This window comes from Abrus precatorius, unplaced genomic scaffold (genome assembly GCF_003935025.1).
Source record: "Abrus precatorius isolate BTA unplaced genomic scaffold, Abrus_2018 Scaffold9, whole genome shotgun sequence".
Lineage (NCBI taxonomy): Eukaryota > Viridiplantae > Streptophyta > Magnoliopsida > Fabales > Fabaceae > Abrus > Abrus precatorius.
In genome coordinates, this window is record NW_020874439.1 from 19700595 (window position 1) to 19766778 (window position 66184).

Sequence of the window (66184 nt, forward strand, 5' to 3'; positions counted from 1 at the left end):
AAAGGGATTTACCTGTTTAAAAACAAGGCATCATGCATTTATGGTTAAAGTATATTTCAAACTCTCAAACTTTTCTGCAGGGGTTGATTTCATTTGACAATAGCAATTTTACTGGGTATTTTTTGTTTGTTGGTTGCAGAAATGTATTTAATTTACTAGTTTGCTGGTTGATCTTTGCGTCATGTTCCTGTCTTAATGGCTGGTTGGGTGTTTATTCTCATGTTTATGCATGTTATATGTTGTGGAGACATTTTGAATAGCATTACTTGAACACACACTTGAGAGAGTTTGTTCTCAAGCTTTATTTTAAAACAAATTCTTTTGCTTTCGAAAAGAAAAGTATGTATTAATTGTGTTTTGGAAGGCCGAAATATTAATAGGAAGTTTCTTTAGTGCTCATCTCATGTTCATAGGATCTTATGCCTGACACTAGTTTTTATGCAAAAGTTGATGTGAAAACTAAAGAATCAACTGACTGAAATTAGAAGTGTCTATAATCACTTTTATGTATTGATTGTGACTCCAACCTATGAAATTTTTATTTAAATATTCTTACTTATAATTTGATTAACAAATAAGAAAAAGAATATTTGAAATTTAAATTACTTAAACACGAATGACAAGTAGACATCTTATAGAGGCAATACCCACACCCTTAACATATAAGATGGCTTGGATTTCAAGGTCAAGAATTGGGCCTAAACAGTTTCCCTCTCTGACATAACTTTAATTGACTGCTGTCAGTTGCATATCTGTTTGCGCGAACAAATGGTTCTCAATATTTACATTTTGTGTTTGATTATTTTTAACTTAATTATGTGTTGAATATTAGTTAATCTCTTTTTTTTTTTTTGTGTACTTAATGAAAATTTTTACTTGGAAATTTGAACTTTAAATACTTGCAAAATACTTTTGGGCACTATCCGTTATTATATAATGCCAGATACCAAAATTCCAATGCATGCAATATTTGCCTTTTTCGTTATTTTTTTTTTGGGGGGAGGGGGGGGGGTGCGGGGTGGAAGAAATCCTTTTTTATGACTTATAATCTGTAACTACCTAGAATTACCTCTAACCTTGTTCCTGTTTTCATTTCTCTAGAGACAGTGCTGGCCTTTTGGAAGTGATACATTGCCACAAGGAATAGGTAGAACATCCAATGTTGAAATGCGGGCAAACTTATGGAACTTTGGTAAAAATAATGTATGTGAGATGTGAACTAATTATTTTTAGTTATATACTGATAGACATCAGAATATATATGATTATGAGTTGATTTTGGCTCTTTATTTTTATTTTCATTTTGAATGAAATCTTAGTTTACAATGAGTAAAAGATAGAGAAAGCTGAAAATTCATGTTTACACGTCCCCTATTTGTTTGTCCTAAAGATGCGTGTTACTTTTAGCACTACGTTGAATAGTGTACATTTCTTTTTCAATGCATTTTCCTGTTCTGGGAGAGAGTAGAGTAGGGGTGGCAACAATGATGACCCCACTGAAAGAAATGATGTCTTGTAAGTTGTATAACATCTGTTCTGTCATTTAGATGCCATAATAAATTGGCAAGTCCAGATTAAAAAGTGACAATTGTAACACTTTAAATTTAATTTTAATAAATAAAGAATTTTGTAAATTTTTAAAATAATAAAATTTTTATTTTTAATCCAAGTTCATTAAGCATTTCAAATAAAGAAAGAGTTTACAAATTATATCGAATAGTTGCTACAGGACTTATTCTGAATACAACAGTTTTTAAAATAATATTTTAAGCCCTATAGCAGTTTCATCCACACCTTCACCGAGCCCAGTGTTGATCGTCGGGCCTTATCTAGTCATCTCCAAGGTTGGCAGCTTGAGTGGAAGAGTCCAGGTCCATGTTCAAAGAATTAGATCCTACGTGGGCTGTTTTGCAGGGAGATGGGCCTGGGTCTATAGCCATATCAGAAGAAGAGATCATGGATCCATCTGGTGGTTGAGGGTCCTTAGGAGGAATATGGACTTTCTTGGGGGAGGTCGGTTCTTGCATAGGTAGTGGCTCGCTTGGGCCCGGCCCAACGAGGGCAATCATTCTCTTTCCTAGCTCCTTTGGTAATCACGCGGGTTCTCTTTGTATTTCCCACCGTATTCTGAAGTTGATCATTTAATCGAAAAGATTCTCAGTAAAAGCAGAGATTGTCTTGGTTTTCTTAGCCGAATCGATACACTAGACCCGAGCATCTTTCCTGAAACAGGGACATCAATGAATCCAAAGGGGAATCGTCGAAGCTATCATGTCCCTTTCTTACAATGAATGTAAGGGTGAGTACTCTACACTACCAAAACATACAATTAAGCATAGAGTCTCACCTCCAGCACATTTTTAATACATTAAACAAATACAGGCACAGGCAACGTTATCACATCCACAAGCACAAATCATGAACCCATGCATACGCACGCCAGCCACACTCACATTTACACTGTGATCACAGATTTTCAATATGAATGGTTGTCGGTTACCCCCGCCTCACGGATATCACGTGGGCAGTTACGGGTTGCTTAGCAAAGGTAATGGTCAGAGGTCTAGTCAGGAAGAGAGTGTGTGGCCTGTGGTGCACCCGTTCCACAGTCGGTGTCACCACCACTCCCTCTTCCCCAAGGTATTTCTACCATCTTCATCTCCCACACCCCCAGTGTATCGCTGAACCATTCACAGTACATTACACGGTGTTACACGCCCCAATCACACACATTTCAGTATACGGCACTAGGCCCACATTTAACAGTTACGGCACTAGGCCCACATTTCATTTTCACAGCACACACAGCACATAGCTCACAATTCATTCAATACACACAGCCCCTAGCCTATTTCCATTCATATTACACAGTCCTCGGGCCCACCTTTTCACACAATGTTCATTCAATTATACGGCACGAGTGCCCATACCCATTCACAATATCCAGTACATAATTCACATCATTTCTTTGCATTCAATGGCAACCAACACAAGCACATCACTCAATTTTACACAATATGCCGGAGGTTGGACACCTCCGGACTCAACCCAATTCGTACAATTCATCAATACACATAACCTCATCTCCTATTTCTATCACATTACTATATTCGTTCAAATAAACTCATTCCTAACAAAGATAATTAAAGTAAAGTATTTCCCTTACCTAAAAAATGAAGACCCGACATGAAACGTTGATGGAATCGTTTCCCCACACGGATTTCATCCCTAAAACACACAGAAATTCCAAGAGAACTTAAGAAAAACCTCAGAAAATGAAAGTAAGGGACGAAAACTGAAACCCTAGCCATAGAACTTACCTCCAAGAGCTCTAAACACTTCTCCAATTCTCAATCTAGCTTCCAATCGGTCTTGGAGGGCTTCTAATTGGTAGGAATGGAGTAGAGAGAATCGTGAAGGAGAGAGAGGGAAATCGTAAAAATAACCTTCTTCTAGAACCCTAACCCATCAAATACCCATCTGGTCGCGACACTCTCGCTATATTGAGATCTCGCTGCAGCGACACGCCTCCTCGCTACAGCAAAAAAACCAGAAAAAACTGCACTCTGGTTTCTGCAGAATCTTGCTACAACGAAACCCTCTCGCTGCAGCAAGACTGCACCCAAAAATGCACCCCAGACTGTCGCTCTCTCGCTACAGCAAGAAGACGACAGTTCTGATCCTTCTTCTCAGGGCCTTCTTGCTGCAGCGAGAACAACTCAGTATCTCGTCCTGCACTCAACCCAACCAGCCCAATCCAAACAATCATACATATATATACATACATACACACATGAATATATATATATATATATATATATATATGAATAATTATCAAAATTAATATTACAAAATTCGGGACGTTACAACAATAGCTAGCTACATTAATTAGAATAGTTCGTTCCATATATGCTAGTTCTTTAGAATATATATTTTGGTTTGAGATAATACTCTTTTTTATCTTTAAAATCATACAAACTCATGAATTTGATTCGTATTTTTATATTTTCATCCTTTAAATTTTATTTTTATTTTTATTTATAGACCTATATGTGAAAGAATAAAAGATAATAAATTATAAATAAATGAAATTATTTATATATAAATATTATACGAATATTCAATTTTAAGATTCATATGCATTATAAAGTGAAATATTTTTATAATTTATAAAATTTAATGCATTTTGAATTTCTATTTATTTTAAAATTTTCAGAAAACTCACTTAAAAATTTTAGAAACTTAAAAAATTTAAGAAACATAAACATGAATAATTTAAAAGTTGATGGAGGAAAATTAAGTTAAGAAATTGAATTCAAATTATTTTAAAAAATATTTTTTTTTAAAAAATAACATGTAAGAAATCTAGTAGAGGAATTCTAAATTACTATTTTTGTAAATAAAATATTATATAGAAAATAATTATATGCTAAATACTATAAATGGTGCAGTGGTTGCATTATGTCATGTATAGAGTAACAAATTTTTTTGAAAATCTTTCATAAATTATTACTTTTTAAATGTTACAAAATTTTGCATGCTGCAAAAAGAAAAGTAAATTATAATACTTTTCAATGTTACAACATTTTTGTGATGTGCCCTTAATATAACAATTGTAAAAAACAACAATTGTAAAAAACGGTGCTAACAAAGTAGTAACATCTTGTTTCTTCATATTTTAACAATACATTTCAATTATGTGGTGATACCTTAGCTTTTATGCAGAGGAAACTAATGGTTTTCAACAAACGAAAGAGTATAGTAGCGCAAGCAAGGTCAGACAGAGCTCTTCATCAATTTGTGTACGATGTTTTTGTTAGCTTTAGAGGCAAAGACATTCGCCATGGTTTCCTCAGCCACTTGACAGAGGGTTTTATTCGAAAGCAAATACATGCCTTTGTAGATGATAAACTTGAGAGAGGAGAATATATATTGCCTTTACTTCTTGAAGTAATTGAAATATCATTCATTTCATTGATCATATTCTCAGAAAACTATGCTTCTTCGCGTTGGTGTTTGCAAGAACTCGTGAAAATAGTTGAATGCAAAGAAAAATATGGGCAAATAGTAATACCTATTTTCTACCATGTGGATCCCACAGATGTAAGACATCAAACAGGGAGTTATGCACAAGCATTTGTTGAACATGAGCTTTTGTATAATTTGACTACGGTGCAAATCTGGAGACATGCTTTGTACAAAGCTGCAAATTTATCAGGAATTAAGTCATCACAATTTCGGTAAGCTTTCTTTTCTTTCTTAATAGATATTCAGAATTCTCTAGCTCTATTTAATTTTTCATATAACTATAACTATATATATGTATATTATTATCACAATAGGAAGGGATAAGAAAATTAAAATCCCAAAAGGTAAAACCCGCTATGTGCAACGGTTTTACCCCCAAGTAAAATAGAATTTTCTCCTCAACTCTAATTACATAAATTTTTTTTTTCTAATTTCATTTCCTTAAATTTCAAGTTTGGTGCATTTGAAATGTATTTGAGAAAAATATTGAGTTATTGTTACTATATTTTAAAGTGTTAGATCCATTTTTATAATGTCCTTTTGTATTGTTTAAGTACTCTAATTTCATTTTTACTTTTTGTTTTTCTTACAATGTTTTATGTTTCATAATCTAATGAATATTTATACATGCATGAAGCCATATTTGTGGATATCCATATATTGGATACCCGCACGTAATGGAGGCACACCCACAGCTGTGGTGTTTTCAAATATTGTCGAGACCTGACCACATTTTCCCAAACTATAAGGAGATATAGGAAAGTTATAGGGTTTGATATATTTTCTCCTTTTTTGTTGTATAGGAATGAAGCTGAGCTACTTGAACAAATCATTAATCTGGTGTTGAAGAGGTTGAGTACTAAACACGTGTATAACTCAAAAGGACTTTTTGGAATTAGTGAACAAGTTGCATATTTAGAAATATTATTACGTCTAGAGTTAAAAGATGTTCGTGTCATTGGAATTTGGGGCATGGGTGGTATTGGTAAGACAACCATTGCAGAAGCAATATTTAATAAACTGTGTTCTACGTATGAAGGCCATTGCTTTTTGGCAAATTTAAGAGAAGAATCAAGAAGACATGGACTAATTTGTTTAAAAGAAAAGCTTTTTTCTACATTACTAGCTGAGGATGTTAAAATGGATACACCGAATGAATTGTCTGATTATATTAAGAGAAGAATTGGTCGTATGAAGGTTCTTATTGTTCTTGATGATATGAATGATTCAGATCAATTAGAAATATTATTTGGGAAGGTTGATTGGTTTGGACCAGGTAGTAGAATAATTATAACAAGTAGAGATAAGCAAGTGCTTATTGCTAACAAAGTTAATGATATATACCGAGTTTGGGGATTAAGTTCCAGTGAAGCACTTAAACTTTTCAATGTGAATGCATTTAACCAAAGTCATCTTGAAAATGATTATTACGAGCTATCAAAGAAGGTGATTAGTTATGCCGATGGTGTTCCATTAGTTCTTAAAGTTTTGGGGCATCTTCTTCATGGAAAAGATAAGGAAGTATGGAAAAGTCAGCTAGACAAACTTAGAAAAATGCCAACTAAAAAGGTTCATGATGTAATGAGACTGAGCTATGATGATCTAGATCGTGAAGAGCAAAAGATTTTTTTAGATCTTGCATGCTTCTTTAGTGGATTAAATTTGAAAGTGGAATACTTAAAATTCTTATTGAAAGATGATCGAAGTGATAATTCAGTGGCTGTTGGGTTAGAAAGGTTGAAAGACAAAGCTCTTATAAATATTTTCAGAGATAATGTTGTATCTATGCATGACATTATAAAAGAAATGGGTTGGGAGATTGTTCGTCAAGAATCTAATGAATACCCGGGAAGTCCCAGTCGATTATGGGATCCTGTTGACCTTTATGCTTCACTAAACAATGCTAAGGTAAAAGCTTAAATTAAATATTTGAATTATTTTGTGGAAAATATGGCATTTAATGAAGCTTAAATTTTTCTTTTACTTAATATGATGGTAGGGGATTGAGGCCATTAGAAGCATAAGGATGCACTTGTCATTTCTCCGGAAGCTGAAATTATGCCCTCACATATTTGCTAAGATGAACAAATTACAATTTCTCGATATTCATGGTGAATATGATGAAGACTGCTCAGATAATCTTCCTCAAGGGCTTCAACATTTGCCAACTGAACTAAGATATCTTCGTTGGGTGCAATACCCTTTGAAATCCTTGCCAGAGAAATTCAATGCTGAAAAACTTGTCTTATTAGACTTATCATATAGCAAAGTTGAAATGTTATGGAAGGGAGTTCAGGTAAATATATATAATATTTGTCTTGTAGTTATAAGTTTTCTTTTATTTCAAGAAAAATAAAATTAACAACTTTAGCCTGAATATAATGTTTTCATTTGTTTTATTTTGTCACAGAATCTAGAAAATTTAAAAGAAGTAAAACTCTTAGCTTGTTCTCTCTTGAAAGAACTACCGGACTTTTCAAAAGCCATAAATCTCGAAGTACTGGATATTCGTGGTTGTTGCTCATTGACTAGTGTGCATCCCTCTATTTTCTCCCATAACAAGCTTGATAAAAGAAAGGTTGAGTTTTGGAATTTCTTGCACTTGGATGAGCTTTCTTTAATGGCCATTCAATCTAATGCACAAATCAATGTGATGAAATTTGCATACCAACATTTATCCACACCGGAACGTAGTTATGCTGCAGGTTTCAATGATGAATATTTTCAAGCTGCATATGTATATCCAGGCAACAACATTCCTAAGTGGTTAGAGTTTCAAACAAAAAAGGACTACATGTTTATTAATATCTCTTCTGTGCCATATTCCCCTCGATTCGGCTTCATTTTCTGCTTCATTGTTGGCAAGGCAAAGTCAGAATTTGGTAGTTTGAATCTTGGCCTTACTATAATCAATGATGATGATGAAGAAGATGGAATGTTGAAGAGGACTCATGGAATGTACATGTCTAGAACAATAGACCATATTGCAGCAGATCATGTGTGTGTGATATATGATCAACGTTGGTCTTACCACCTAAATACCGTAGCCAAAAGTCAGCCATGGTTTAAAATCAAGGTCAGAAGTCGTGCATATCCCTTCAAACTCAATAGTCCAGATCCACCACAAGCAGTGTTAAAAGGGTTTGGTGTTAGTGTGGTAAGCAACACCACATATCACAACTTTATTCAACAGATGAATTAAGTGATCATTTAAGAAATAGATTTAGCTTGTGCTTAGTATCTTTATATGTATTTCCTTCTTATGGTTTAAGTTAAAGGTTTTGATTGTTTATATTCAAGTTATCGATATGATCATTGCTCATTGCACCAAAAAAGAGATTTGTTAATGCTTCATTGTTGTTCAACACGGAAACGCAAAAAAGCTATAAAAAAGCAGTAAGTTTTCTTTACTTCTTATGGTTCAAAATAATGATTACATAATTAATTGAATACATTTTATATTTGCTGTTAAAATTGTTAACGGCAAGGAAATATATCCCTTTTATTTGCAGTTAAAACATACAAACCACAAAATAAAGAGTGACTTGTATCCGTTGAGATTAGTTTGTCTTTTGTTTGTAGTTATCAATTCAAAAATGCAGAAAAGTTGCATTTGATTATGGTTTGCAGTTTCAGCTTACAAACGGGCAGAAATTTAAGAAATGCATGTATTTCTATTGCCCCCATTTGATTATCAATTCAAACTCGTATCCATTTTTATATTTGGGTTATCTGGAATGTATTGCATTTCTATTTCCCCATTTCTTGCAAATATATTGCGTTCACAAATAACTGCGACAGCGTACATGGACATATATTTCTATAATCCCAATTAGTCAAGAATTATCATTAAATTAATAATGATAAATAGAAAGCACGAAAAGGAAATGTGATTCAAGAATTGACAACGACGTTGCGCCCCTTCCTCTCATTTTTTCTTCAGCCAACAAGAAACTTCTATAAGTCACTTGTGCCTCTTCCGTCTTTTTTTTTTTTTTTTAATAATAATAATAATAATAATTATTATTATTATTATTTCTTTTTAATGATTTTCTTAATCAACATGTATTAAAAATTTATGTATATTAAGTTTTTATTAAAAGTAACAAGATATTATAAAATTAATGATTTAATAATATTAAATACTGTCAATTTCGTTTATAAAATTTTATTATTATTTTTAATTTATCAACTTTTGTCTTTGAGCATAAGCTATGAAAAATGTGTTTTTTTATTTATTTAATACTAAGAAACAAAAGATAATTGGAAAAGGAAGATTGGGTCTGGTTGAGGGGTGCCATGATCTGCTTCCTTCCACATTTGTGACATAATTCAAATTTCATGGGTTGGAAAACTTGGGCTAAAACCCAGTCTTAGATTAATTTTGGGTCATTGTACTCGAATTTGTAAGGTGTGGGTCCAGCAATGCACAATGAGTTATGATCTTAGACCAACAAACCTTTTTATTTTTTTTCTAGCTACATCACCCTTTTTGTTCGGAAGCATAATAATAAGAATATAACAACAACAACAACCCACCAAATATTAAGGAGATCATGTGCTATTGCTAAAACACATAGGGAGAGGCAGAGTAGCAGTACTCCCCTTCTCACCAAGTGGAAAAAGCCTCCCAAAAATCAGACTAATAAATCATAAAGAAAACTATGCACATTTCAGTTTCTATTACACTAGAAAACTATGAGAACAAAATAAAGCCAAGGCAATGACAAAAAAAATAAAGTCTTTTACAATATTACCCAATATCATTAATCGCACCAAAAAAATTATGAGCAAAATAATTAAGTAAAAAATCAGATGTCAAAATTTGTTTACAAACATAATTTACTATAAAATATTATGGCATATCAAATTTCAGATTGGGTTGGGACTTGGAACATATTTAAAGCACAATAGTAGGACATGTGTGAGGAAGAGATCGATTTGAACACTTGCCAGCCAAAGCAATTAAGTTGACCAAGAAACATGAAATTAGTAAAATATTCCCTTAGCGCTCAGAGTTAACATATGATATGCTCATTCTTCCTCTCTTTTGGTCAACAGCTGATTTCAACTCATTGCACATAGAAAGGTTCTGTTCTTTCAAGCTATTTGATCTTTGCATTTCTATTCTCTCTTTATCTTCTAGAGTGCACTACACTAGTTTCAATCCTAGGGAATATTCTTGTTCCCAGCTTCTCAAGCAAAATATATCATGTTTCATTGTCTCTTGCTTATTTTGTGCATAACAGCAAAGACAATGTCTGAAGATGCTTCTTCACCTCCACCTTATGAGGTCTTTGTCAGCTTTAGGGGCCCAGATGTTCGCCACGGTTTCCTTAGCCATTTGAATGTGGCTTTTACCCAGAAAAACATTCTAGCCTTTGTGGATGATAAACTTCAAAGAGGGGATGAAATATCAGCATCACTTCTTGGAGCAATTGAAAGATCACTCATGTCATTAGTCATATTCTCAGAAAACTATGCTTTTTCTCGTTGGTGTTTAGATGAACTTGTGAAAATAATTGACTGCAAAAGGGAAAATGGACAGATTGTAGTACCTGTTTTCTACCATGTAGATCCCTCAGATGTAAGGAACCAAAGAGGTAGTTATGGAAATGCTCTCGCTGAACTTGAAGAAAAGTATAATTTGACTAAGGCACAAAGCTGGAGATCTGCTTTGGCGGAAGCTGCTAATTTATCAGGATTCCATTCATCAAACTTTAAGTAAGTATTTTTCTTTTTTCAAAAAATGTTGAGTATTTTCTTGTTGTCTATTAATCATATATCTGTATGCATATTTTTAAGCTGGTTGCATAAATATTAAATTACATGACCTTCATTCTCTATATTGTTTTCCCCACAATGCATGCTTCATGCTAAGATTTTGATCAGTCAATGGAGATCACATTTTGCATCACATTTTGCACTACCTATTTTGTTTGTTGCACCACTCTTTTTGCATTACTTCTGAAAATTTAATTCAATAGAGCTTTTAAAATTCTGGAAGTAATAAAAAAAAGAATTGTAGAATTAGCAAAATAGGAGTAGTGCAAAAGTAATAACCTCACTCAACCCATGCTTTGTTGTATTATATTTAATTTTAGAGCTAAACTACATCAACTAGTCTAGGAGTCTATTTGCTTTTCTGTTGCAAATAGCATTTAGTTCATGACACAAATTTTGAGAGAAATCAATGATAAGGTTATATGTGGCACAAATTACACATTAAGCTGGTTGAATGGTGGTTAAACTTTTTTGCTTTCATCCAACTCTTTTTAAGATTTAGAGTTCTCGTTATAATTTTTAGGAATAAAAATATTATAAATAGAGAGTTTTATTGTGTTTACTCACTACAACAACATGTAATCCTTTAGGTGTATTTAGGGTTTGGGTAGTTGTATGTATGTCAAGTGAGGTTTTGCAATTTTGTCGATTCAACAAATGTAAATGTAACATTTTGCAATTTTGTCTGTTCAAAAATTGTGTAGATGAGATGGTTTGTAATTTTATCAGTTAAGAATTACAAAATAATAAAATTATATTGAGAGTTCATAGATGTAAGCAAGAGGTGTCAATCCAAGAAAGTTATGTGTGCTTTTTCTTCTCCTTTTGTTCCTTCCGTTTTATGTGAGTGTGCTTCCGAAGATAAAGAATGCAAAGGACTCATCTCTTCTTCCCCAACAACATAGGTCTCTTCAAAAGTTTTGATCATCTATTAGGTCTCGAGCAAAATAGGATATCAATTTCAATCCAAATTGGCCGTCTGTTCAATAAAAAAAAGCTTATATATTTAATATTCTCCTTTTCATCAGCATCCAATGAAAATAATAATATTGATATCAGAATTTTGATGAATGATACAAGTTACTAAAACTTGATGAGGCCAAACATTGTACAACTCAAAATAATGTAAAGGGTTTCCATAGAAAAATGCCATTGGTATTGAGAAATAAATAAAATGAGTGATTAAAATTGGGTTACAACATGTATTTGTAGAGATACGTGAAAATCTACTAAACTAAGCTACAGTCAAACAAAATGATCATAACAATTATATGATATATAGTTACAACAGCTAACAACCTATAGGTTGGAGACTGATGCCCATGAGATCTATATTAGTGCCCCCCCCCCTCACCATATTCAAGGTGGTAGGCATCTAACACAACTAGTTCGGAGTTGTAGGAGAGATAGGAAGTGGCTCAGAAATCAGAAAGGGAAAGTGACCAAGTAGTGCTTAGAACTCTCAAATAGGACAAAAGAGAACTAGAGCTTGAAACTCTTAATAGAGGATGGGAATTTGTTTATTCAACTTGATGCCAAAATGAGGAGTACAATGAGGTATTTATAGTATTACAAGGATACTTCTAGAACAATGATTATTTTATAGTAGATATTAAAGAAGAGAGTTCTAGACTAGAGATGTTTCTAGAGAAAGGATAGATCTAGAGTAAGGATGTTTTAGACTAGAGATATTTCTAGATATTTCTAGATAGTGTAATTATAGATTATCCTAAATATAGGTTGGGCCATACTCCCCTAGTTAGAAAAGACTCGTCCTCGAGTCTAAGCATTATCTTCATAGGCGATAGATCTGCAACGTTGAATGTAGCAGAAAATCCATATGAATCAGGCAGTTCTATCTTATAGGCATTGTCATTGATCTTCTGTACTACTTTGAACGGTCCATCTGCTCGTGGAGACAGTTTAGCATTTTGTTGCTTTGGAAATCTATCCTTCCGTAGATGAATCCATACTAAATCTCCTTCCTTGAAAATAGCATGTCTCTGGTGCTTATCTCGTTGAGTTTTATACTTGGCATTTTGCTTCTCAATTTGTGCTCGAACTTGCTCATGAAGCTTCTTAATCTCCTTTGCTCTTTGGTCAGCATCAGCACTGATCTGGTTACTAGTGAGAATAGGGACCAAGTCCAATGGGCTAAGAGGTCTAGTACCATACGCAACCTCAAATGGACATTTTCCAGTAGCAGGATTACTGGAATTATTGTAGGCAAACTCAACTTGGGGTAAGATAAGATCCCATTGTCAAATATTCTTCTGAACAAAGCTTCGTAGTAGATTTCCCAGAAGTCTATTTACTGCCTCTGTTTGTCCATTAGTCTGGGGGTGACTAGCACTGCTGAACTGTAGTTTTGTGCCCATCTTCCTCCATAGAGTCCTCCAAAAATGGCTTAAGAATTTGACATCTCTATCCGAAGTAATGGTTTTGGGAGTTTCATGCAGTCGAACAATCTCCTTGAAGAACAAATCGGCAATGTGAACAACATCATTGGTCTTTTGGCAAGGTATAAAATGGGTTATTTTAGAGAATCGGTCCACAACTACCATTACTGATTCCTTCTATCCTTATGTACGAGGTAATCCTAGCACAAAATCCATGCTGATATCTTCCCATGGTGCAACTGGTATTGGAAGAGGTAGGTATAGCCCAGTGTTTTAGCTTTTGGACTTGGCAAGGTGACATATTCGACACCTTTGAATGTGACGAATAGCATCCCTTTCAAGTCTCAGCCAATAGAAATTTTCTTTAATTAAGGCTATTGTCTTATCTCGTCCAAAGTGTCCGTCTAATCCTCCGTCATGTGCTTCCCAAATGATTGCTTCTCTTAAGGAGCATTGGGGAATACACAAAACATTGTTTTTGAATAAGAATCCTTGTTGTTGATGGTAATGTTGGAAAGGTTGACTTTCTGTAGAGCTCCAGATGTTGCAAAAATCTGGATCATCTTGATACAATTCTTTAATAATTTCAAAACCTACTACCTTCATTTGCATTGTAGATAGTAATACATGTCGGCCTTAGCGCATCTGCTAAACTGTTTTGAACCCCAGATTTGTGTTTAAGCAAAAACGGATAGGCTTGAAGGAACCAAGATGCATGTCTACGACTGATCTTTTGTTGAGAATTCAAGTGTTTCAAGACTTCATGTTCTATATAAAGGATGAATTCCTTAGGAAGCAGATAGTGACTCCAATGTTGCAGTGCTCGCACAACGGCGTAGAACTCCTTGTCATAGGTGGAGTATTTGAGTTTAGCATCATTTAGCTTCTCGCTAAAGAAAGCTATAGGCTTTCCTTCTTGACTGAGAACAATGCCAATGCCAATATTGGAAGCATTATAGCTTACTTCAAACACCTGATCAAAGTTAGGAAGTGTTAAAATTAGAGCTTAAGTTAGTCGTCTCTTCAATTCATCAAAACTATTTTGAGTATGTTTTGACCATTGAAATTTATCTCTTAATACAATCTGTAAGCGGGGCAGCAATAGAGCTAAAATTCTTTATGAATCTTCGATAGAACGAGGCTAATCCATGAAAGCTCCGTACTTCTTGCATAGAGTTAGGGGTAGGTCAGCTGATGATTGCTTCAACCTTGCTAGGATCACCCTTGACACCATCACCCGTAATGATATATCCCAGAAAATTTACTTCATTGGTCAAGAAGGTGCACTTTTTGAGGTTGGCATACAACTTTTGCTCAAGAAGAACGTCCAACACTTGGCGAATATAGTTTAGATGTTCTCCCTTGCTTTTGCTATAGATTAAAATATCGTCAAAATAAACAACTACAAACTTTCCAATGAAAGAGCGTAATACCTGATTCATCAGGCGCATGAAGGTGCTAGGTGCATTGGATAAGCCAAACAGCATGACAGTCCACTCATATAGCCTATCTCTTATCTTGAAAGCGGTCTTCCACTCATCACCAGAACGTAGTCTAATCTTATTATAGCCACTGCGAAGGTCAATCTTCGAGAATATGAATGCACCATGTAGTTGGTCTAGCATATCATTGAGTTGTGGAATCGGGAATCGATACTTTATGGTAATCTTATTCACAACTCGACTATCCATGCACATTCTCCAACTTCCATCTTTCTTAGGCACCAATATGACAGGGATTGCACATGGACTGACACTCTCTTGTATCAATCTTTTTTTGAGAAGATCCTCCACTTGGCGTTGTACTTCAGCATGTTCATGTGCACTCATCATATAGCAGGTTTGTTTGGGATAATAGCTCCTGGGATAAAGTCGATGGCATACTGAATGTCCCTTATAGGTGGTAAACTAGGAGGAATTTCTTCATGTACTACATCTAGGTATTCTGCAAGGAGCTTTTCTATTTCTTGTGAAATAGATGCTCCAATATTTTGTTCAACCATGAGTAATAAGCTTATTGATTGAGATTCTTTTCGCATCATCTTAAGCTGGGGTATAAAGACTAGGGATACAAGTGGTTTGGCTTTGCGTGAGGTTGGGTTGACTTCTTCTGGACCCAATGGAGTCAACTTGATTTTTACTCCATCTTTGACGAATGAGTAGGTATTCTTAAACCCATCATACATAATCTTCCAATCGTATTGCCATGGACGTCCCAATAAAAGGTGACAGGCATCCATGGGAAGGACATCATACCAAACTTCATCTTGATATTTTTGTCCGATTGAGAAAGCAACTAGGCAACGTTAACTAACCTTGACTTCACTACCCTTATTCAGCCAGTGTAGCTTGTAGGAATGTGGATGATCATCAGTAGGAAGCTTCAATTTCTCCACCATGTAGCTAGACACAACGTTTTCACAACTTCCATTATCGATGATGACATCACAAATTTTACCTTGAGTGGTGCATCGAGTATGGAATATATTGTGTCTCATCCATGGTTCTTCTCTAACGGCTGCTGTGTGAAGACTGCGTCTAACCACTAAGGCTTCTCCATGATCTGCTGGGGTCAACTCTTCATCAAACACTGAAGAACTACTAAAATTATTTTCGTAAAATTCAGGTTCTTCTTGAGATGCTTCGTAGGCCTCTCCTTCAATGATAGTGACAACTCTTCAATTTGGATAGTCGAAAGCAATGTGCCCATAACCTTGGCATTTGAAGCATTTGGACGGTTTGGATTGGGTTGGTTGTTTGGGCTAGTGTCTTTAACAAGGTTGAAAAGGGTTTTGTTTGGAGCTATAGGTTGTGATGGTTGAGCTTTGCGAGGGGTAAAAGAGCTTCATGAGGATGATGATTGAAAAATTGATCTTTTAGAGAGTTGCTTTTTGACTTGAATGGCTAACTTGATGACATCGTCTAGGGTCCAATACTGTTATAGTTGGACAAGCTAGGAAATTTTAAGATTTAGTCCTCCAAGAAATCTAGCAATTGTTTGTTCTTCATTTTCTTGTATATCGCATTTCATCATCAACAGTTCAAATTCTCTAGTATACTCCTCTACTATCTTAGAATCCTGGCATAAATTATGGAGCTTAGTAAAATTATCTTGATAGTAGTGGTCAGGAAGAAACTTACGTGTAAATTCTCTTTTCATTTTCTCCCACCTCTTTATCTTACTTCGGCCTTCCCGCTCACGTTTCTTCTTTATATTTTCCCACCAAAATGGATGCATGCTTCTTCAATTCAACAGCGATGATTTTGACCTTTTGTTCATCTAGAATTTCTTTTAATTCGAACACACGCTCCACTGTCTGTAACCAATCCACAAATTCATCTGGCTGTAGTCTCCCCTCAAATTCAGGAATGTCTATCTTGATATTGTCAAAGTAGCCTCAAGTGCTCTTTCTTCGTTGGTGACTGGTGTTAGACGAAGAGTCACTTTCTTTAGAATCATTTTTTGAATTGGAGTTCCTTCGACGATTAAGTAGAGCTTGTTGTTCCTTCACAATTTCTTGTAGTTCTTGAATTTGTTAGCGTAACTCTTCCATCTTGATCTCTTGAGCATTCCTTCAATTTTGGCGTCTTGGTGGCATTTTGTTGTATGGGTGGGAATAAAATTATGAAAAGATTTGGGACAATATGCGACGCAACAATGTTGGATGCGTGGTGCTCACGCGACTGATGATGTCACTGTCTTCAACCTCTCCCGAGCACGTCTACGGTGTTGGCTTGTTAGGAAATGTCTCAAAATGCTTCTTAAGAGTGACTGAAACTAACTTCAGCAAGGAAAGAAGCAAAGAGAATTTAGGTCAATTCTAAACGACCAAGAGCGTAGGAAGCTCAGAACCTGGCTCTTGATACCAAATGGCTCAGAAACCAGAAAGGGTAAATGACCAAGTAGTGCTTAGAGCTCTCAAATAGGACAAGAGAGAACTAGAGCTTGAAACTCTTAATAGAGAATGAGAATTTGCTTATTCAACTTGATGCCAAAATGAGGAGTACAATGAGGTATTTATAGTATTACAAGGATACTTCTAGAACATAGATTATTCTATAGTAAATATTAAATAGGAGAGTTCTAGACTAGAGATGTTTCTAGAGAAAGGATAGATCTAGAGTAAGGATGTTCTAGACTAAAGATATTTTTAGATAGTGTAATTATAGATTATCCTAAATATAGGTTGGGCTAGGAAGCAATTTTACAAGATGTATCTACCTTATGAGTTTCACATAGAGTTACAAGCACCTTCTAAATTAAGTATCCATGCCTTTGTTGCGGCACAAAATATTGGATACCGTTACCATATTCCTAAATAGTTTGTTGGATTGACCATACTTCTAAGACTTTTGAGTTTGAAATATTAGATGTACTCCTTATGCCACCAAAGTTGGCCTTACTTGTAGTAGAAAACACACAAGTACCTAGTTCTTGGTTTCACTCTCATCCTTTTGATTCATACACTTTACTCAATGAACAATAAAACTAAACTTTTCATGCAAAGAGTGCATGGAGAAATTCAACGTTGTTTCAACATCAACGAGCATTCCTCTGTGTGTATCAATTTCCTTCTCCAAGTTTTGCTTAGGAAAATAAACTACATCATTTGCTGAAACCGATTGGAGTGGCAGAGAACACAAATTCTCCTGATTCTATCCTTTTGATCCAGATTTGGTACTTGTCTATCTTCCTTTGGTTCTTTCTTTCAGCTTTGACACAATATGGAATTTGAATTTGAAGTACAAATGAGAATCAGGAAATATAGAAAAGTTATCAATGACAAACACTATCATGTCATTGAGATTCATGAATTCTACACAAGTCACCTCCATGGTTGGAGATGAGATGCAGAGGTTGTTGTTGTGGAGTCTAAGCATGCTATCCCTGAGATTGGTGACACATGATACATGGTTGCACAATGGCACGGTGTGTAGAAATGCTGACAGAACAATGATCATGGGATGTCTAAGTCACAACCATGTCGTTGTTGAAAGATCAAGTTGGCTAAAATTTGGAGATGAAAACTCATGTCTTCCTCTCTTTTTTTCCCTTAATTATTCCGCTCTTGATGTGGTTCTTGAGTGGCTTCAAATAGAGAAGGATTAAACCAAAAAAGAATTGTTTAGTTTGAAAATAAAGAATAAGGCAATGTGAGAGAGAAATCCAAAGCTAAGACCTGACTAACAAAATTGCCGTTTAGCACGTTTACATCATTGGTTCCTTTTGCAACCATCTCTTCATCTATGGCAATAAAGCCAAATGCAAGGTTCTTCATGTTTACTTCCTCTGCCTCCATGGGAGTTATTTCTTTAGGAGGCGTGGCTAACAACTACTCCGGTAAGTGTACTGAGTCGACATGTAATAAAGTGATAATGTTGTTGTTAACGTAAAATAAGAGTAGAAGGATAAAAATGTTTTGCAGAGAATGCATTGATATTATTCACTTGCTCCTTTTAAATAGAGTTAGAGTCAAACATACAAAATAAAATATCCTTTATTTTTAGGCACGACTAACAATAATCTAATCTGATAAACAGAAACAAAAACTCTTAATGACTGGGTATTAAATAACAGAAAATTAAAATTCAAAAAAATTGGATAAAACAGTCACGTGTGCAGTTGTTGTAGGCATATTTTCAACAAATCTCCTCCTTGCCTCAATAGCTGCAAACACCTAATTTGTTTCTCAAAGCTTCAAATCTAGATTTTGGAAGGGCTTTTGTTAAAACATCTGCACTTTGATCTTCAGTTCTGCAATAAAGAAGTTTGACTTCACCTTCTCTTTGTGCTTCTCTTAAGAAAAATAGCTTAATCTTAAAATGCTTAGTCTTGCAATGAAAAACAGGATTATTTGAAATGGAAATAGTTGCTTGATTATCAACAAAAATCTGTGTTGGCTCTTTTTGCTCCATATGTAGATCAACAAGTATATGCCTTAGCCAAATAGCTTGATTCACAACTGTAGTGGCTGCCACATATTCTGCCTCAGCTGTGCTTTGAGCCACTATATCTTGTTTTTTGAAACTCCATGAAAACATACCAGAACCAAAGCTGAAACAGTAACCTGTTGTACTTTTCATGTCATCATTTGAACCAGCCCAATCACTATCAGAATATCCTTGAAACTGAAAATTTTGAGAGTGAGTGAACTTGATGCCATAATTTATAGTTCCCTTGACATATCTCACAATCCGTTTGGTAGCTTGAAGATGGACATCACTAGCACAATGCATAAATCTTGAAAGGACACTTACTGCAAACATGATATCAGGTCTAGTTGCACTAAGATACATTAGGCAACCAATTATACTTCTATAATGATATTCATCTACCTTATCGGCTTCATCATCTTTGCTGAATTTTTCTTTCTGGTTCATTGGTTTATCAATGCTTTTGCAGTCCTCCATGCAGAACTTCTTCAGTATTTCTTTTGCATTTTTTTTGACATAGAAAAACTCCATCTTTTTCTTGCTTCACCTTCATTCCCAGAAAAAAGGACATTAAACCAAGATCTGTCATCTCAAACATTTGAAGGATTTCAACTTTGAACTCCATCATTAGTTTTTCGTTGGTGCCTGTCACAAAGAAGTCATCAACATAAATAGAAACTATAATTAAATCACCTTTTGTTATTTTCACATATAATGTAGCTTCATTTGGACTTCTAATAAATCCAAGTTTTTTAAGATAATCATCAATTCTTCCATACCAAGCCCTTGGAGCTTGTTTAAAACTATACAAGGCTTTCTTTAGCTTGTAAACCTTATCTTCTTGTTCCTTAACTTGAAATCCCTCTGGCTGCTCCACAAATATCTCCTCTTGCAAATAACCATTTAAAAATGCAGATTTTACATCTAAATGATAAATTTTCCAACCTTTGTGTGCAGCCAAAGCAAGTAGCATTCTGATTGTATCGAGACGTGCAACGGGAGCAAACATTTCTGAAAAATCCACTCCAAACACTTGAGTATAACCTTTTACCACCAACCTGGCCTTGTGTTTATTTATAGAACCATCTGCATTTAGTTTAGTTCTATAAACCCATTTGACTCCTATGGGTTGTTTGTGTTGAGGTCGATCCACTAGCTCCCAAGTGTCATTTTTTTTAATCATCTTAAGTTCTTCCTTCATAGCATTAATCCATTTCTCATCCTTTTCGGCTTCTTCAAATTCAACAGGTTCTAAGACAGCCACATTACACTTTTGATAAATCTCGGATAAAGATCTTGTACCTCTAACAGGAATTTCATCAACTTCATCATCAAGGAGTTGTGGAGTTTCTAGAAGTTGCTTTCTTACTAGCTTCTCCCAATTCCACTATTGATCTTCCATGAACTTTACATCTCTACTCACAAGAATTTTTCAACCACAAAGCTTTAGCCGTGCTACTGTATCAGATGAAAACTTCGGGTTCAGCCTTTTTGTCAAGTTTGTCCCTTTTAACCTGTGGAACATAAGAAAAACAAACAACCAAAAATTCTCAAATTTTGTAAATCTGGTTTGTACCCAAACCATCCTTCAAATAGAGTTCTTTTGTTCAAAACTCTACTTGGCAGCCTATTCAGCAAAAATACAGCAGTGCTTGCTGCCTCTGCCCACAGCTTCTTTGGCAAATCTTTCTCATGTAACATGCACCTTGTCATCTCCATGATGCTTCTATTTTTTTTCTCACTTACACCATTTTGTTGTGGGTTGTATGGTACTGTAAGTTGGTGCTCAATGCCAGCTTCTTCACAAAATTTATCAAAAACGTCATTTGTATATTCTTTTCCATTGTCAGACCTTATTATTTGTAACCTGCAACCACTTTGATTCTCCACAATTGCTTTATATTTCCAGAAAATATTGGCAACCTTAGTCTTGGATTTAAAGAAATAAATCCAATAGTATCTAGTATAATCATCAATAAAAGTAATATAATATTTATTACCATTTAAAGACAATACTCTCTGAGGTCTCCCAACATCTGTATGAACAAGTTGTAGCCTTTGAGTTGCTCTCTAAGTGGTTTGAGGAAATGATTTTCTGACTAGTTTACCAAATTGGCAAGCCATACAATCTACCAACTTGTCTTCAAGCATCGAGACACCTTTCACCAAGGCATGTTTCTGCATGTATAACAGTCCTACAAGATGAAAATGTCTAAGTCTTTTGTGCCATAGATCAGCATTGGTGGTTGTGCTTGAAAAAGCTATTTGCTCCTCCTTCATTAGATTTAGAGCATTGCTCTTAGATCTCATTTTCACTCTAAATACATCTTTGCCTTTTGCGTCTTTGATCAAGTACTAATTATTTTCAAATATGACTTTGAAGTAAGTTGTGCAATACTAAGCAAATTTTGGTCGATGTTAGGCACATATAAAACATCAGAGATATACTTCAAACCTGTCAAGCTTTCAATAGCAATGGTCCCTTTCCCTTTAACTGAGATGAAATAACCCTTTCCAATTTTTACTTTGAAAATGGTGGTTTTGTCAAGCTCTTTAAACAACTTTTCGTCATGGGTCATGTGATTTGTGCAGCCACTATCTATTAACCATGAGTCACTAGAACAGTTGATTGTAGTGAAACATGTTGCAACAAAGAGTTGCTCATCTTCTTGCTCCTCCAAGGTGACATTTGCCTCTTTTGATTTAGACTTGCAGACTCGCTCTACATGTCCCAAATCACCACATTCTCTACACTTGATATTTGGCCTCTACCAACATCTTTCTTTTGGATGATTTGTCTTTTTGCAATGTGGACAGGGGGGAAAGTTCTCACCTTGCTGTTCGTTGAAACCTTCTAGCTTTTTGTTCTTCCATTTGTTGTTGTTTTTGCCACTTTTTGAATTTTGTGTTTTTACATGAAAAGCACCTTGTACCGTTTCATCTTGTCTCATCATTCTTCTTTGCTCCTGGGCCTGTAAAGCATTTACCAATTCTCCCAAGGTGATGGTTGACATGTCTTTTGACTCCAATGCTAATATCTTTGATTCATATTTTTCTGGTACAGTAACCAGAATTTTTTGAACTATTTTTTCATCAGGAAAGTCTTTCCCGAGAAGCTGCACTTTATTTGCTATACTCATCAGTCGATCAACATAACTTTTAATTGTTTCTATCTCCTTCATGCTCTGCATCTCGAATTCTCTAGCCAAGTTAAGCACTTGCATGCTTTTGGTTCTTTCACAACCAGAATATTGTTTCTTGAGATAATCCCAAATCTCTTTGACAGATTTGAAATTCATAATTCTTGTAAAAATGATTTTTGACACAGCAGAAAAAAGGAAATTTTTTGCCTTTGCCTTTTTTGTCTTTCTCTCCTTGTGGTACTTCATTTGAGCCACAGTTAGATTTTCAGGCAATATAGGAACGTCATTTTCATGATTTTAATCTGTCAATAAACGGACATTTTGATGATTTTTATTGTTATTTGGTCTCAAATCCATTAACAATGGTCATGTTGAATCATCCACTGTATTAGTGCTTGAGAAAATCATAAAACTACGAAAGAATTATTGCAACATTCCAAATATGAGCACAACTAAAATTGTCAAGTCCAAGCATATTATCATTACTTATATGAAGCCAGCACATTAGTCCAAAAATGAGGGAAAATGTTCACACCCTATTATGTCATTTATATATTTATTTACTTCCCATTAAATCGGCAAATCATGTTATATATGTGGTCAATAATAGATGCATTATTTATTCATACTCCTTGGTTACACTGATATGGGCCCAAAGAAGCCCATTATTACTTAGGTGTATTTGAGAAGGGTCAAAAGGTACATTGTACTTGATCATACACAAGGAGGGAGAAAGGAGCAACAAATTTCGTAGCAGTTGTGCGCGGAAATGGGGGATGATTGGTAAAACACGGTGATAATAGAATAGTAGTACAAGTGGAGATGGGCGGGGAAGAGGAAGGCAGAGTAGACCTCTTGTAATGGCTAAGGAGAGTTTCTTTCATTGTTTCCTTTCTCATTTATACTCTAACCTGCACTATATCTCAGGATTTGGACCTTCATTGCCCTGATTTCAGTCTTTACCTGTTATCTAGAAGTGCTTATAGTATTGTGTTGGTGGGCATGTGTATCCATAAAAAAGTAATAAAAGGGTTCTAATAAGTTCTCAAAATATGGTCTCACATGTATTGTTTCTAAATATTAAAAAAATTTTAGTTTAATTATTTGAACTTAAAGGATGTAAAATTAAATTAAAACAAATATTTAAATATGAAAGTAATTAAAATAAAATTAAAAATAGCGCAACCTTTGACAATAAACTAATAAAAAACTTAGGGCGTATGGTTTCCTTATATTATTAATCAGTCATGTTAAATCTATTAACACCAATAGTCATGCAATAATAATAATCTTTTCTTCAAACTATTAACAACCAATAATCATATTATTTCTTTGCCGTTATAGGACCAATGGATCAAACTTATGGCATATGCTTACCTTTATACTTCTCAATATTTACTTTTAGATTAATTCTAATTCTAATTTCCTTATATTATTAACCAATCATATTAAATCTATTAATAACCAATAGTTATGCAATATTAATAATTTTTTCTTCAAACTATTACATTCCATGGTTATCTAAGGTAAAAGGAAGAAAAAAATATAAAGAGCTTATGAGCTGTTAATTTAATAACGATTGAAAGAGAAGAACTAAGTTTGATCCACCTAATCCTTTGTTTCATTTTACTCTATATATCAATTAACTATTTGTGGTATAGTCGCCTATAATATAATTAATTATGATATGTCTAAGAGTTATCAATTCTGAACATACAAATATAGTACAATAGGATGAATACCAATCAAGAAAGAAAACATAAAATTATTATTAATCATAGAGATCCCATAATGTCATGCAAAAGATTCACCATAGTCCTACCTATGAATTTACCTAAACATAATATTAAAGAAAACCAACATAACAATAAACCAATTCATAATAATTCAAAAAGTAAATGCAAATCAATCAAGAAAGAAAACATAAAATTATTATTAATCATAGAGATCCCATAATGTCATGCAAAAGATTCACCATAGTCCTACCTATGAATTTACCTAAACATAATATTAAAGAAAACTAACATAACAATAAACCAATTCATAATAATTCAAAAAATAAATGCAAATTAGAGGAGTCTCTAGTGGAGAAGAGATAAAGAGAGTTCATGATTCTAAGACGAGTTCTAATCGTAGTCAGCGACTGACTAACACTAAGATTAAAGATGTAAAAATGTGAGAGATGAGTAAAAGATACTGAAAAAAAGATGCAAAGTATGAGAGATATCTAAATTACTGCCTATGAGATTTCTTTAACAGGGTTTCAAAACTCTAATATTTCTCCATGGTTAAACTTCTCGTAGGTAGGCACAACTATGCATGTGAATCTAATTGCTAGAGTATGGGCATACTGGCTACGACAAAGTTGTATTTTCCATCCAATTTAAGCCCAAAATACATCTAAAAATTCAATTTTATTTTTTAATGTTAAACTGCATAATTAATATATAAATTAATATAAAACTGAAATAAATATATAAACTATAAAATCATGTAAAAATAATGACTTATCATATTGCGAGTTATTTTGTATAAACCAATACTTATTTGAATTATAATAGCCTATTTTGACAGCATATATTCATACACACATAAACACAAGCTTTTACTTCTCATAGTTCCGTTCTATTCTTTTAGAATCATTAACTTTACCTACTCAATGTATCATAGTTTGCCATAAAGACTAAAATCGTAATCAAATTCTTACTAAATTCCAATCTGCAAAATTCTTAAACAGCACATGGTTTCTTCTCAAAATTTAGCAACCATACATGCTCTATGCGGCAATTTTAAATCTAAATTTGTTCAAGAAAATTGCTAGTTCTGCCACTAAAATAAGAACAGAAGAATTTTTCTCAGTTTTTCCACAGATAAATATTACCATACTTGAAATGAATTTTATCAAGGAAAACAAGTTATGTAGAAAATGAATTTAAACATCCATGGTTTGGCAACATAATTTAACAGAGAGAACGGTCGGATGATTAACTCGGAAATTCACTTGCAAATACATAATACTTCCATAAATTTTTAAGGGATGCAATGAATTACAGCAGGCCAACATTATTGGTCGAAGGTGGTAAACTTTAAATTCATCATGTTGATCACCATTTGAGATTAGAAATTAAAATTCAGTAATCTATTGTCGGAGTAGCAAGATTAAGTGGAAAAGTACCACATTGGGTACAAATGGTCAAAATGAGAAGCATATTAGTGGCAAGGACCCATATACCTACTGCCTTAAGGTTTTGGGTTGGATATGTAACGCAGAATTTGCATGCACAAGAGAATGGATGAATACCGCAAAACTCACCCAGAACCAAGACTCCAACATGGAGCTTTCTCTCAAGCCATTTGCTAACTGTGGCTTAACTAACTCAACTACACTAACACACTGTTTATTATGTTCTTACAATTACAGCATAACAATGTGATATCCAGTTCATTTGTATAGCTTGCTTGTGGCCCGTGGTATTTCATAACACCTATAATAATATGCTAAACCTCAATTCCATCAATGCAACATTACTTCAGTGGCCTTGATTAAAAAAAATGCAGTCTACATACCATGAAGATTAATCTTTAGTATAAGGAGAAGTTTTTCTTCACTGGTCTCATCAAAGAATTCCACAACAGCAAGATTTCAGGAACTCTGGCTGGTAATTTTAATAGGGCTGAACCTGGTGGCTAAGGGAAGGGTCCAAACCAAATCTTAGGATTGTAGACTCGGTAGTGTTACATAAAATCGATGGGTTTGCAGGCTTAAAGATGCAGTCTATATACCATGAAGATTAATCTTTAGTATAAGGAGAAGTTTTTCTTCATTGGTCTCATCAAAGAATTCCACAACAGCACAAGATTTCAGGAACTCTGGCTGGTAATTTTAATAGGGCTGAATCTGGTGGCTAAGGGAAGGGTCCAAACCAAATCTTGGGATTGTAGACTCAGTAGTGTTACATAAAATCGATGGGTTTGCAGGCTTAAAGTGTCTACGCCATTTGGAACACCTAATTGTTAATTCTAACAATACCAAATAACTTCCAAAATAATAGCTTAAATCTTCTTAATTTAGAATACACACATAAATCAAAATTGTCTAGGGAATAGACCTAAAATTTGAAAATTTCTCCTCAGATCTCAGGTTCCATTTTATTTGATAACACCATTTCATAATTTTTTTATTGTAATTTAATTAGAATTTAAGCTTACTCGTCAGAATATTGAGGATGTTACAAAAGTTCACATATTTTATATTTTTGCACAGGAATGATGCTGAACTTATTGAAGAAATCATCAAATGTGTGTTGAAGACAATGAATGATTTGCACCAAGTAAACTCAAAAGTATATGTTGGAAGTGACTCAAAAGTACTTGTTGGGATTGACAAAAGAATTGCACATCTGATATTATTATTAGACCTAGAGTCGGAAGGTGTTCGTCTTATTGGAATATGGGGTATGGGAGGTATCGGTAAGACAACCATTGCCAAAGAAGCATTTAAAAGATTGCATGCCAAATATCATGCCAGTTGTTATTTGGAAGAAGTAAGTAAAAAGGTAGAAAGAAATGAAAAAGAATCTTTGAAGCAAGAACTGTATTCTACACTATTGGAAGAGGATCTGAAAATTGAAAAAACAAATGAATTGCCCAAATATGCTAAGATAAGGCTTGGTCGTATGAAGGTTCTTATTATTCTTGATGATGTGAGACAGGTAGAACATCTACAAGAATTAGTTGGGGATCACAAATGGTTTGGATCTGGAAGTAGAATTATTGTAACAACTAGAGATAGGCATGTGCTTACTAATGAAGCTGATGATATATATGAGGTAGGGGAACTGGACTTCGATGAAGCACATAGGCTTTTCAATTTGAATGCCTTTAAAGAAAATCATATTAAAATGGAGTACAACGAGGTATCTAAGAGGATGGTAAATTATGCCAAAGGCATTCCATTAGTTCTTGAAGTTTTGGGTGGTCTTGTTCGTGGAAAAGATATAGATGTATGGAAAAGTAAACTAAGCAAACTTGAAAAGATTCTAGATAAAAAACTTCTCAATTTATTGAGACTGAGTTATGATGATTTAGATCGTGAAGAGCAAAAAAATTTTTTAGATCTTGGATGTTTCTTTAGTGAATTGAATTTGAAAGTGGGCCACATTAAATATTTATTGAAAGATTATGAAAGTGATGATTCAGTGCTTGATGGGCTAGAAAGGCTGAAAGATAAAGCTCTTATAACTATTTCTGAAGATAAAGTTATATCTGTGCATGATATTATTAGAGAAATGGCTTGGGAGATTGTTCGCCAAGAATCTATTGAAGAGCCTGAAAATCGCAGTAGATTATGGGATCCAAAAGACATTCGTAAAGTATTGGAAAAGGACAAGGTAAAAGCCAAAATTACAAACACTATTTGTTTGATAATATTTGAATCTTTTGCTAGAAATGATTAATGCTGTTTAAATTTTTCTTCTACATTGATATCAGGGGAGTAAATCCATTAGAGGGATAACTGTACATATGTCTGCAATTAAGAAGCTGAATTTAAGCCCTGACGTGTTTGCTAAGATGAGCAATCTGAAATTTCTTGATTTTCATAGTGAAGACTATTCTGACCGAGTGGATCTTCCTCAAGGGCTTCAACCATTCCCTACTGAATTAAGATATCTTCGTTGGATGACTTACCCTTTGAAATTTTTGCCAGAGAAATTTTCTGCAGAAAACCTTGTTCTATTTGACTTGTCATATAGTAGAGTGGAAAAACTTTGGCTTGGAGTGCAGGTAAATGTGTCTTTCAGAATTTTTCTCTTTAATCAAGGAATACAAAGTTAACATCCTTGGCACATACATTATGTCTTCAATTGTTTTATTATGCTACAGGATCTAGTGAATTTAAAAGATGTTAAACTCCATGCTTCAATATTCCTAAAGGAGTTGCCTGACTTTTCGAAAGCCACAAATCTTGAAGTACTAGATCTTCGTGATTGTGGTTGGTTGACTAGTGTGCATCCATCTATCTTCACTCTTGAAAAGCTTGAGAAATTGTATCTAAGTGGGTGCACTTCCCTTACCAAACTTACAATCCACACACATTTAAGTTCCCTTCAATACCTCACCCTTCGTGGTTGCCATATGCTAAAGGAATTCTCTGTGACATCAGAGAATATGATAGAATTAGATTTAGGCTTCACAGCTATCAATGCATTGCCTTCATCTATTGGACATCAAAGCAAGCTCGAAATTCTACGTTTAGCAGAAACATGTATTGAAAGCTTGCCTGCAACCATCAAGAATCTTACAAGGCTGCAATATTTGGACATAATGTATTGCAAAGACCTCAGGGCTCTACCTGAGCTTCCTTCATCCATTGAAAAACTTTATGCCAGTCACTGCTCATCACTGAAGACCATTTTGTTCCCTTTAACATTGGCTGCACAACTCAAGGAAAATAGGAAAATAGTTGAGTTTTGGAATTGCTTGAAACTGGATAAACATTCACGCAAGGCTATTGGGTTGAATGCACAAATCAACATGATGAAATTTGCACATCAAAGACATTTATCTGCGCTAGAGGGCAATCATGTTGAAGATTACGAGGACTATGATGCTAAAGTCAAGTATGTGTATCCAGGAAGCAGTGTTCCAGAGTGGTTGGAATACAGGACAACAAAGGATTACGTAGCTATTAATATTTCTTCTGCTTCACATTCCCCTTTATTGGGTTTCATTTTCTGCTTCATTATTCCCAAGGATACATCACGAGCTTTTAGAGTAAAATTAATGATCACTATCAGTGATGATGAGAGAGGAGAAGATGAAGGGTTCAATATTAAATTCGATGTGTTTAGGCCATTGGTTGGAGTTGCATCGGATCATGTGTTTATAGCGTACGACGAACGATGTTCTCGTTACCTAAATAGCAGAGCCCAAAATCAGACAAGGTTTAAAATTTTGGTTAAAGCGGTCTTACCATACAAAGAAACAAAAAAGAGACTGGGATCATATGATGTGTTGGTTGTGTTAAAAGGGTTTGGTGTCAGCCCAATAAACGCCTCAGCATATTTCAAGTTCATTCAACAAATGGAATTTCCTGTTTATACACTGAATACCTTACTTTCATTCAACAAATGGAGCTGGGCAGCAGTGATCGCAACCACCCTATGTATTCCCTTTCTATGGTTTAAGATAAAGGATTTGATTAAAAAGCTCCAGTGACATTATTTTTAAAGTGAAGAAACTACATAGTACAGACATATTTATCATTTGTATAATTTTAGTGAGTGAAGATTTAAAATTAGAACTTTAAAATTAAATCAAGGTTAAATGTACACTTAATTTTTCACTTTAAGAACAAGGTCACTTTAGAAGATCCTTGTTCAGAGTTTGATGCAGAGAAAGTCTATAATTTGATGTAAGCACACCACTTGGGTTAACATTCAAGTTATAGACATTCCTATAATTAGAAGTTAAATTGATGTTCATGATCACTTAAAGCTAATAGTATGCAGAGTTTTTTAAGTTTTGAATCTTAGCATATTTAAAAGGCTATTTATTTTTGTTGGTCTTTTCAAGAAACACATATAGTGGCTTCATTTTTTTTATTAGACTTCATTCTTTTGCAAATAATGAATAGATTAAAATTCCTTGTATTTTTCTATTTTAGATTGTGTTTAAATTGGTGGACTAGGATGAAACAGAAGGAACAAAAATGGAATAAGATTTTTCTTGTTGTTTGGATTGTCTAAAATAGAAAAGAATGGAGTGAAATTTGATGGAATCCATTCCATCACTTAACTTTGTTTTTCTTCCTCTATAATTTGGTTAAAATAAAATGGAACTTAGTATTTCTTCTTTTTTTTTTTTTTCACTTTTATATCCTCCTCTTCACATCATCATGTGCAACCCTGTTCACATGAGATCTCTCTCATGTCACTGATCTTGGTCAATATCATTCTGCCACTCTGGATCTTCAACCTTTACCATCACCTAGTTGCCTTCCTTGGTCAGAAGTATATCCTTCTGCAGGCAACAAGCTGTGTGACCCGATATTTGGAAGAACAGGTGTCATTTGGATGCGTCATCACCGTTTGTAACATACGTAACTTGTTTTTAAGAAATTTGTAGTTAGTTTAAATTATTGGAAGGAAAGGTCTCTTTTTTTATCTTTTAATAGAGTCTTTAATAAGAAATGTATGAGATATTATTTGCTAATAGTAGTCTTATTTAGTTACTTCGATATTTGTTTAATATCTTAAATATTACCTGTAACTGAGGCTGTGTTGTAAAAATGTGTATTAGATATTCTTATGCTAACTTTCTCTTATTTATTAACTTAGATATTTTTTCGATAGCATTTGGAAGATCTTATGGAAATATCTTACAACTATGTGTCAGCTCTTTCCAGGATAATTTATCAAACTTATAAGTCCACATGTATAAGAAATTGTTGAATAAGTGCTTAAAAAAAAAAAAAAAGAAAGCTACTTACTTAATATAAAACTATTATCTGCTCATAACTCCCGTAGTCTATGGGAGTGTGTGGAAGTGTGAGGTGAGTTTACATTGTTAGACTATATTGTAGGGTCAAAGGAGATTTCTTGTCTTCCTCGTATTTTACAATACTTTCAATGATAATAACGAGATGGAAAACAATGAAATGGAAAATGATTCAAGTAAAGAAATTGCTTTCTTACTTGATTGTAAAAACAATATGTTGATTATTGATTTTCTGATTTGTGGATTGGACCAAGATCAAAAGGCTAATTTGAAAGCTTTCTAATGCAGAAATTCCTGGTATTGTCTTATGATGTTCTCCACCTTTCTCTCTTCTTTTGGCTTACTGCTAATTTCAACTTATCGTCAATACGAAGTTCAATTCTTCAACTTATTGTCGATATGAAGTTCAATTCTTTAAGCTATTTGATCTTTTCATTTCATTTCTCTTTCTTTTTCTTTCCAGATACCTTTTTGCTTTCTTATTTTGATATTCGAGGATGTATAACACACAAATGTCCCAAGTGTGTTTATTCTGATCCATTGGCATATTATTAAACTGCAGGTTTAGTAGCATGTTGCTTGAACATATGAGTAAGAGTTGAATCTGACCCCTAACCAGACAAATAATCAATATATATTGATAGTTGATTGTAAAGAGATTAAATGGCGTCTTATTATTCCTTTTTCACATTTGAAGTGATACAGAATTGGTGAATAAATACACAGCAGGTAACAAATTATAGTAACAGAGTGCTATAGGATAGCCAACAGTGTGCTATAAGATAGTGAGCTATAACAGTTGCAAACAGCAACCGAATGCAGCGAAAATAAAGCGGAATATAAAACTGATAGCAACACTATGGCTGGGTCAGTACGCCTATAGATCGTCATTTACAGATTGAATCGAGATCAAAGGATTACTTTTAAAGCTTTTTACTCCAAAGAAGCTGGTATTGATGCATGATATTCTCCTCCTTTCTTCTGGTGCATTGCTAATTTGATGATAATTTCATTTCATTTCTCTTTTTGTTTTTCCTTCCAGTTACCTTTCAGCTTTCTGATTTTGATATTAAAGCGTCTAGACACCAAAACAGATCCAGCATACCCCTGTTCCAAATCTGATCTTTTGGCATAGTCTTATTCTGAGCTTCGCAAATAAAACATGCTCAATTTCTCGGTCTCGTATCTTGTGTCAAAATGGAAGGGTACAGCAGCAAAGTCATTGACTCCTGAGATTAAGTATGATGTTTTTGTTAATTTTAGAGGCAAGGACATCCGCTATGGTTTTCTTAGCCATTTGATTGAGGCTTTTCCTCGAAAGGAAATATTTTGCTTTGTAGATAATAAGCTTGAGAGGGGAGATGAAATACCACCATCACTTCTTGGAGCAATTGAAGGATCATCCATTTCATTGATCATTTTCTCAAAAGATTATGCTTCTTCACATTGGTGCTTGGAAGAACTTGAAAAAATAGTTGAGTGCAGAGAGAAATATGGACAGACTGTAATACCTGTTTTCTACCATGTAGATCCCACAGTTGTATGACATCAAAGCGGAACTTACAAAAATGCACTAGTTAAACATGAAAAAACTTATAAATCAAGTAGAGTGGAAATTTGGAGATGTGCTTTGAACAAATCTGCAAATTTATCAGGAATTAAGTCATCAGATTTTCAGTAAGTTTTTTATTCCAATAAATGTTTAATATTTTATCACTTTATTTGTTCTATAGCTTTAGGAATACTTTATAAATCTGGTTCCATAGAAAAATAGGCATTTCATTAGGAAGTGTGCTTAGTGATTCCTACTTCATAAATACTAGTTAATCCTGCAACTAGTTCATGCTAGATTTAGATTGAGCAAGTATTGGCCCTTATTAGACCTAAGTATTATAATCAAATATATTCCAACTTCAAAATGAAACATATATAAAAATGACACATTTTTTAAAGACTTCTAGATACATTCAACAAGGTCCATTTTTTTGGGTACAAACTATACCATATTAGAGGATTCTCACAAAGGAAAAATGAAAAGAGAATGGGTATTCAATCATGGGTGTTCAATCCCCCGCAACAAGAAGTAAGCTATTAGTTATGCCATAGAACTTTGTACATTATTGCACTCTCTCGCTCTCTCTCACCCACTATCTTTTTCTGTTTGTGTAGGGATGATGCCGAGTTGCTTGAAGAAATTGTTAAAACTATAGATCTTGAGATGAAAAGGTGGGGCAAGCACCCAGTTCACTCAAAAGGACTGATTGGAATTGACAAATCAGTTGCACATTTGGTGTCATTGCTACATAAAGAGTCAAAACACGTCCGTGTTGTTGGAATTTGGGGTATGGGTGGTATTGGTAAAACAACCATTGCAGAAGAAGTATTTAACAAAGTAAGTTCTGAATATGATGGTTGTTTCTTTCTGGCAAATGTAAGGGAAGAATCAGGAAGAAATGGAATTGTGTCCTTAAAAGAACAAGAGATAAACAAGTGCTAATCGCCAACAAAGTTGATGACATATACAAGGTTGAGGAATTAAGCTGTAATGATGCTCTTAAGCTTTTTCATTGGAATTCATTTAACCAAAGTCATCTTGAAAATGAGTATTATGAGCTATCAAAGAAAGTGGTTAATTATGCCAAAGGCATTCCACTAGTCCTCAAAGTTTTGGGCCATCTTCTTTGTGGAAAGGATAAGGAAGTATGGGAAAGTCAGCTAGACAAACTTGGAAAAATGCCAATTAAAAAGATCCATGATATAATGAGACTGAGTTATGATGATCTAGATCGAGAAGAGAAAAACAATTTTTTAGATCTTGCTTGTTTCTTCAGTGGATTAGATTTCAAAGTTGACTACTTAAAAGGTTTATTGAAATATAGTGAAAGTGATAACTCAGCAGCTGTTGTGTTAGAAAGGTTGAAAGATAAAGCTCTCATAACAATTTCTAACAATAATGTTGTGTCTATGCATGATATTATACAAGAAATGGCTTGGGAAATTATTCAGCAAGAATCTAGTGAAGCCGGAAGTCGTAGCCGACTGGTGGATCCTAATGATGTTTATCAAGTGTTGAAAAATGACAAGGTATGAGCTCTAACTTGATATAACATCAACTTTTAGAGAACTTTTGAATGATATTTAAATTTACCTTCTAAAAAATTTATGGCAGGGAACTGAGGCCATTAGAAGCATGAGGATGCACTTGTCAATTGTCACTGAGATAAAGTTAAGCCCCCACATATTTGCTAAGATGAACAAATTGCATTATCTTGATATTCATGGTGAACATTATCCAAACCGCGTGAAATGTCTTCCGCAAGGCCTTAAATATTTGCCAAACGAACTAAGATATCTTCGCTGGATGAATTACCCTCAAAAGTTGTTGCCAGAGAATTTTTCTGCTGAAAAACTTGTTCTATTGGACTTGACACGTAGTAGATTGGAAAAACTTTGGCATGGAGTGCAGGTAAATATGCTTGTTTTCCTACAGTATGTTTTAAATTGATTCAAGGAACTAAAGATTAAAACTTAAGCTCGTGTATGATGTCTTCATGCATACTATTTTGCTTCAGAATTTGGTGAATTTAAAAGAAGTTATACTCTATTTCTCGTCATACCTGATGGAGCTACCAGATTTTTCTAAGGCCAGAAATCTTGAAGTAATGAATATCAGCTCTTGTGATAAGTTGGCTTGTGTGCATCCATCTATTTTCTCTCTTGAAAAGCTCAAGAAATTAGATCTAAGTAAGTGCTATTCCATTACTAGAATAACCAGTAACACTGATTTAAGCTCCCTCTGTTATCTCAAACTTTGTCATTGCAAGAAACTAAGGGAGTTCTCACTGACATCAAAGAATATGGAAAAACTTGATTTACGATCCGCACCCATCAAAGCATTGCCAGCATCTTTCGAACATCAAACCAACCTTAAAACACTACGTTTATCACGAAGTAACATTGAGAGTTTGCCTTCATGTTTTGAGAATCTTACAAGACTGCAACATCTCGATGTAGATGGTTGTACTGAGCTTCAGACACTACCAAAGCTTCCCTCGTCCCTTAAAACTCTTGTTGCTATAGATTGCACATCACTGAAGACAATATTGTTCCCTTCAACTGCTGCTGAACAATTCAAGGAAAATAGGAAACATGTTGATTTCTGGAATTGCTTGAAATTGGATAAAGACTCTCTTGCTGCTATTGATTTGAACACGCATATCAACGTGATAAAATTTGCATTCAAACGTTTATCTGCCCTAGAAAATGATCTCACTGAAAATTATGATGATTACAGTGATAGATTTCATTCTTATCAAGCCAGGTATGTGTACCCGGGAAGCAATGTTCCAGAGTGGTTGGTGTATAAAGCAACAGAGGATTATATAATTATTGATCTCTCTTTTCCTCCACCTTCTCCTCTATTAGGCTTCATTTTCTGCTTCATCATTGCCAAGGATGAAACACCATTTTATGGTCGTAGATTACAATTTAACATGGCTATCATCAATGGTGACAGTGAAGATAAAAAGGACAGTGTTGAAATATACACTTCTATGTCATCTGACAGCACTGCATCAAATCAATTGTGTGTGATATATGACCAACGATGTTCTCACTACCTTAATAGAAGAGCAAAAAATATGTCAAAGTTCAAAATCAAGGCTGCAGCATGGTTTAAATATGACTGTCCTGTTAGGAATGAAGTCCCACATCGGTGGGAAATTCAAGTGGGGCCCCTCCTTTACTTATATAAAGGGTAAGGGTCCATCAAATTAAAATCATCCCAAAATTTCTTCTCTCCCTCTCTCGTATCACACTAATCATATATATTTAGTAGTGGTGGTTCTTTATTTTGAGGGATAAATTTTAATAGAGAAGAATAGTATAATTTTTATTCTGTGATAATTTTCTGTTGCTTTTATTATCTCTCTTTCATCTCTTATTTTTTCTCATCTCTTATTTTAGTTGTGTGTTATTATACCGTTACTCTGGTCCCAACAGTGGTATAAGAGCTATTGGTTTAATTTATTCTGCTGCTATTGTCATTAGAATAGTGTTGGTAAAATTCTGAGATGCTCTGTGATTGCGGTTTAATCCGATCTTTCACATCAAAAAAGAGTTGTTACTGGAAAAGTTTGGTAGTGTGAAACTGCTATCTGAGAAAGTTCTGGCTAGGAAAGATTTGGTATTTAAGAGTGTCTATAGTGACCCACCTCTCTTTCCTAGAAATTTTTTTGGTGTGTTAGTTCATGGTCTACCTGTGTTATTCCAGTAGACAATACTATTCATAGTGAGAAGTGCATAAGTCGGTATAATAAAGAGAGAAAATATGGTAGCAAAATATGAGATAGAGAAATTTAATGAGAGTAATTTATCCCTGTGGAAATTGAAGATAAGAGCAATTTTGAGAAAAGACAATTGTCTTGATGCAATTGAAGGCAGACCTGCAGATATTTCAGAAGAAAAATGGAGAGAAATGGATAACAATGCTGTTACCAATTTGCACTTGGCATTGGCAGATTCAGTGTTATCTAGTGTTGCAGAGAAGAAGACTGCAAAGGAGATTTGGGACACACTGATCAAATTGTACGAGATCAAGTCACTTCACACCAAAATATTTTTAAAAAGGAAACTCTACACTCTTCGAATGAGTGAGTCCACACCTGTGACGGACCACATCAACAATCTGAATACGCTGTTTGCTCAACTTACAGCTTCAGATTTCAACATTGTAGAAAATGAACGTGCAGAACTTCTACTCCAGAGCTTGCCAGATTCATATGATCAACTCATCATCAATATTACAAACAACAACATCATTGGTCATCTATCCTTTGATGATGTTGCCGGAGCAGTTCTTGAAGAAGAATCCAGGCGAAAGAATAAGGAAGACAGACTGGAAAGTTGTAAACAAGCAGAAGCTTTGACGATGATGAGAGGGAGATCAATGGAGCGTGGTTCCAGCGGGAGCCAAAATCATGGTAGATCAAAATCTCAGAGAAGGAAGAACCTCAAATGCTACAACTGTGGCAAGAGAGGGCACGTAAAGAAAGATTGTTGGAGCAGGAAGAGTGAAGGAAGGAAGAATATGGAAGCATCAACCTCACAAGGTTGTGTTGCTAGTACCTCAGATGATGGTGAAATTCTATACAGTGAAGTAGTAAATTCTAGAGGCGGAAGACAACTCCATGAATGTTGGATATTGGATTCAGGTGCAACTTGGCACATGACTCCATGCTGAGATTGGTTTTCTACTTATGAACCTATCTCAGGAGGATTTGTATTCATGGGAAATGATCATGCCCTAGAAATTGCTGGAATTGGTACTGTCAAATTGAAAATGTATGATGGTACCATTCGAACAATTCAAGGGGTACGACATGTGAAGGGTTTGAAAAAGAATCTATTATCCATTGGGCAATTGGATGACCTCAAGTGCAAGATCCACATTGAAGGTGGGATCATGAAGGTAGTTAAAGGCAATTTGGTAGTGATGAAAGCAGAAAAGATCACAACCAATTTATACATGCTTTTGGGAGATACGTTGCAAGAAGTAGATGCATCAGTTGCAACAAGTCAAGAAGATGAAACACTGATGTGGCATCGTAGACTCGGTCATATGTCAGAACGAGGTCTGAAAATTCTTGCGGAACGTAATCTCTTACCAGGGCTCAAAACGGTAACCTTACCATTTTGTGAACACTGTGTGACAAGTAAGCAGCATAGATTGAAGTTTGCCAAAGTGACTACAAGAAGCAAACACATACTGGACTTGATTCATTCTGATGTATGAGAATCACCGGAAGTATCCATTGGAGGAGCAAAATATTTTGTATCATTTATTGATGATTACTCCAGGAGATTGTGGGTGTACCCAATCAAGAAGAAGTCAGATGTGTTTCCAGTATTCAAGGAGTTCAAAGCACAAGTAGAACTTGAAACTGGGAAAAGAATTAAGTGCTTAAGGACAGACAATGGAGGAGAATATGTAGATGGTGATTTTCTAGCATTCTGTAAGCAAGAGGGTATTTCAAGGCAATTCACAGTACCTTATACACCTCAGCAGAATGGTGTAGCAGAGCGGATGAACAGAACTCTTCTAGAAAGAACAAGAGCTATGTTAAGAACAGCAGGAGTGGCTAAATCCTTCTGGGCAGAAGCAGTGAAAACTGCCTGTTATGTAATAAACCGATCACCATCAACAATAATTGGTTTGAAGACACCAATGGAGATATGGAATGGAAAGCCACCTAATTATTCTTCATTACATGTGTTTGGATGTCCTGTGTACGTGATGTACAATTCCCAAGAAAGAACAAAACTGGATCCAAAATCCAGGAAATGTATATTCTTGGGTTATGCTGACAATGTTAAGGGGTATCGCTTGTGGGATCCCACTGCCCGCAAGGTTGTTGTTAGCAGAGATGTAGTCTTTGCAGAAAATGAACTGCAAAAGGAGCAGAAAGATGACAGTACTACCAAAGACACTACTTCAGTAGTGATAGAAAGGAAGGCTAAAGAAGATGACAACTCTGAAGCAGAAGAAGAGCACGGAGAACAAGAACCAAATGATGCCAATGATGGAGAAACTCAACAAACAAGACGTGAGATAAGGAGACCATCCTGGCACTCAAACTATGTGATGGCAAGCCACGATGCATATTGTCTTCTAACAGATGAAGGAGAACCATCAACCTTTCAAGAGGCTGTGAGCAGTTCAGATGTTTCTCTGTGGATGGCAGCAATGCAAGAAGAAATGGAAGCCTTACATAGAAACAAGACATGGAAACTTGTAACACTTCCAGAAGGTTGAAAAGCCATTGGAAACAAATGGGTTTACAAGATCAAACGTGATGACAATGATCAAGTAGAGCGATATCGTGCAAGACTAGTGATTAAAGGATTTGCTCAGAAAGAAGGCATTGATTTCAATGAAATATTTTCTCCAGTGGTTAGACTTACCACAATCAGAATTGTTTTGGCAATGTGTGCTGCATTTGATTTACATCTTGAGCAACTTGATGTAAAGACTGCTTTTCTACATGGAGAACTTGAAGAGGAAATATATATGCTCCAACTAGAAGGTTTTGAAGAACAAGGAAAGGAAGACTTGGTTTGCAGGTTGACCAAATCTCTGTACAGTTTAAAACAGGCGCCAAGGTGTTGGTACAAGAGATTTGATTCCTTCATTATTAGCCTCAGATACAACAGACTGAGTTCAGACCATTGTACGTATTACAAGAGGTTTGGTGATAATGATTTCATCATTTTGTTGTTGTATGTGGATGACATGCTGGTGGTAGGCCCCAGCAAAGATCGAATTCAAGAATTGAAGGCACAATTAGCTAGGGAGTTTGATATGAAGAACTTAGGACCAGCAAACAAGATTTTAGGGATGCAAATACATCGAGACAGAAAAGATAGGAAGATTTGGCTCTCTCAAAAGAATTATCTTCGTAAAGTCTTGCGGCGCTTCAATATGCAAGACTGTAAGCCAATTTCTACCCCACTTCCTGTCAGTTATAAATTATCCTCAAGTATGTGTCCTAGCAATGAAGCAGAAAGGATGGAAATGTCTCGAGTGCCGTATGCATCAGCGGTGGGAAGCCTTATGTATGCCATGATTTGTACTAGACCAGACATTGCACAAGCAGTGGGAGCAGTCAGTAGGTTTATGACAGATCCTGGTAGAGAGCATTGGAATGTTGTAAAGAGGATCCTTAGATACATTAAAGGAACCTCTGATGTTGCATTATGTTTTGAAGGATCAGAATTTATTGTCAAAGGCTATGTTGATTCAGATTTTGCAGGAGATCTAGATAAAAGGAAATCTACTACTGGCTATGTGTTTACACTTGCTAGCGGAGCAGTAAGCTGGTTGTCTAAATTACAGACTGTTGTGGCTCTGTCTAATACAGAAGCTGAATACATGGCAGCTACCGAGGCATGTAAGGAAGCAATCTGGATTCAAAGGCTATTGGAGGAACTTGGACACAAGCAGCAGAATACTACTGTGTATTGTGACAGTCAGAGTGCTTTGCATATTGCAAAGAATCCAGCTTTTTATTCTAGAACAAAGCACATAGGTATACAATACCACTTTGTCCGTGAAGTAGTAGAAGAAGGAAGAGTGGATATGCAGAAGATCCATACTAAAGAAAACATAGCAGATATAATGACAAAGTCAGTCAATAGTGACAAGTTTACATGGTGTCGGTTCTTGTATGGCCTATTAGAAATATAAGCAACATGTAATGTATTAGGAATGTGTGTGAAGATATGATTAACTTAATCATAATCTTCAAGTGGGAGAATTGTTAGGAATGAAGTCCCACATCGGTGGGAACTTCAAGTGGGGCCCCCTCCTTTACTTATATAAAGGGTAAGGGTCCATCAAATTAAAATCATCCCAAAATTTCTTCTCTCCCTCTCTCGTATCACACTAATCATATATATTTAGTAGTGGTGGTTCTTTATTTTGAGGGATAAATTTTAATAGAGAAGAATAGTATAATTTTTATTCTGTGATAATTTTCTGTTGCTTTTATTATCTCTCTTTCAGCTCTTATTTTTTCTCATCTCTTATTTTAGTTGTGTGTTATTATACCGTTACTCTGGTCCCAACATGTCCAGGAGTTGAAAGTCAGCGGAGGGTGGTGTTAAAAGGGCTTGGGGTCAGCCCAATAAATGGAATTGCTTGATACTGATTATATCTCAATTTCATTTAATAAATGAAATTGGTTTGCGTTTAGTAAAGTCCTATATGTATTATATTCTTGTGGTTTTAAAATGAAGTTTTTGATTTAGAAGAATGTCTACTAATAAGAACCCAATTGATTCCAACATTCAAATTTAATTATGAGCTTGAGTTCTTATAATTTATCATGGTCCTGCTAAGTGCTTAAGCAAACTATTATATGCTACAATTCATCTTGATCTACTAAAATGCAAGCATGCTAAGCTACCAAGGAAGATACTATTATGCATAGTGATGATAAAGGTAATTTTAAGGCATACTGCCACAATGTAGTCTATTTTGTTGACATGGCATTTGATTTTCTTGTTCAATGCATGTTCTTAGAGTTTTGGTCTTATGTTGGTATAGTCTAGATTTTGCATCAAAGAATCAAAAAAGAAGCTTTTCCTTCAGTATCCACTTCTTTAGAACTGGCTGCAAAACCCTTGGAATTTGTAAAGCTATGGATCTTTCCCTTGGCTCTGGCATTCATACAAATATCATGGGCACACCTTCTATATCAAACTTGGTTAAATATTATTCATAGATTACCTCATATAGTAAATATGTTTCTACACATCTTAATTTCTTATAAGTTGTTTAATTGACCAGGGAAGACAAGTGCTACCCTGCCATGGCTTCACAAGTCCATCAAACACAGAAAGGAAAAATATAAGAAACTTGTAGGAAGAATATTTAGGCTAAGGGGTAAAATTCTTTTCTGAAAATAGATATTTAAAATCAAGTCATATGTGCATTCGACTGTAATTAAATTCTTTTTAATTACAAATCTTCAAACTAAATCTGATATGTAAAAAATGGCAAAGTTATAAAGGTCATTTTGTTTGACATCACATAGCACAATAAACATACATACTTGTCAGAGTTTGTGCACTGATAATTGTTCAAATTTCATGCGCTTAGTTGTTAAACAATGTCAATATTATATGTTGTTTAATTCATAATCCTGCAAAAAATCCATGAGCTGTCAGGGGATTACTTTTTTTTGTCCAATAGGTAGTTTCGAATAGTATATTTCATTCTTCTCTAAGCAGTCGGATGATGGGATCCATTGAAAATATTTGGAAGCCTAAAAGTGCTAACAATACAAGCAAGAAAGCTTCAACAGGAGCAGGGTACATCGATGGATTACACGATGGAATTGATCAAAGAAAAGAAGGAGAAACTTTTTCAGCTGCAGTGGATATCAAAGGAGTTTATGTCCCAAGGCTAAAATGAAAGGAAGGAGAACCAATTTTGGTTTTTTCCATTTTAGTAGATATTGGAAGAGGTGCATAGAGTTGTTCGAATATTCAATGGCACTTTACTCGCTCACGTACCATTCATCAGAGGAAGATAGAGCATGGCTCAACGAAACACTTTGTGATTGGTATTGGGTCCTGATTAAACAAAACTACTCCAATGAGTCAGCTTTTTATGTCTATGACTGAGTGAATCGATTGATATTTTGTTCTGAATATTTACATCTACTAGTAAAAAAATGCTAAAGTACGTGGAATCAATCAAACTTAAAGTTATTTTTAACAAAAATAAATTCATGAGCATTTTGCACTCAAGTTTGAAGTGACTCTTGAAGAAATTCTATTATGATGATCCAAGTCAGGCAGAGAAGGCTGAAAAATTTCATGGTTTATGTTATCCCTGTTTTTTGCCACACACAACATGACCATTTTAATATCTATGATGATCCATGATGCATTGTATTATATTGTATACAAGTTGAACATTTATTTTAGGACTGACCAGGTGTGCCTTACGTCAGGTTATACGTGCATTTGACTCTCTTGCACAAGTATTATAAAATTTATATAATTTTTTGAGCATATAAAAGTATTTTAATAATATTTTGTTAAAGTATAAAATAATAGATATTATTACTAACATTACCAAAAATTGTCATTTATTAATATCTTTTATTGGATTAATCCTTGCTAGGTTTTTCTAACAAAAATTAAATTGTTAGTATATACATTTTGAGTATTTTACTAACATTAAGGTATATTATACTAAGAAGTAATTTTACTAGTACAAAACATTAATATATACTATATGTATACAAATATTATTATACTACATTATTTAGTAGGGATAAGGAGTTCTATAAACAATATTCTATACTGAATTGCATCGCCAACAATGACTATTCAATTGCTGATATGGGATATAAACTGGACGATGGTTGGCTTTGGACATGGTCTTGGCTAAGAAGCTTATTTTGTTTGAGAGATCTGAAGCCTATGCATATATATGTGCAGGTTGTCACTGAATCTCATCAAGTAAATGGCAATGCTTTGGAATTTTTCAGTGATGAATTTAACTAAGGGGTTAATTTTGGATACATAGCTACTCTAGGGTAATTACCTAGTCCAAAGATTAAATGATTTTTGAACATTACATATACTTTGGATTTGATAGCTTGAATTTATCTGTCTTTTTCTTTTTTATTAACCCTTCCTTTGTTTCTTACCAAATTTTTGGGTTTTCTACTCGACTTGGTCCTAGTTAGACTAATTTCTTGCATGTTTGGAAACACATTAGAAAGTATGTGAACGTGGATCTACCGAAGAAGTTACAACTAATGGCGTTTAAATAAACGTTGATCCATATGCATTTTAACACAAAACCAAACACGCTATTCATCAGCTTTCCCCTGTTGGCAGCACCAGCACACTAGGACTTGCTGGAGTCTAGATAGAGTTGTTTCTCTTCATGCATTTGCCTGTCCTAGCAGGGAATTGGAGGTATTCATGTTGATGTTGATAGCCGCTCAAACTAAATCTAAGATAATTAAAGGCACCATGATAAATGATATTTTGTTTGACACAGAGGATGATCCTTATATATGGAATAGTGCTACATGTAAAAATTTCTATACTAGTACCACCACTTTCTGCACTTGTGGATTTATCTACGAATCTGTTTGGATGACATTATAACACTTTACAAAATCCACATGCAACCTAGTAGCTGTAAACTAGTTATCAGTTTTTAGTTTTACTAGGATTTGTCTTTATATCATTTTCCATTTTATCTACACATATGTTGAAGCATTCATGGATGGCTTGTATAGGATTAATAAAAGGAAAACTTTCTTGTAAATATTTTTATTGAGCAGTTATTATTATTTTCTTTTTTTAAGGTTTGGAAGAAAAAATGGATCAAGGGATCAGTGGACAAAATGCATTTGAACTCATCCATTCAAATGTTTTACTCTTTCTTGTGTTAGGTAAGAAGCCCTTTTCAGAGTGATCAGTGGACAAAATGCATATCAGCTCTAATAAATGAAGGCTGTGCAGCCTCTCAGGGTTATTAGAGCCAAACCCTTCCAGTGGATCAATGAGTACAGCAGTAAATTTAGAATATTGCCGTAAATCGTTGTCAAATTCTGTGTTATATGTGCAGTAAAGGACATTTAATATTGCAGAAAATAATTCTATTGAATGGCCTGTGTGCATCTACATAGCCAGGTTTTTGGGTGTTATGTGTATGTATCAAGAGATGTGTATATGTCTTTCATTTTTGTTTATTGTCCTATTAATATATAGCTGAACGTGGAGTTTTGTCTTTTATTTTATTGTCACAGCTAAATAGTTATGTAAATGCATAGTATGTACTCTCCTCCATTAAGACGACTCTTGGATGATGGTATTATTGTAAGGAAAATGACAGAATCGTGGAAGATTTGGAAATGTTTATTTTAAACAAGACAGAACTGAAATAAAAAAGTCTTGCAATTTGATGTTCCTTAGATTTATCATATGCATTCAAATTCAGACTTTCCAAGGAAGATCATTATTAGTTATCCTTTCAATATCATTGAGTCCAACTAACGTTTATTTTAATTATGTTACATGAGTTTTTCTTAAGGTACTAGTAACAATAATTAATAATTGTAATTCTTTATGAATTACTTTTCTCAGCATCTAACCGAAATTTTCTTTCGTGCAAATCTGTCTAATCCAGAAAAGTACAAGTCACATGGTTCATATACACATGAATCCAACCCAAATATTGTTTGGCGGTGAAATATACAATGTTCCTTCATAGTTTTCAGTACTTTACATAATAAGGTCAAACGAAATTGCTTCTTCCGTATTCATCCAATTTGTACGAGCAATAGCTGATTGTGATCACTAGCCAGCCGAAAGCATCAAAATTGGAGGCTGCTTTACTCGGATATCGATCGTTCATTCTTTTCCAGACAAAGATAAAGTGCAGGAGAGTTGAATAGCAAACATCAAGTAAGAAAATTGCTTGCTTAGCTTATATGATTATATAACTTTATTTATCATTTAAATTTTGGAAGTTATAAAATGCTAAATACGTTTTCAGGTTTATAAACTAATTTTTAATTTTTGATGGATTTTAAATTTCAAATCTTGATGTCAATTTAATTTTAAACCCAAACTGAAGAGGCTTTTCCTATATACAGAACAAGTCAATGATTTGAATTTTCAATTATTTTTTTATTTTAAAAATTAAGTTAAAAGTACTTCAAAAATAAAAACTCCCAATCACAAACTGAAGATCTGTTTTTTAACTTCTATGATTTTCTTTTTGTTTCTTTTCTCTTCCAGTTACCTTGTGGATCCCTTGTGAAATTCAAGGTTGTAGAGACAAAAGAAGATCCCGACTCCCGAGTGCCCAAGTTCTAATCCATGGCACATTCTTATGCCGGAGCATCACAAATAAAATATGTTGTATTTCTTTATCTCATGCTCATGTCCTAATTGATTGTGTTAAAACTTATTTCATATGTTTCTATAGTCAATTTGGCTGTATGTTTTCATTTCATAAATTTAAGCAAATATTCTTACAAAATAAGGCATATTAGCAATTTCCTTAAAATAGATCACAATAATTTTTATGTTTCAAAGTATATTACGAATCTTTAAAATTCTTGAATAAAATTTAATTTGCAAACATCGAAAAACTGTAATGTATATATTTTTACTATAATTTATAATAAATTTTTACTCTTATTTTTAATAATTTTCTAGTTATTAAATCTTTAACAAGTACTATGAAAAAATCCCTTAGAGGAATTCATGTCTTTCTTTTACTATGATTTATAAGATGTAAGTATTTAGAACCACCACTAAATATGTTTCTTTATCAATTTCCCTAGAGACAACGTTGGCCTTCTGGATATGAGGCATTGCCTGAAGGAATTATTACTACAGCATCTAACCTGAAAATGGGGTCCTTATGGAGAAACTCCAGTATAAATAATGTATGTGAAATCTGTTCTATTCTAGTTGTTTGTTTATCAATTTTTTGTGATGGGTGCTAAGGTATATGTTAAGAAATATTAAAAATAGCATCTTAAATGTTTTAAATTTCAATAAAAAGTATGCACTGATTTATTTTTAATGATTTTAATATAATAAATATAAATTAATTTACTTTTACACTGTCATCTAATCCTGAATTTTCATATCAGCAAAAGTTATTGATTTTGTAATAATTAATATAAAAGTCGTATTTATGATGTATTCTAGCTGATTGTAAAAATTTCTACACTCAAAATGCACCAAAGTTTAATAAATATTCAAATTTTCAGTATAAATCTTCTATTTATAATTTCTTACCATGCGTTCATTGGCAGACATTAGAATAACCGTTCGTTTATTGGTTTAGAAATTGAGTTTGGATACTTATTACTACAGTTTAAGCTTCACTTAATAAAATGTTGCTAATCATATATATGTATACTCCGATCCTGTTAAGATATATTTTTGTTTCTACTTTAAAGTTGGTTAATGCGTTTAAGTATGAACCAATAAATTGAACTGGAGAGTTGGTATTTCAACTTTTTATAATGATTTTGTTTAAAACACCCAAAATAGATAACATAAAGAGATTAGAAGGAGTAACTCAACCCGTATACAAATAGGTAAAAGAAAATAAGTTATAATAAGCTAGATAACTCATAGGGTTAGTAAACCAATCGGCAGAAAAGACAGAGAAACTTGACTTAATTCATAGCCCAGATTTAATTTTAATAAGTTCAATAACTTTTTCAAAATCAAAAGATTCATTTTAAAAAACAATAACATTTATCTGTTACCTCTTTATTTCAAGAGAATACTTTATTTAGAAATAAGTGTATATATATATATATATATAGATAAAAGATAAGTGAAATTTTGGTTGCTCCTTTTCATAATGATTTTGTTGGAAAACAAAGCATTTAGTGCATTAAAGATACATAAGTACTGTAACAAATACTTTATTTTTCAATAAAATTTTACTATCACCAGATGTCTATACTTAACTCTAAAGACTGAGATTAACCAAATAATTATATGCAATGTTACATACAATATTAATTATTCAATATTCAAACAGTGAAACTGTTAAATAAAATTGATTTTAATTCTTGATTTTTTTTATTTCTTTTAAATTTAATCTTATATATAGGGAGAGAAAGAAAGAAAGAAAGAGAGAGAGAATAAAGAATTGCAAAAACTAGAACCTTTATATGTTTCCATGTCAACTTACCTTATACTTGTTTGTTTAATCACATATTTTATAGTAAAATATATGTAGAGTATAAATAATTAATTTTTGGAGTAAAGTACTCGAATCGATACTACCTGGCTTTTGTTTATTTTCAAGACTGTTAATTACTCTTAAGGGTGCACTTTGTACTTCTTTATTTATTTTCCACATGTTACAATAATGACCTCGTTGAAAGAAATAATGATCCCTGGATTTAGCTCCTCTAACGCGAGAAAAAAATGCAAAATGAAAATGTGAAAGTTTATCTACCATTTATTTAAAGTTAGTTGTAGATACAATTTTTTTTTAAAAAAATTAATCAATGATGAATAAAGTCTCTCTTTTTCACTTTAATCTCTCACTTCAACATAGCTAAATCCATGACCCTATAAAGTGGATAAGTATTTCCTGTATCCCTCTCACCTCTCACACTAGAAATAAATTTTAACCCAATGATTGAAATGAATATGAAAATTATAACTAAAATAATTTTTACTATTCATGTATGTTCATATGACTAGGATCACCCCCCTCTCTGCTCATTTGATGTGCTTCTTATATGGAGGCATATTTACTAAGAGTGTGACAGGAGTGATGGTGTCTATATGACTTATATGGATGGTCAAAATAATTTTAGTTATTAATAAAATTTTGAACAGTTCATTTTAATTATAGGGTTGAAATTCGGTTCACCTGCATATCTAGTGAGAGCATGAGAGATGATAATAATCATCTTGGTCATATAACTATACAAGGATATTAAATGAAAGAATCAGATCAAAATCAAGTGTAAGAATTTTAAGACTTACTAATAATATCTTTTCACTTAGTTAAAACCTTAATGTTCATTTTAATCATACGGTGGAGATTCATTTCTCTCACACTTTCATCTCTCACCTGGTACACACTCTCATCTCTTCTGATCATTTGAGAGATCAGAGCACAGAGAACTGAATATCTACCATATAATTAAAATATTAAAATGAACTACTAAGGTTTCAACTAAAATAATCTTTATAATGTATATCTCTGATCGTTTGACAAAGATATGACTCCTATCTCATGTCTCACTATCACCCTAAACCTCACAAAAAACAAACTTTCTCATAAACTGAACAGTGAGCTTAACAAAACATTCTCCTATTGTAAGTATAAAAGTCACAATCCTTTAAACTTTGTGAGTGATGTCTTTTTACTTTTCATTTTGCACTTTTCTTTTCCTCTTGAATTCTTTTTAATGCTATATTTGCAATTATCTTTGCTTCAGAGAATTTCAAAACGTCCGGTGAATTTGTTGGATATTGCAATAAGGATTAAGAAGAAAGAAATTGTTAGTAAAGTTTTTGCAAAGGTAATATATTTGTTTTTCAATGTTATAATTTGACTTTGATATAAAGCTGCTCATATTGTTTATCTGTTAAATCGAGTGTTGTTTATGTTATAAGCTCCCCACAAGTGATTTTTATGTAATATGTTTTTCTTCATGGTGTTTTTATGGATGGATGGATGGAAGAACTTTGGAGAAATCGTGTATATGTTGTCAATGTACCACACAGAGAAGAATTCATAATTGTACTTATATTTTTGTCCCCTGTTCACTCTGTAGTTGTTATGTCTTTAATTTCTTTTTCTCGTTGAGTATTTGTGCATGCTAGGTTTTACATAAGTTTTGCATCTCTGTCTTTTTTCTATTAATTTTTAAAAGGTCTCGTTTAATTAACATTTATAGGAGAAGGAAAGATAAAAATACAAATTTTGCACACACGATATATAAACATTTAACATGAGAGAATCTATTCTCTATTGACATAATAGGAAGATTTGTGCAAAGGACATGCCCTTTTCCCTGTTGTCATATCTAAATTTTGATATAATAATCAAATTATAGATTTTATGCAAAATCTGAATATTATTACTTTTTATAATCTAAAGGGTGTAGCAGAAGAGTCAATGTCAAACAATCCTCAAATAGAGTATGATGTTTTTGTTAGCTTCAGGGGCAAGGATATCCGCCAAGGTTTTCTTAGCCATTTGATTGAGGCTTTTCCTCGGAAGCAAATAACTGCCTTTGTTGATGATAAACTTAGAAGAGGAGATGATATATCGCCATCACTTCTTGGAGCAATTGAAGGATCATTCATTTCATTAATCATATTCTCTGAAGACTATGCTTCTTCACATTGGTGTTTGGAAGAACTTGTAAAAATAGTTGAATGCAAAGAGAAAAAAGGACAGATTGTAATACCTGTTTTCTACCATGTCGATCCCACCGATGTACGACATCAAAAGAAGAGTTTTGGAAATGCACTACATGAACATGAAAAAAAGTATAATTTGTCCAAGGTGCAAATGTGGAGAGATGCTTTGAACAAATCTGCTAATTTATCAGGGATCAAATCATCTGATTTTCGGTAAGCATTTTTCTCTTACTAAATCTTCAGTATTTTCTCTCTGTTCACCTGTTATTTTATAAGTTGATTGCTTGAATAGCATAAAGATATAAGCTTAAATTAGAACCATGTAATATAATTAAATGTTTTCAATTTCCAAATGGCATATATTTTTAAAGAACTCATTTAGAGATATTCAGGAATATTCTGGTTTTTTAGTGCATGTGATTGTAATTTGTGATCCCCATAATGCATTATTTGGTTCAAAAGAAAAGACAAGAGGGAAGGGAAACACAATTTTTTGGTTTACAAGGGAGAGAAAAGAGAAAGTTAAGTAAAATTATTATCATAAACAGTTTTTGGGAAAACAGAAATTTTTAGGATAAAAAAGCTGGAGAATACCCGGCTCAAGTAGGAGAAAATTAACATAAAGTCCTAAGTACAGAGTTTCTCAAGCAGCCTTGTTTGACTAGAGAATCTGCTAAGGAATTCTTCGCTCTAAATATAAGGCACTGATACACAATTAACAAATACCATAACAAAGCACAAGGGACAATTTTCCATATTAGAGAATCACATGAACATTTATTGAGATTCCATCCAGCAAGCATACTTTCAATAGAGTTAGGTACTACTCATTTCATTCCCCACCTTGTTAAAGCCATAGGACCACAGCAACCAGATTTTATAGCAGTGTAACAAAAATTAGATGGACGATTCAGAATTAGAATAGCATATAGAACAGATACCCTCATCCTAACAAAGATAGATACTTTTGCGGGACAATTTAATTTGTTTATATCAGTGTTCAAATACCAGCCTGAACAGCCACATAAATGAATCTCAAAAGCATCACAAAAGGATTTGACCAAAACAAAACACACCAGAAAGAATAATTTAGTCAGTACAATAAAAAAAAACTAAATATTTTCCCTACTGTCCAAATAGTATAATCAAACAAGTTATTTTAAAAGACCTTCTCCTCCATTACCCTCCATCCAAACACTATTTAAGGAGAAAGGGAAGGGAAAGGTAAGGAAATGTTCCGCCATGGGTATTGAACTCCACCATGGTAATTTCATACATTTTCTTTCTCTTCATTTGCTTAGGAATGATGCTGAGTTGCTTGAAGAAATTGTCAATCTTGTGTTGATGAGGTTGAGTAAGCACCCAGTTAATTCAAAGGGACTTATTGGAATTGACAAATCAATTGCACATTTGGAATCATTATTATGTGAAGAGTCAAAAGCCGTCCGTGTTATTGGAATTTGGGGTATGGGCGGCATCGGTAAGACAACCATTGCAGAAGAATTATTTAACAAACTATGTTTTAAATATGAAGGGTGCTGTTTTTTGGCAAATGTGAGAGAAGAATCAAGAAGACATGGGATACTTTCTTTAAAAGAAAAACTTTTTTCTGCATTATTAGTAGAAGATGTACAAATTAACACACCAAATGGATTGTCCAGTGATATTGGAAGAAGGATTGGTCGTAAGAAGGTTCTTATTATTCTTGATGATGTTGATGATCCGGATCAAGTAGAAAAATTATTTGGAACCCGTGATTGCTTCAGATCAGGTAGTAGAATAATTGTAACGACAAGGGATAAGCAAGTACTGAATGCCAACAAAGTTGATGACATATACCAGGTTGGGGAATTAAGCTATGGTGAAGCACTTGAGCTTTTCAATTTGAATGCCTTTAATAAAAGTCATCTTGATATGGAGTATTATGAGCTATCAAAGAGGGTGGTCCATTATGCCAAAGGCATTCCATTAGTTCTTAAAGTTTTGGGTCATCTTCTCTGTGGAAAAGATAAGGTAGCATGGGAAAGTCAGTTGGACAAACTTAAAAAACTGCCAAGTAAAAAAGTTCATGATGTAATGAGACTAAGTTATGATGATCTAGATCACAGAGAGCAAAAGATTTTTTTAGATCTTGCATGTTTTTTCATTAGATTGAATTTCAAAGTAGACTACATACAAAGTTTATTGAAAGATCATGAAAGTGATAATTCAGTGACTATTGTGTTGGAAAGGCTAAAAGATAAAGCTCTTATAAATGTTTCTAAAGATAATTATGTGTCTATGCATGATATTATACAAGAAATGGCTTGGGAGATAGTTCGCCAAGAGTCAAGTGAAGAACCTGGAAATCGCAGTCGATTAGGGGATCCTGATGACGTTTTCCATGTATTAAAAAATGATACAGTAAGAGATCTAAAAAAATTTAAATTACCTTTGAATTTTGTATAGGAAATGTGGCTTTTAATGTCTGTTTAATTTTTTTTTTCTACTTTGATGTCAGGGGACTAGGGCCATCAGAAGCATAACGGCAGACTTGCCTATGATTAAGAAGTTGAAGTTAAGCTCTCATATGTTTGTTAATCTGAACAAACTTCAATTTTTCGATTTTTATTATGAATACAGTCATTACAGCACAGATCCTTTTCCTGAAGGACTTCAATATGTTCCAACTGAACTAAGATATCTTCGTTGGATAAATTGTCCTTTGAAATTCCTTGCAGAGCAATTTTCTCCTGAGAAACTTGTGATATTAGATTTGTCATGTAGCCAAGTGGAAAAGCTTTGGGATGGAGTGAAAGTAAGTATATGTGTCTTCTAGTTAAATATTTTAGTCTACACTCAAAGAATATAAAATGATCAACATAAGTTCACACGTGATGTCTCCGCTTGTTTTATTTTGTAACAGAATCTGGAGAATTTAAAAGAAGTTATACTCAAAGGTTGTGCACTCTTAAAAGAGCTACCAGACTTTTCAAAAGCTACAAATCTCAAAGTATTGGATATTAGTTATTGTGAACAGCTGACTAGTGTACACCTTTCTATTTTCACTCTTAAAAAGCTTGAGAGTTTGAATCTAAGTGGTTGTCTTTCCCTTACCAAACTCTCAAGTGATTCCCATTTGAGCTCCCTTTGTTATCTTGACCTTCATGGCTGCCGCAAACTAAGGGAATTCTCGGTGACATCAGAGAATATGATTGAACTAAATTTGTCAAACACTTGTGTCAGTGAATTGCCTTCATCTTTTGGACATCAAAGCAAGCTTGAAATTCTACATCTAGAAAACACCAAAATTAATAGCTTGCCTTCAAGCATAAAGAATCTAACAAGACTGAGATATCTTAGTGTGCGTAGTTGTGCTAAGCTTCAAGCTTTACCAGAGCTTCCTGCATCTCTTGAAACTATAATTGCCATCAATTGCACATCACTGGAGTTCATGTTGTTCCCATTATTGTGTACTCAACAACTTCACGAAAATAGAAAAGGAGTTGAGTTTTGGGATTGCCCAAAATTGAATGAAGATTCTCTTATGGCTATTGGTTTGAATGCACAAGTCAACATAATGAATTTTGCATACCAGCATTTATCAGCACCAAAATATGAATGCATTGAAAATTACAGTGATTACAATGATCTTCATGTTTCTTATCAAGCAGTGTACATGTATCCAGGAGGCAGTGTTCCAGAGTGGTTGATTTACAAGACCACAAAGGATTATATAATTATTGATCTCTCTTCTACTCTACATTCCCCTTTATTGGGCTTCATTTTCTGCTTCATCCTCAGCAAGGACAAGCAATTATTTTTCGGCCAAAAATTGCAATTTAACATCACTGTAAGTGATGGTGACAGTGAAAGGAAAGAGGACAATGTTGAAATATACACTTCAATGCCATCTCCGATAATTGCATTAGATCATGTGTGTGTCGTATACGACCAACGATGTTCAAGCTACCTAAATAGCAGAATCAAAATCCAACCAAAGCTTTTAATCAAGGCTACAGCATTGGTGACATCTAAGTATAGCGAAGATAGTAATCCCAAAAGGGTGCTACTAAAAGGATTTGGGGTCACCCCAATAAACACCCCAATATATCGAAACTTGATTCAGCAAATGAGATTGCGTTACTGAATATGTCAGTTTCATTTAATAGTGGTGTTGAGTTGTGCTTAATGTCATTCTATATATAACATTCCTGTTGTTCAAGTTAAAGATGTAGAAGAAAGTATATTATAAGCTGCAATTACTTTAGCTAGTATGCAACATACTAAGCTACCAAGGAAGTTACCAGTTCTTAATAGCATGAAAGATTACTGTGGTAAAAGTGTTGATGACAGTATTTTCAAAAAAAATCTCTACCTGTATGTTCATCTATTTGAATCTTAAGTGCCGACTGTTGAACTATCATGTTAGCTTCTTTGATTACCATCAAATATGTCAAATTAATGTTATCTGCATTTTTGTTATTTTTTGATTAGAAAATTAAAAACATTAATGAAAACTAAAAAGTAAGAGTAAGAATCAATAATATAGAAGTAATAAAAATTAAATTACGAGTGTGATTCTTGTTTTTTTTTTTTTTGTTAATTTTTAATCAATTTTAACTAATTACTAAAAATGTGTTAAAAAAATATGTTGCTGACATTTTTCTTTAACAGTTATAGTAAATAATTTGTATAGAAAATTTAAGTAAATCACCTCATTAATTCAATATAACTGATTGATAGAAGTTAAAAAAAAAAACAAAAAACAAAAAAAACCTAGTGATTAAAATAAGAATGTTGCGACAAAATTTATTCATAATGGGATTCTGACGTGGATTTTTTAATTCTTAAGTTGGGAATTATTTGACTCTTTATAGATTTTTTTTTTTAGATTTTTTTTGGGCTTTTTTGTTTTGAGCCCATTTTGAAATGAGGATTTAGTATACCTATAAATAGATTGTCCTTATAAATGTTTCAAAATGTTAGGACACCAAATATCAGGTTCATCAGAGGCAGCATGTGCTTCAAGTGCTGCAGCTCATCTTCATAGCTGCACCTTCAATGCCACGTCATCCCTAGTATACAGATTTAAAATGTGTACTTCTAACTCACCAGGTTGACTATTGACGTTGACTTTGACCATTGATAGTTGACTTCTTGAATTGACCTCTCCTTGGGCTTTTGGCATCTTGAGCATGATTTTGGATTTGCTTTTGCAAGTTTGAAGCCCATTTGAGATATTTCATCATTTTTTACAACATGTAGGTGCAAATTCTCCAATTAAAATTTTACCTAATTTTGTATTGCTTTGATAAATATTAGGCCACATTTTCTTTGTTTAGAACACTAACCTCATCAAAAAGGGGAAAAAAAATAACAAAAGCAAATAACCAACAAAGGCCAATACAGTTGATAGATAGCTGATTAGTCAGTAGTCTCTTCAGCGTGTGACAGGGATTCAATTTAGTTATCTCTCCACCTCGAATGGGAATAATTTTCGGCTATTGGTTGAGGGATATACCCTTGGTGATTACAAAAAAAATAACATAAATATCTATCCTTTCTTTTGATACCTCTAGTATCTGATTATTTGGTTTCTTGCTACTATTTCATTGCTCTACATTTATATTTTGGGTAGTTTATCATTATGACCTTCTGCGCTAGGTCTAAGTCAGTATCTACCTTTTTAGTTTTGTTACCTTTACATGATCATTTGCTACAGATCTGTATAAAGAAATAGATAGCCTCATAGAGGAATTTGTATGTGTATTGGGATAGATATTATAGTCAGATGATACTACAAAAGGGAATTGAATTCTTTTCCTTCTTAAAAAAATAAAAATAAAATAAAAAATTATTATAATTTTTTTTTTTAAAAAAAAAGAGAACTTATGTGAATTGGCAAAAACTTGCGCTCAGAACATGCGCAATTACCTTCCACATCCTTTCAGTTTCCCTTTTAATGAATCCACTCTGAACACACCACCAGCACCCACTTCTCATTTCTTTGCATTTACCTTCTGTCTTCCTTCCAAACGCTCCATTCCCTGTGCGAACCCTAAAATCCATTGTTCTCTGTATCACAAAGGTACGCTCTTTTACATTTTCAAGGTCTGTTTGGGTGCAATTTTTATGCTTTTTTCTTCGCCTTAATGATTTTTTTAATGTTTTTTTAATAATTATTTACCAAAATAAAAAATATATATATTCCTTGTCTGGGGCAAATTTTTACCACGTCAAACTATGTTTCGTATTTAAGAGAGACGAAATCATTTTTTTTATTTTTAATTTGTCTATTTCGTCTAAAATAGGAACGAAATCAACCAGAACGTGACACATGTAACGTGTTTCGTATATAATATAGACGAAAAGATAAATTAAAAATTAAAAAAAAATGATTTTGTCTCCCTTAAATATGAAACATAATCTGATATGACAAAAATTTGTCTCACACAGGGAATATGTTTGTTTTTTATTTTATTTTGGTAAATAATTATTAAAAAAACATTAAAAAAATCATTAAGCCCTTTTCTTCTCCATTCTTGCATCTTTGCACTCCATGTACTTACTCTCTCACGTGATTTTGCATTATGTTTATGGATTCGTTGTAGCCTAGGTTTTTTACTGTTGTGCTTGTGCTTGTGCTTGTGCTTGTCTCTAAACAATTTTACTTATTGTTTCAAAAGACGATACTTGCTATATGTACTGGATACTATTTTTACACGACTAAACTAGCATTTTAGTCCCTGAGAGAGTTTGAGTCCAACATTTTAGTCCCTAAAACATTTAAAATATCTCCACAACTTCCTTCTCTGTCATGCATTTTAGTCCTTGACGTTAGACCCCGTTAAGAGACTGTCACAGAAGACTGAGCTGTCACGTTAAGTGCTACATCAGCATCCCAGTTGGCAGCAACGACGTCGTTTTAGAAGCTGGCATGGCATAGATAAATGCAAAACGGTGTCGTTGTAATTGAAACCCTTTTGCCTAAATTGAATCAAACATTTTCTGATTATTGTCAAAGAATCCTACCCTAATTCCAGGCTCTCTCTCGCCCAAATTCTTATTCGTGGTTGTGTTTGGGGGTGAAAAATTTAAAGATTGAAGTTTGTTGTTGTTGAAGAAGGGCCAACAAATGGAGAATTCGGTAAAAAAAAAAAATTTCTTAATTCATTTAGTCAATTTTTGGGTTTAGGGACGAAGAACCATAAGTGCTCATTATTTTGGGAATGACGAACCATAAGTGTTCATTGTTTTAGGGACGACGAAGTCTATTTGTTTTCTTTCTCCTTAATCAGTGTCAATGTGGTTATTGGAAAATGTTTTTTGTTTGTTATCGAGAGATGGTAAGAAGGGGTCCCTAGTAGGCAGTGGTCCCCTTATGTTTCCTAAGAGGACTACAGGCAGACCTAAGAAACAAAGAAGAAAAGATGAACAAGAAAAGCAAACAACTGAGAATCCACAGAAACATAAATTGAAAAGAAAATTGCCACAGTTAGGTGTTCATGTTGTGGAGTTCTAAACCACAACAAACAGACCTGTCCTGTACTGAAAAAGCAAAGAATGGAAGACTCTCAAGCCCAAAACAACAACTCAACACAGCAGTCCATCACCATACCTGCAGAAGAAGTCCCAACACAACAATCTTCTACTATACTTACAAAAGAAGGGCCAACAGATGCAGTACCACAAGAAAAGTAAGGTAGAATTAGGCCTAAATTAACCACTAGGACAAGGTTAATTGCTGCAAATGTTCCCACATCACCTTAGCCAAAAAAGTCCACCATGACATTCACCAAATGAAAAAGGAGATGACTCTGCAAAAGCTGCACATTTCATGCCAACACCTGGAATTAGGACTGTAGAATGAGTTGTTCTGATTATGTTATTTGTTTTCATTATTTTTTATGTAACAAGTTTGTATTATGTAAGACTTCTGTCATTTGGACATGTTTTATTTGGAATAGTTATTTTGATTGAACAAGTTGTCATTTCAATTATTTATTTCTACCGAAGTGTTATTTTATATTTATGAATGTTTGTTATTTGTGGTTTAATCGTCTTTGCTTCATTCATGACCTAAATCAACAGTTAGAACTCCAGCTTATATAGCACCAGAGGTTTGTTTAGGGATTGAATTGCATGAATAATACATCAATTAGGGACTAAATTGCATGATTTTTATTCTATTAAGGACTAAAATGAACTTCGTATTTTACTGCAATGTTTGATTCCAGCTTTGGAATAACTGATGTCAGGTGTACACCATAGGTTTTGTGTGTGACATCTATGGCTTTGTAAGCAATGGAAGGATAAAGTCTTCAAGTAGTTTGTATGGGAATGTGCAATCTTCAGTTCTATGTTTCATTTTTCTTTAGCGAAAACTGTTCAAAATCTATCTGTGTCAATACGCCATCTATTAAATGATAAAAAAGTTCAATGAAAAAAACAATATTTTTTTCTTCAGTGCTCTCCTCTTTCCTTTCAAATCACACATATTTGATCCACTTATAATGCATTCTAAATTGCAAATTCATATAGCATCCAAGTTATTGCTACTTGTCCATAGTTATCAGTTATCAGTACCTGACAAAACAGGCTAAAAAATTGCTCTATTTCATTCTTCTTTTCATCAATTTTTTCACTAAAATATAAACGAAATGAGAGTCAACAATGATTACAAAAGTATTCTTTATCAATATTAAAATAAAATTTTATCCAATTCTTACAACAAAGTACATGACAATACACATCAAAATACAGATAGTTTGTACAAACAACTTTAATTTCTTAATTTCAGCCTCTAAATATGTTATTTTGGCAGCCAAATTCTTCATCCATTCTTCATTCATAGCTGCTGCACTTGTAAGTTGAGATGTTACTTGAGAGGTTGCATAATCAGCAACATTATAACTATCTTCCATACTATTTTTGTTATCTGCCCATGCAAAATAATTGCAATGTTCACCAACCTACATCACGTGTAAAAAGTAATTTAATTTAACTTATTAGAAATGACAATTGAACACAACAATAAATTAACTTTGTTTACCATATATTTGGGACATCCAAAGAACAATCTTCCAGGATTAGCTTCTGTTTGTGAAATTCTAACAGCTGCCTTCAACCCACAATGACAAATTTTTCCATTTCGTTTCTTATTTTGTTTTAATAATGACCTTGAAGCAGAACTCATCAGAGGACTTCTATTGCTATTACTAGCCATATAAAGTATTGGAAACCAAAATCGTGCAAAGAAGGAACGAACCTAATAATAGAAGCAAGAAACCCCAACAATAGAGGAATGGAAGAAACCCAACAAAATCAAGTAACCCAATTGCAACCATGAACCCTAACCCTAATGGTGGAAGAAGACCAGTGGCGCAACATATATTCTGATATGTTTGATTCAATTTGGGCAAAAAGGGTTTTAATGACAATGATATCGTTTTGCATTTATTTGTGCCATGCCAGCTTCCAAAACGACATCGTTGCTGCCAACTGAGATGCTGATGTAGCACATAACGTGACAGCTCAGCCTTCTGTGACGATCTCTTAATGAGGTCTAACATCAGGAACTAAAATGCATAACAGAGAAGAAAGTTGTGGACTAATGTGATATTTTAAATGTCTTAGGGACTAAAATGCTAGTTTAGTCATTTTTATACAAGTTTAGGGCATGCACTGTTCCCTTTTCTTTGTGACAACAAATTTTGTGGGTGCCCTCTGTGCTAAATTGCAATTATTTTTATGTTGCTTCTCTCATCTCTTTCGTTGTAAATTCCTTTTTGAATATTATTTTAACAATGGTGCATTATCTTCTTATTCGTTACTCTGTTTATACATCGTCTTCACCACTACGCTCATTATTTCTCCGTTCTGTGAACTTCCAACTCTTTTGTGTGCACTCTGCTATATTTTGCCTTGCTCGGTGACTTAGTATTCTGTTAACATACTGTTTGCACAATGCGTGATAAATATTTTTTTTCCTTTTGGTGCATTCGCAAAGTTTGGGTGTTAGACGCATTCTTTGTTTTAAACAAACATAGATGCACATGGTTTTAAATACTGGTTGTTGTGGGTTGTAAGCAACTTCACTATTACCATGATAATTGTCTACAAATCCCTGATCTGTGATATTGTGTTTCTGCTAGTATAACAATTATTATTTGGGATTTAATTCAAGTCTCACCAACCCAGTGCAATGCTTGTCATTCTTATTGAGTCACGTTTTTTTTAATAGTTTTATTTTAGTATTTGTCCCTTGATTTCTGCACAATCCCTTTGATATTCTGAAAATTTTTGAGTGACTCTCTACCTCTTGTTCACTATAATTTTTCTTGCAAAATATTTTTAACAAGGATGTTTTAATCTGTTCATTGCTCAATCTTCTCTTTACACACCGTCTACACCCTTATGTTGTGTTTCTCTTATCTGTGGATTTTTAACTTTTAAATGTGTAATGCTTTGATATAATTTTTTTTTCTTATTGTTCAATTTTCTGTTAATGTGTACTTTGCATAATACATAATATTTTCTGTAATGGGGCACTAAAAAAGGAAGCAATAAACGGACCAAGAAGAATATTCTCTGTTAATGGAAATGAAAGGAAGTACGGGACAATGAAATTTCATAAAATTAGTACTCCGCAATACAGAAATGGTTCTCAACTTAGAGACCCAATGGAATAGGAAAATTGAATCAGAAAGAGAAGAAATTCCAACAACACCATTCCCCTTTCTCTCACTAAATGGTTATTGCTTTTATTCTAGCAAATACCCTACTCAAAGTCCTTCAGTCTTGTGCTTACGCTCTTGGATTGTGTGCCTTTGCCTCTCATCATGCTTTCCATGCCTCCCACCACGTGTCCATCGGTAATTATTCTCTCTGGTCCCACGCGTGAGTCCACCTCCCGGGCCTTTGCATCCATTTTCCTTACAATTCTCCCTCCATCATAATCAACCTTGTCTTCAAGGTGGAAGTGAGGATAAGCTTGAGCAAGCACTGAATTATCTTCCCAGGTAGCATCATCAGCGAAACCATCTTCCCACTAAATCAAAGATTGTGGAACTTGCTAATTTCCTTTGAGTATCAGACGAGACTTCAGGACCGCAACAGGTTGAATGACAAGAGATAAATCTGAGTTACAAATTGGCAAGGGCACATAAGGTTGATCATGGTTTCCACGACACAATTTCAGCTGAGAAACATGGAATACTGGATGAATTTTAGCTGAATTTGGAAGCTTCAATTTGTAAGCAACCTTCCCTACTTTCTGCATGACTTCAAAGGGACCAAAATATCTGACGCCAAGCTTCTGATTCTTCCTCAGAGCTAATGACTGCTATCGATATGGTTGCAATTTAACTAACACCAAATCACCCACGTCAAATTGCACATCCCGTCTTTTCGTATCAGCATACTTCTTTTGAATCTGTTGTGCCCTTTGCAAATTTGTTTTCAACTTTTGCAATATAGCATCTCGTGTCAATAATTGCTCTTTCACAGCAATTGGGTCATTATCATCAGGGACATATTTCAACAGCTGGGGAGGATCATAGCCATACACAACTTTAAAGGGTGTCATGTTAGCACCCTTATGATAGGCTGTGTTATACCAATATTCTGCCCAAGGAAGAAACTTGGACCATTCTCTTGGAGAGTCAAAAGTGAAACATTTAAGATACAGTTCCAAACACTTGTTGAGAACCTCTGATTGACCATCAGATTGAGGGTGATGTGCAAAGATCAAGGAAGGCCCATTGAAGACAAAGACTTGAAGACATTAGAAGGACTTCAAGGACCAATGACAAGGACAAGGGTAAAGACAATAAATGGAGACTTAGAAGAGATTGTTGCTGTGCTAATTGAAAGAGAACTTAATTTGGAGTTGGAAAAGCCCAATATGGTCAATTACACATGCTTAGAGAAATTGGACTCTAATGAGTTTCATTAGGATTTAATTATTATATTTAGTTTATTTATTTTAATATTAGTCATTACTTATTTTGATTTTTTATTTAGGATAAAATCTTGTTATTTTATTTAGTTTATTTGAATTTAGGCTTGTTAGTACAAGAGGCACATTAGGGTTTGTGTTAGTATTGGTTTATATATAAGCTCTTGCAAATACACTTTTAATTAGTTTTGAATACAATTTGAGATTGAACACTCTTGTGAGAGCGTGTGACTCTAGGTTCTTGAGTGAGACAATTTTCTTTGATCTTATCAAGAGGCTAAAACTCTTGTGGCGATCGTTCCTTGGCTTATCAATCTTGAGATTGTGGCGCCATTTTTCATCTATATTCTATTTTCACTTTTTATTAATTTTCTTCTTATTTCAATTCCTATTTGTGCCCTAATAATCTTGTTTTTATTGTTTGAAATCCAATTCAGGATCGTTTAATTCAGTGACACGATTTGTGGTTGTCATCAGCTATGAAACTCTTGTAAGATGTTCTGTAAAAGGGCATGGCCAGCAGGTACCACAATTCTATTCTTCCAAAGTAACAAGCCTTGATGCATGGAATAATGAGGTTTGTTGTTTGTATTGTTAGAACAAGAATCAAAGAGTATTTTTAATTCAGGGTCTTGTTGTTGAGTTTCATGTAAGGAGATTAACAACTGAGAAATTGGTTGGGACCACGCCATGTGAAATGATCTAGAAAGAGAATCAGCTGCAACATTCTCTTTTCCTAGTTTGTATTCAATAGTGAAGTCATACCCAAGTAATTTATGAAGCCATTTCTACTGTTCAGGAGTTTGCAAACTCTAATCCATAATAGTCCTCAAACTTTTCTGATCAGTTTTGATCACAAATTTATGACCCAACAGATAGTGACGAAATTCAGCCACTGCTTCAGTGACTGCATAAAGTTCCCTGACATAAGCAGACTGTTTCTGCATGGAAGAGGACATTTTCTTACAAAAAAAGGCAATAGGATGCAAGTTCTGACTCAAAACAGCGCCAATGCCCACACCTGATGCATCAGTTTCCAACTGGAAGGGGAAGGCAAAATCAGGCAAAGCAAGTACAGGAGCGTGAGTTAAAGCCTCCTTCAATTTTGCAAAAGCTAGAGAAGCTTCGTGCTACCAATGAAAATTATCTTTCTTTAACAACTCAGTCAATGGTCCTGCAAGAGCTGCATATCCCTTTATAAACCTCCTATAATAGCTTGTAAGCCCCAAAAAGCCTCTCAATTGTTTCAAATTTGTAGGAACAGGCTAAGCCAGAATAGCTTGTATCTTGTTATCCTCCATAGCAATACCTTTGCCAGAAACTGTGTGTCCTAAATATTCCACTTGTTGTTGACCAAATGAACACTTAGACAGCTTGGCATACAGCTTATTTTCCTGTAGCAACTGTAATACCATCTTAAGATGTTGTAAGTGGGTCAACCAAGTGGGGCTATAGACCAATATATCATAAAAAAACACCAAAACACATTTTCTGAATAGCTTGTTAAACACCTCATTCATCAAACATTGAAAAGTTGTAGGGGGTATTTGTCAACCAAAATGGCATAACCAGCCATTCATATAGACCCTGATGAGTTCTGAAAGTTGTTTTATGCCTATCTTCCTCCTTGACTAAAATCTGATGATAGCCTGACCTAAGATCACATTTGGAAAAATATTGAGCACCATGAAGCTCATCAATCAATTCATCAACGGTGGGAATAGGAAAGCTATCTTTCACTGTTATAGCATTTAAGGCCCTATAATTAGTGCAAAACCTCCAAGTTCCATCTTTCCTTTTTACCAAAATGATTGGGGAAGAGAATGGACTATTGCTTGGAATAATAATACCTTCCTGCAGCATGTCTTGGACCATTTTTTCAATTTGTTGTTTCTGACTAAAAGGGTACTGATAAGGCTTGACTTTAATAGGATCAACACCATGTATGAGAGGTATGGCATGATTATGAGATCTAGAAGGAGGTAAACCAGATGGCACAACAAACACTTGCTGATATTTGTGCAGTAACAAGGCTATTTCCGGATCCACATCAACAAGCAGCTCGAGAAATTGATTTTGAGGGACTCTAGGTAATTGAATATGTAAGGAATACATTTCGGCTATGGAATTAATGGTGTGCATTCTTTTCAAATGATGAAATTGGGCCTGATGAAATTAGGCTCTAGGTAATTGAATATGTAAGGAATACATTTCAGCTCATGATATGGGAAGTAAGTATACTAACAGAATTAATGAGTGTGATTGGATGGTGACCTCTAGATCTTTGATGAATCCTTCAACTACTAAGGTACTACCATTTCCTACCAAGACATTGAAATTATGTATTGGTTCTATAGGTAACTTCAGATAATTGGCAATCCTTGGTTGGAGGAAATTATCTGAACTCCCACTATCCAAAAGAATTTGAATAGGCAAACCATTGATAAGTCCCTGAAATCTCATTGTTCCAACACCAGCAGAGCCCTTTAAGGCATTAAATGACAAATGAGGTTCACAAACAGGTTGAGTATCATCAACTGCAGGTTCAACAGAAGAGTTTGGCTGGTCACGAAAGTCATCTTCCTCATCTAATTGCAGCCATAAATACTGTTTATTGGAGCACCTATGAGAGGGAGTGAATTTTTCATCACAAGTGAAACATAGGCCCTCTTCCCTTCGTAATTGCATTTCAGCAGGAGAAATTTTTTTGACAGTAGCATTTTTGGAAAAAGGTGTTGTGGTAGGTTTAGGAAGTAAGGGTGGTAGGGTATTTGGACTTAAGGGACTGGGAGGAGGATTGGCTAATATTTGTAGCTTGTGTTGGGTTTTAGTATGGTATTTGTAGCTTGTGTTTGGTTTGGTGGCATATTTTTCCTCATACAGTTTGGCTAATGAAACGCATCACATTAATGTTGTAGGGGCCTGAGCTAAAACATCACGATGAATATCCTGTTGTAAGCCTCCAACAAAACAATCTAACAAGGCTTCACCGGTAACCCCTTGCACACGATTTGCAAGAGCAGTGAATTTCATATAATAATCATGAACTATCTTGAGTCAACTTAAACAGATCTGATCAAGGGCATTCATATGGTGAAGGGCCAAATTCAAGTTCAAGAGCACAAGTAAAAGCAATCCATGTGGGAAAAGCATTAGTTCTAGACTGCATTTGGTACCAAGGAACAACGTCCTTGTCCATGTGAACTGAAGCAATGAGTAGCCGTTGTTCATCCAGGGTTTTGTAGTAATCAAAGAACTGTTCAGCTTTGAAAATCCACTGCAAAACATCTGTACCATCAAAGCGAGAAAAATCTAATTTAACATTTCGAACTTGGAAGGACGAGGACTGAGCAGAAAGACGAGGTCCAGATTCTAGAGTAGCAATGGACTTCAACATGTTGTCCATAGTAGTTTCCAGCGTCTCAAATCGAGTAGAATCATCTTTATGACAGTCACTTAAGGTTGCAATTAAGGCCTGTAAGTCACGATCCATTGCAGAAATAGACTCGAAAAGTTGCTTGACGTCAATGGCAACATCCTTCAAACGTGCAAAATCTCCTTCAGGCGAGTGTTCTCTGCCATGAGGTGATGAAAGCACCAAATGTAATGGGGCAATCAAAAAGGAAGCAGTAAACGGAGTAAGGAAGATTATTCTCTGTTAATGGAAATGAAAGGAAGTACCAGGACAATGAAATTTCATAAAATTAGTACTTCCCAATACAGAAATGGTTCTCAACTGAGAAACCCAATGGAACAGGAAAATTGAATCAGAGAGAGAAGAAATTCCAACAACACCATTCCCCTTTCTCTCACTAAACGGTTATTGCTTTTATTCTAGCGAATACCCCACTCAAAGTCCTTCAGCCTTGTGCTTACACTATTGGATCGTGCACCTTTGCCTCTCATCATGCTTTCTGTGCCTCCCACCACGTGTCCATCCGTGATTATTTCCTCTGGTCCCACGCGTGAGTCCACTTCCTGGGCCTTTGCATCCATTTTCCTTACATTTTCTCATTACATGTGCATTTTCACTTTTCTAGGTTGCTAATGCATTCTCTCTTTTGAATACAAAGTGGATGCACAGTATTTTAACATACTTTATAGTTTGAGTTGCATTTAGTTTCATTGTCACCATGGATAATAATTGTTTAGAACCATGTTTTATGTTGCTATGTTTTTAACAGGCTGCACAAATATTGTGTGAAAATTTTTAGTTATTTTCATCCAAGCTGTGACAAGATGTTGTTCTTTCTCTTATTCTGTCATGAGAGCCATACTACTAGATCTGTCCTCTCTGCTGCACAGTCCCTTATATGCCATAAATCTCGGCTCACATTGGTTACCTTTTAGTTTGATTATATAACTTTGTGTAGTGCTTTACACTAGTCTCCCATTTCTGCCTTTACCTCTGTTCTGTAACACTCACTCTCTTATTTTCTGATTTCATGCATCGTTCGATCACTCTGTCACCATGGACAATTTTAACAAGTTATTGAGTTGGTTGGCCTCAATAGAAGTCCAACTTGCTGAAATCAAACCATTGAAGAGAAAGTGACGAAGAAACGTCATATGCGTTAGAAGCTAGCTAATTTTTAGTGGCTTGTTAAGACCTGCCACACCCCCCTCCCACTGTTTGCCCATACACCCTGGAGATCAAATGTCTTCATCATTTATAAATGAAACTGAAAATTTTGTATAATTATCAGGCATACGAAACTGGTGAATAAATATGGATATTGGTATATACTCACTCATGTAGAATAAAAGTTTATTTAATTAAACATCCATGTGACAATTGTTTATTTGGACTTTTAAAGTCCATTGCTCTACTGATTGATCAGAGACAATGATGTTATTATTTTCTTTTTATTATTTTGATTTTCGATAAAAGAGTTCTGGTGACGTTTTTGGTAACACTTGGCAAGTAGACCAAGCTTCATTGTAATAAATTGATATTGTCCTCAGAGATTTAGTGATAATAATAATTTTCTTTCTTAT

The 66184-nt window shown here is 34.2% G+C and overlaps 3 protein-coding genes and 1 pseudogene across 3 annotated transcripts; all 4 read left to right on the forward strand.

The window, feature by feature from the left end:
• Positions 1-4734: 4734 nt before the first annotated feature.
• On the forward strand, positions 4735-8304 carry LOC113850944 (disease resistance protein RPP4-like). The gene is given in 5 exon segments (XM_027481451.1): positions 4735-5240; positions 5832-6936; positions 7028-7324; positions 7439-8219; positions 8222-8304. Coding segments are annotated over 5 exon segments (2772 nt in total).
• A 1981-nt stretch (positions 8305-10285) lies between these two features.
• On the forward strand, positions 10286-31607 carry LOC113850945 (disease resistance protein RML1A-like). Its single transcript, XM_027481453.1, has 5 exons — positions 10286-10752; positions 26552-27411; positions 27466-27677; positions 27778-28071; positions 28171-31607. Exons 1-5 carry the CDS (start codon positions 10286-10288, stop codon positions 29503-29505), a joined length of 3168 nt encoding a protein of 1055 aa, XP_027337254.1. The 3' UTR covers positions 29506-31607.
• A 341-nt stretch (positions 31608-31948) lies between these two features.
• On the forward strand, positions 31949-35546 carry LOC113850946 (annotated as a pseudogene).
• Positions 35547-48365: 12819 nt separating this feature from the next.
• Positions 48366-53374, forward strand: LOC113850947 (putative disease resistance protein At4g11170). Its single transcript, XM_027481454.1, has 6 exons — positions 48366-48398; positions 48980-49458; positions 50547-51382; positions 51437-51648; positions 51746-52042; positions 52151-53374. Exons 2-6 carry the CDS (start codon positions 48998-49000, stop codon positions 53372-53374), a joined length of 3030 nt encoding a protein of 1009 aa, XP_027337255.1. The 5' UTR covers positions 48366-48398; positions 48980-48997.
• Positions 53375-66184: the final 12810 nt, after the last annotated feature.

Excerpts from the sequence above, each read along its gene's own strand:
- LOC113850945 (XM_027481453.1), top strand. The coding sequence starts at position 10,286 with ATGTCTGAAGATGCTTCTTCACCTCCACCTTATGAGGTCTTTGTCAGC. Across the intron at positions 27,412-27,465 it reads AAATTTTTTAGATCTTGGAT|ATTATGAAAGTGATGATTCA; the intron begins GTTTCTTTAGTG and ends ATTTATTGAAAG. Across the intron at positions 27,678-27,777 it reads AAGTATTGGAAAAGGACAAG|GGGAGTAAATCCATTAGAGG; the intron begins GTAAAAGCCAAA and ends CATTGATATCAG.
- LOC113850947 (XM_027481454.1), top strand. The coding sequence starts at position 48,998 with ATGTCAAACAATCCTCAAATAGAGTATGATGTTTTTGTTAGCTTCAGG. Across the intron at positions 49,459-50,546 it reads ATCAAATCATCTGATTTTCG|GAATGATGCTGAGTTGCTTG; the intron begins GTAAGCATTTTT and ends TCATTTGCTTAG. Across the intron at positions 52,043-52,150 it reads AGCTTTGGGATGGAGTGAAA|AATCTGGAGAATTTAAAAGA; the intron begins GTAAGTATATGT and ends ATTTTGTAACAG.